The 72089-nt window shown below is 40.2% G+C and overlaps 7 protein-coding genes across 7 annotated transcripts; 6 read left to right on the top strand and 1 right to left on the bottom strand.

Annotated features, from left to right (window-relative positions):
- Positions 1-11801: 11801 nt before the first annotated feature.
- On the top strand, positions 11802-12734 carry LOC308565778 (olfactory receptor 5G3-like; the record flags this gene model as incomplete). The annotated part of the gene is made up of 1 exon (XM_081155381.1): positions 11802-12734. The coding sequence occupies one exon, from the start codon at positions 11802-11804 to the stop codon at positions 12732-12734; it is 933 nt and encodes a 310-aa protein (XP_081011507.1).
- A 5689-nt stretch (positions 12735-18423) lies between these two features.
- LOC308565582 (olfactory receptor 5G3-like) lies at positions 18424-19356 on the top strand (the record flags this gene model as incomplete). The annotated part of the gene is made up of 1 exon (XM_081154897.1): positions 18424-19356. The coding sequence occupies one exon, from the start codon at positions 18424-18426 to the stop codon at positions 19354-19356; it is 933 nt and encodes a 310-aa protein (XP_081011023.1).
- Positions 19357-27462: 8106 nt separating this feature from the next.
- LOC308565581 (uncharacterized protein) lies at positions 27463-63223 on the top strand (the record flags this gene model as incomplete). Its single annotated transcript, XM_081154896.1, has 2 exons — positions 27463-28391; positions 62275-63223. The coding sequence occupies 2 exons, from the start codon at positions 27463-27465 to the stop codon at positions 63221-63223; spliced, it is 1878 nt and encodes a 625-aa protein (XP_081011022.1).
- On the top strand, positions 31872-32816 carry LOC308565757 (olfactory receptor 5G25-like; the record flags this gene model as incomplete). Its single annotated transcript, XM_081155358.1, has 1 exon — positions 31872-32816. The coding sequence occupies one exon, from the start codon at positions 31872-31874 to the stop codon at positions 32814-32816; it is 945 nt and encodes a 314-aa protein (XP_081011484.1).
- On the top strand, positions 37766-38707 carry LOC308565764 (olfactory receptor 5G9-like; the record flags this gene model as incomplete). Its single annotated transcript, XM_081155366.1, has 1 exon — positions 37766-38707. The coding sequence occupies one exon, from the start codon at positions 37766-37768 to the stop codon at positions 38705-38707; it is 942 nt and encodes a 313-aa protein (XP_081011492.1).
- Positions 54310-55248, top strand: LOC308565769 (olfactory receptor 9G4; the record flags this gene model as incomplete). The annotated part of the gene is made up of 1 exon (XM_081155372.1): positions 54310-55248. One exon carries the CDS (start codon positions 54310-54312, stop codon positions 55246-55248), a length of 939 nt encoding a protein of 312 aa, XP_081011498.1.
- Positions 63224-68889: 5666 nt separating the features above from the next.
- Positions 68890-69825, bottom strand: LOC308565580 (olfactory receptor 5AR1; the record flags this gene model as incomplete). Its single annotated transcript, XM_081154895.1, has 1 exon — positions 68890-69825. The coding sequence occupies one exon, from the start codon at positions 69823-69825 to the stop codon at positions 68890-68892; it is 936 nt and encodes a 311-aa protein (XP_081011021.1).
- Positions 69826-72089: the final 2264 nt, after the last annotated feature.

Here is a 72089-nt window from a genome sequence, read left to right as displayed (position 1 = left end):
CTTGCTTTGGGTTAGAGCCTGGCTGCAGGCACCTCAATACCTCTGGAGAAAACCTTGAGTCCCGAGCAAACTCCTTAGAATTAGAAATTAGTGCCCCTCTCCGAGACCAGGCTCTTTGCTGTGGGTAGAAAGGCAGACGCCAGAGGTCCACCTCGGCCCCAACACTGTTGGGGTTATCCCATGCCCTCTGGGGCTCCTCACTCGGCAGAGGGTGAGAATCCGGCTCTGGCATCCTCCTTATGGCCTGTGCTGCACGGGAGGGAACCAGGGATGTGCAGACGTGAACGGGCTGTGGGGTGCGGGCGACATGACTCATCTCCACTTTCTGGGGCCCGCCTCGAGTTTTCGTCCCCAGTTCTGCAGCTTATTGTTCAGGGGACTTGCTTCCTGTGTTGCCGAGTCGCATTGAGATTCAATTAACAGTTGGCTCTTGGCGCGGAGTGAATCTCCAGCATTTTCCAACGCGTCCTAACTGTATATTGCTCAACCAAAACCCAGCTCACTTCTTCATGAGCTCCCAAGCGTTGTTCCCCTTGTGGTTGGAGTGCAGCGTGCTGGAGTGGGTTTTCAAGCTAGGACCTGAATTTCTAACTTGCCTTCTAGGTCCTAGTTCTGGTCCATCGTGGTAAACACTGTTTCTAGGACAGTGAGTCAGTGTCTCAGAGAAGCAGCAATTTTGATGGGTTCAAGTCCATCGAGAGTCCTTCAAGAAGAACCTTGCAAGTCTTAGCAGACAGAGGGGCCTTCTGGGCCTTGGCGTGTTCACACTGCCTGCTTTGTGTGCTGCCCTTGACTCAAAGTCCTTTCCTCTTCAGCCACTGGCTAGCTCACCAGGGGAGCTCCTGCAATCTGAGTGGAAAGCGATTCATATCAGAGGCTCCAAAGTTCCTACGTGGCCACGTCCATATTAGCAGCCAAGGCCCAGAGTATCCAGCCCGACCCCGATCACCTTCTACTGCAGAAAATCAAAAACTTTCCTTTTGGCAGGGACGAGGCAGTGATTCTCCCCCTTGTGCCAGAGAACAGCATGGTGACTGAGGCTGGAGAGGACTCAGCCCCTCCGGCAGCAGAGATGAGAGTGGTCAGCCATGAGTTGGATGTATTTCGTGGCAATGAAGTCTGTCCCCAGGAGCAAAAGCAGGCATGGTCTCAATTGTAGCCAGCGGCCAAGAAGACTCCAGGTATCTTCTGAGCCCTGATAAGGGCTGAAAGGTAAATATTTGAAGTGGGAGAAGGTAGAGATAAGGGGTAGGAATGGAGTCAAAGGATGATTTTCCCATCATTGTTTTAACCACTTAGTTTTTAATTGTCTTCTTCCAGTTTGAGGAAGTACAGGTTCTGTGGGTAAATGCGGGATTAATCTCAACTGACTGCTTGCAATCCGGTGGTTATTTCCAGGATGCCTGGAGCCAGGTGTTGAACTTTGGCCAAACCCAAATGCAGTCAACTAATGAGTGACAAATATTCCTGTGCTGGGGTCTGAGACCAGGTGGGTAATTTGTCCTAGTTTATTAGCTTTGTTCATACAGAAAGAAATGGATGGTTTGCTCCTGGATTCTGTTGTAGTCTCTTGGTTTCTTCTGTTTCTCTTGGTCATGCAGCCACATCTCGGGTATGTGGCAAAAGGGGTGTCAGTACCACTCCCTGGGCAGGGCCGACCCTCCGCAGCCTGTTACCTTGCATGTATCTTAGCGCTTCGCCATTCAAGCACGAAGCGCGTGCTGTGTGACCGAGGAAGTCCTCCGGGAGCTGCGCCTGAAGTCCTGGTCCGTCCGCTCTGATGCTGGCCCTTGCTTTCTGAAGTCTCACGAGTCATTTCAATCACCCAATCCTCTCTAATTGATGCTTTACACTAGTTTTGCATTTGCTCTGGAATATGACGTAATAAAAAGTCCATACAATTTTCAGCTCAGGTCTTGAGCAAATCTTAGGTCTAACTGGACAAGGTCAGACGGGCCATTGATAAAGTCAGCCTCTGAGTAACCCCAGGACTCGATTCCCTACTCTTCCCTTCACACCCCTTTCTCCCACTGGCCTTAGATACAGGAGGCCCTCCTATTTTCCTAACATTCTTCCAACAAGACTTTCTGTTTTGATGGAAACACGTGCTGTTTCCAGACCTTGGCTATTGTAAATAATGCTGCTATGAACATAAGGCTGCAGAGATGCTTTCTGATTGGCGTTTCGGGATTCGGCCCAAGTGCCATCAGCAGATGAGTGGGTAAAAAAGCCGTGGGACATTTACACAGTGGAATACTATGCAGCTGTAAAAAAGGAGCTCGTACCCTTTGCAACAGCATGGAGGGGCCTGGAGACTATTATGCTAAGTGAAATAAGACAGGCAGAGAAAGACAAATACCATATGCTCTCACTCATATCTGGAACCTAATGAACCAAATAAACTGATGAACAGAATTAAAACAGAAGCATGCATGCATGCATGGAACAGGCTGGCGGGTGCCCAAGAGGAGGGGGGCAGGGGCAGCTGGATAAAGACGGCGAAGGGATTAGGTAAAGAATATATGTGCATAGCCCATGGACATGGACAATAGTGGGGTGAGGGCCAAGGGAGGGGGAGGCAGATGTGGGTGGAGGTTTGCAAAGGAGGGGGAAGGGACATACCTGCAATAATGTCAACGTTAAAATTTTTTAATTAAAAAAATCTTTCTGTGGATGACTCCAAGAAACTTTCCTAATTCTCTAACTCATCCCCATTAAATAAAATTAGTCCCTAGTCCTAGTGGCAGCAAGAGCATGTTTTCACAAAACTGCTATGGCTCATCTTATCTCATGAAGTCCCTTTCTCCCCCGATAGACTGTAAAATCTGTGAAGACAGCACTCTTGTCTTATTCAGGTCCATGAATTCCACCTCCTGTTAGCACGGTCTCTTATAAGAGTGGGCACTCACTAAACGCAGGCTCAAAGAAATCAATGAATTAACAAATAGCTCTTCGGAGAAAAAAGGAGTTCCCCCGCTTTCAAGTGTTGGCTGACTGGCAGTGTATCTCCCAGGTGCATTCGCCTTCCAAATGTAACAGGTGGATAAATCCTTAAGCTAAAGTAATGCTATTTTAATCACGGCATGTCTGGCATGGCCAGACTGTAGGTGAGTCAGTGATCAGGTGTTTGCATATATTCTTTTTTTTAAAAAAAAAGGTTTTATTGATTTTTAGAGAGAGAGGGGAAGAGAGAGGGAGCGAGAGAAACATCCATCGGCTGCCTCCTGCACTCCCCCTACTGGGGATCGAGCCTGCAAACGGGGTATGTGCCCTGACAGAATTGAACTGATGACCTCTAGGTGCCAGGGACTATGCCCAACCAACTGAGCTATACTGGCCAGGGCTGCATATATTCCTTTTTTTTTTTTTTTTTTTTTAATTATCTTTATTGTTGAAAGTACTACAGATGTCCCTTTTATTTTCCCCATTGACCCCCTCCACTCTGCTCCCACCCCATACCCAGGCCTTCACCCCATATATTATTAAATGGGGGCACCAAGGGCTTTTGCAGAAAATTCTAGTGATGCCATGTAGCTTACTGTGACCATAAATCCACTTTGGAAACTGGGAAGGTCAGTGGACATTTACCTGGTTTAAGTCGGAGTCAGTTTCACCCTCAATAAAACCTCAACATTATCTTTGCTGAGGCCATTTCTAGCAGGGCACCAATGACTCCCATGGTCAGCCTGGACCTCTGCCACCAAGTCGTGGCATGGCCATGAGTCATGTTCCTTGTGTGAGACCTTCATTTCCTTCTCTATAAAATAAGAAGTTGGATTCTGTACTCCCTGGAGTGACTTTCAGCTAAATGTTTTATATGTGACCATGAACAAATCAATCAACTAAATGTACTTGACCAGACAAGCAAATGCTTTGTGTGAAATCGGTGAAGCCATCACTGTCCACTGTGCTGGTAAACGGATGGCAGGAGGATTACAAGTCACCTTTATTTGGACAGAAAAAAGTGTGATTATAGCAGGTTTTTAGTTGTCAATTTTTTTTTGGCCTAAAACAATATTACACCAACTTTGCTTCTCTTTGGAATGTGCTTCACCAACTGACCTTAGAATTTTTTCTGGTGTTATCCAATGGTCCAGTCGCCCATATGGCCAGGAGAGAGAGACTACACGCAAGTTAACTGCCATCAGGAAGTCTCCGAAGTAGGCAGGTGACCATGTATTTCCATCTCTAGAGGTTAAAAATAAGAGTATATATGTAAGTTAAATAGTCACCAAGGAAGATTTGTTGATGTTTGGAAGTTAAGCCCATGGACTTGAAGTGTCATGAGAGGAAACTGAGTAGTTGCCCAAAGGTCTTATAAAAATATTTACTTTGGACATTTCGGGTCCAGGATCTGGTTTGGTTTTCAAGGACAGAATCTTGGTCTCGAGGTTAATTGGATTGATGGCTTCTGATTTGAGACAAGGAGTATCGCAGGAGAATGATACCGACGAGCCCCCCCCCCCCCCCCCCCCCCGCCCAATCTCACAAAGGAATGATGCATAAAAGTAGGGGACCGGTTTATGATTTTACCATTAGGTATTTAGTTTCCTTAGTGAAGTCACATGGGCCTCAGTCATTCGGGCTCCCTGGAGAATGTCTACCTGTGTGTGTGTGAGGTGCCTTATGCTGGTTTGAAGCTTGCTTGGTGGGTATGGAAATGGGTGAGGAAGTTGTGGCTAAAATTTGAATATTTAGTGGCATCTGGCTCAGCTGCCATAAGAATGATACTCTGGAGAGTTCCTTAATACGCTCCCATGGAAACTTCCACGCTTAACCTCTGTTTTTAGAGTTTTTTGCTTGTGTGTTTTGGTGGTTCCATTACTGGCAAGCTCCTCCTCTAATGGTTATATTCTGCCTCTAGATAAGGCAATAATTTAATCATATTTCTCTTCAACCTAAGAGGACAGACCTTTCCAAAGCGATGTTGTATATTGTTAGCCTAAATTATTTTTCATGCACTTATAATTTTACTCTCAGAAAGGGTAAGCCCAATTTCCTTGTATTTTGAAAATTTAATTTTTTTGGAAGGGGGAGAATGTGGGGTGGAAGTGAGGCATCTCATGTTCGTGTTACCCCCATGAACTGCCTATAAAACATAAGGTAATATTTTCCCCTTGACAAACACAAAAATGATTTAATGGGTAAATCTGAGGTGAAATGATGCTCCTTAAGTTCTTAAAAAGTTGTTTTTGCTTCAGCAAATCAATTCACAATAAGGATTTCTGGAGCAGTGTTGGGAGGAGTTCTGTTCTGACTTGGCGGCAGAGGTCATATTTAGGGATGTTTGATGCTTCACTGGCGAAGGAGATCCTGTGGGGTGGGCAGGGTATGGACGGTGGAGTTTGGACTTTCCGTTGTGATTTGAGCGCGGAAAGGATAGCTGTGGGTGCACTGCCGCCTGCTGGCCTTGCCTTGTCATTGGCCAGGTTTTGAAGGTCGCTTCAGTGGAGTCGTAACACGGCCAGATCTAGGCTCGTTCTAGTGATCATTTCTTGTCTTGCGATCTTAGCAGTCTTTTTGATGTGGTCTGCACTGGGCCGGAAGTCAAGATACACGGATTCTAGTTCCAACAATGACACTAACCTGCTCTGTGACCTCGGACAAGTCCCAAATGCTTTGGGTAGTGGTTTTCTCATTTGCAAAAGAGCCAAAAAACGGATCGTGATGAGCAAGTATTTACTGTGCTTACTAAATGACATTTATCAACTACTGTAGATGTATTATGTCACTTAGGTGAAAACAATGATGTCCATTTACTAATGAGGAAACCGGTAAAGAGAGAGCAAGCGATCTGTTTGGAAAACGGCCGAGAGCTGGGATTAACATTTCAGGAAGTTCTGAATAAAAAACAACAACATCCCCTTAACCGTGATGCGAAATAGTTTTTATAAGATTTCTTCCAGCTCTGATTCTTTTAAAATCTTTTTTCTTAATGAACTGATTGTAATAATAGCTAATGTTTATTGACGATTTGCTACTTGACAATGTGCTAAGACTGTTACCTGGGTTTTCTCATTTAATCATTGTTATAATCCTATGAAGCAAATGCTGCGACTATTCCCATTTTATGCGCCAGGACACCAGAGCTTAGATCAGTTGATTTCTGACCTCTGACTCTTTACAGTGGCCCATTTTCTTCCTGGGACAACTGACACTAATATTCCATAAGGCCTTTAAAGGGGGGTACTTAAATATATATATAATATACACTAATTCATATATATTCAAACACCAGCCCAGTGCAAAAAAAATCAAAAGCCTGCTATATATGTGTATATATACATATTAGTGTATGTATATATTCTACAGGCCATATATATATATAATATATATATATATGAGTCCTTTTGTACATTCAGTTGTGCCAGGCAGCATAGGGAGGGGGAATACAGCGCTTACTCCAGTACAGATCAGCCTGAAGAATTCTCTGCAGTATGGAAGTGTGCCTTGCAATATGTTTTATTAAATGTGTGCTTGTGACGTCCACAGTGAGAGGCGCCGGGCTGAAGTGTGGAGTGCTGTGCCTGGGGACAGGGTAGCACTCTGGGTGCCGAGGCATCTTCGTGCCGGAGGCGACAGGAAGCGGAATCTCGAAGGACTGCTGCTCTGAGCAGCTCGAGTGGGCTTTGCTCTGCGCCTCGGGCTTCGTGGAGCCGCCCGCGAACCCCGAGGCGCCCTGCGGCCCCCAGCGCCCCTTTTCTGTTGCCAGTTGCCTGTGTAATTCCTGAGCTCTATGCACCAGGAGGCTGAGGCCGTGGGCGCGTCCTCAGGGCCACCATCTCTCCTGCCACCTTTTGCTCTTGAGCAAGAGAGGAGGGGGGGCCGGGGTGAGCGAGGGCAGCCTCCCTGCGCTGCCTCTGGCGGGACGCGGCCGGGCACCCGACCAGGACGCCTTGGCGCTGGGCGGTGCCCAACCCATTGAACCACACCGGCCAGAGCTATGCAGACTACTTCATATATTTTTTTACATTAATAAATATACAAACATCTTTTCATTTGATTAAATATTTCTTCCAATGTGGTTTTTGGTGTCTGTCCTTTTTCACTTATAAAGGATGACTGCGCACTGTACCAAATTTAAATGGCATTACAGGAAATATAAATAAATGTAAGCTTTCCGTCCACTCCAAATGGTTTCTTATGAAGAGATTTAGTCTCGAGTGAGTTTTGTGCTGATAAGAGTATACATATACATACATGCACACACACGTAACATACGTGAAAGCTCGCCTGAGCACATCTCTGTTCTTGTTTTAGGTCAAATATTTTATGGGGTATTGTGTCACATCAACACACGTTGCTCTAACTAATTTTGAAAAATGTTTATTTAACCTGTCCCTTATTGATAAATGATTATTTCCAATCTTTTGCAACAACAAATAGATTTTATCTTAGCTGTGCTATTCCATTTTTTTTTTAAAGCTTTCTGCGTTGAATGTTTGTTTTAAAAATATTTTATTTCATGGTGTGAATTTTTGATGTTTTGGGGCATATGTAAAGTATGTGAATTTCTTCTGATAATTAGAAAAAATTATAATTCATTTTATATTTTGATGTTAACCTTTAGAACTGTATGTAATAAACTTTCATTTCTTAAATTATTACCTTAAAACTATATCACTATAAAAGAGATTAATATTAGGACATTTATAGTTCTTATTTTTCTTCCACAGCCTGATCTTGATAGATTATATTTCTATTGTCCTTAATGCTCCTAATGGCAAATTTCCTAAAAACTTCCTCTTCTTTCATTCCATTTGTGTTAATCATATCTCTATGTTATTAGTAGTATTAGTATCATTACTGATTATCTATCGCTATTGTCCCATCACCGTTTCCTATAGCCCCAGTTTTGCGGTCCTGGTTCTGTCTCTCAGACGCGCACTGTGATCCGTGAAGCATGGACGGATGTGGTGAAGAACTGAGGACAATCGGAGCTTTTTTCCTCTCCAGTTAAGAAGAAGAGGTATTCGCTTCTGGGATTCCCTCCAGCAGAATAAGCTATGAGCTACTTAATTTAGATTTTCTCCTTAAGAAACATTGTGTGCTTTTATGACGTAGGTACGTCTTGTTATAATTTGAAAAAAATTATGTGTTACATCTGCCTTCTTTAGAGATGCCAGTTATTTGTATGTTAGATCTTCCTTTCTGCCTTATCTATCATTTTCTATCTGAACATTTTGAAATTGTAGTTTACTTTAAAGTTTTTCTTGATGTCTTTAATGTCCATGATTGTTTTAAGTAGTGTCTATAGTCTTTTAAAATTTTGTATTATGTGACTAACAATTCTCATTTTCTTTCCAGGGCTCAGCCAGCTTACTTCCCATTACCTGATACAATTTTGTTATTTTTCCCCCAACCTTGCTATTTCACAGAATGGTTGCTTTTATTTAAAATAATAATAATAAACAAGAAATTTTCTAGAATTTTCTGTTAATAGGATACCTTTTCCTGTTATTTTTCACATTACCTTTTCTTTTTTAGGTTTAACAAAATGCCATTTTTCTCTTTAAAAAGATTTGTTTTATTGCTTTTAAAAAGAATAACACATAAAAATAATTTCCCCTTGTATATGACATAATTCTAATTGCTAAATTATGAACCATTATCAGTTATAGATTTGGGGGGTTTATCTTCCACTAATTCAACAAATACAGAACACCAATTATTGACAACCTTCTAAGACAGATACTTAATGGAATTAAAAATGAGCTATTCTGAAATGTTATGGAGGTTAATAGATGAGATATCAGCTCTCCTTGATGGCCTAAACAATCAGGTTCTCAAGAAGGTGGTTATTGAGGTAGTTCAACCTATGTCATCAGACTCTGCGCTTTCTTTTCTCTTGTGTGACCCTTTCATCCCAAACAACTTCCTGGCTTCTCTCCCTGGTCCCCTGCTTCTGTTCACCTCATTAACATTGTCTGAAATACTTGACCTCTTACCATTCCTTATCTAAATTTTGTCTTTCCAGACCAATCCCTTCCTTGAAAATTTTCTCACCTACTCCAGCTTTGGAGTCCAGTGACTGGTTATTATTTTTGCCTAGAAATAAGCAAATACTACTTTGAACTGCTGTTTTATTTTTTATGTCTAGATATTATCTCCCCAACTATGCTATAGATCTCTAATAATAATAAATTACATGAATGAGCACTGATTCTGTGCTGGATACTCTTATAAGTACTTTAAATGTATTACTTCATCAGTCTCTCCCAACATCTCTGTGAGCTAGAAACCATTGTTTTCTTTATTTTACACATTAATAGAATGAGACACAGAGAGATCTAGAAGCTTGCTCAAAGTGGCACAGTAAGCTGTGGAATTGAGATTTTACACCCAGGCAATGTGGCTCCAGGCAGCAGATTGCTCCAGAACCCAGGCAGCGAATTATTCTATCCCAGCTGGTCCTGGCTGCTCAGTGAGTCATTCCCCACTGATACAAAAGAGGGCTCTCTTTTGGCAAAGGAAGATCCCAAAGGGGAAAGCAACCCTACCTTGTTTTCTTAAGAATCCTCTCTTTAAGAAAAGACAGAGTTTAGAAATAATACTTGGTCTAAATGCCACCAAGATCATTTTAATTTTGTCCCTTCAGGTGTAAACTCTTGAGGCTTTTGTTCTTCGGGGAACTGGCTCTAAATTATTGAAAACTCCTAAGAAAATGTCCCTTATTCTATGCAGTGTGTGAATCAATGTGCAGGCCCAGAAGTATCTCTTAATGCCCAGACTCTTCAAGATGGGACACTGGTCTCCTTCACCAAGTACCTAGGAAGTCATGGCCCTTGGAAAGGCTACCACCATGAGGGGAGTTGAATGTTCCACCCTTACTTCTAGCAAATGATCCTTTGCTTTGAAGCAGTTAATGGAGATACATAAAGGATATCCTTAAATAAGTGAGTACATATGTGGGATATAAATCTGAAACTCATAGATACAGACAACAGGTGGTTACCAGAGGGAAGGGGAGTCAGGGGGTAGTAAAGGTAAAGGGGGTCAAATATATGGTGATGGAAGATGATTTGACTTTGGGTGGTGGGCACACAATGCAACCTACAGATCATGTATCAAAGAAATGTACACTTGAAACCTATATAATCTTTTTAACCAATGTCACCCCAATAAACTTAATTAAAAAGTGAGTACACTGCTTTTGGGTAACATGATGTTTTTGAAATATGGTGGAGAAACATCAGGATGAGTTTGAATTCCAGGCATGTAACCTCCCCAGCCCGCCCCCCACCCTGGCCCAGGCCCTCTAAAGAGCAGACCTTGGCATTTTGCTCATGTCCTTGTGAGACTGAATAACTTGTTTCTGTGACTTTTTCTGAACGTAATCTTCTGTTTATTTCTTCACAGTATAAAAATTCTGTAATGTCCATGGGGTCACAGAATGTTAGCCAGGAAAGGACCATAGAGATCCTCCTCTTTGTTTTATAGAAGACTGAAAATGGCATATTCAAATAGATAAATAGATGAGAAAAGAAGGAAGGAAGGATGGAAAGACAGAAGGAGGGATGGAAGCAGGGAAAGAAGAAACCAGAGGCAGTCTGTACTAACCCTACCTTCAGATACCTATATGGACATATTTAGACGGGCATAAACAAAAACATGCATGTAATGGATGATGCCCCTGATGTAAGCCTAGACTTGCCTTTGTCACTGCTGAAAATGCACTCCACATGCACTGAGCAAATAAACATGATCATGGTAAAATAATGATAAGTTGACTAGATACCGTCACTATGTCAACTTCCACATATAATTATTTTATAATTCAAGAGTACTATAATTATTTATTTTATTGAAAAAGAACATAAATTGAAGTGATAATAAGTGTTATTAAAACCAGATTTTTTCATGCAACTTATCCTTTGTAGTGTTCTTTTCCTACACATTTTCAACAGCTTGATTTTTTTTTGCTTGACTGAGTCAGAAAATAATATTTTCTTGATAATGTTCCCTGAACAAAATAGTATGCATTTTACATACTTTATTACTATAACTGATATTGCCTGACAGATTTCAGGATAAGTGTCTTAAAAAAAGAAGTTTGCCAAAACATGAGAAACCACATAAAATAATTTTGCATCATTTTGGTGCAACAGAAACTCCATTTTCTACGCAACTTTCATGACAACTTGCTGTCCATCGTTTGCCAGGTCACTTGCTCTCAAAGGTGGGACGTCTTCATTTCTTCTGTGGCAATATATTCCTTCAGATGAGTAACTCTTCTGTGATTTCTGTGTTATCCTTTCCACATCCTTTTATAAGTAGTAGCAGAAAATAGACTGATGAACACGTCTATGAATTGTCTTAATAATGTTAGAATGGTACCGATTATTCAGTGAGAACAGGAACTTCCCTGCTTGGTCTTTCCCGATGGCTGATGTTAGGATCTGAATATCTCATGGGTGCTTAGAGTGTCCCCAGTAGGGGTATTCCTAAGTGGGTTTTATTGTTCCATCATCTAGTAAGATCAAATGTGAAGAGTATTTCTCATTTGACCAGTGTTTAACTTGAAGGAGTTTTAGATAATATAGTTGGACTCCTTTTATGGGAGAGAGTAACAAATCCAAAGAGATCAAGGGTGGATTGCCCAAGTCCATGCAAAATTTTTGCACAACTGTCCAGACCTAGTATCTAGAAATATTATCTTTCAGTTCAACAATGTTTCAATAATTATATATTATAGACCTGACTAGATAATCTGTCATTGGAGTGAAATTTTTTTTGTGACTGTTAATGATAGATTTTTTAATTATAAAAATTCCTTCCATATAACAGATTACAAATGCCCAATGGAAGACAAGAATCAGACGGCAGTGACTGAATTTCTCTTCTTGGGCCTCACGGATCATCTCCCTCAGCAGATTGCCCTCTTTGCCACGATTCTCTTCATCTATCTTGTCACACTGGGGGGAAACTTGGGGATGATCACTCTCATATGGATCGATTCCCGACTCCACACCCCCATGTACTTTTTTCTCAGTCACTTGTCCTTTGTAGATACTTGTTCTTCTTCTTCCATTGCCCCCAAGATGCTGGGTGATATCTTCGCAGAGAAGAGAGGCATCTCTTTCATGGGTTGTGCTGCTCAGATGTGGTTCTTTGGTCTTTTTGTGGCAACTGAGTGTTGTCTCCTGGCTTCCATGGCCTATGACAGGTATATGGCCATCTGTAAGCCCCTGTTCTACACGCTCATTATGTCCCAGAGAGTCTGTGTGCAGCTGGTGGCAGGGCCCTATGCCATGGCTCTTATAAGCACCATGACTCATACAGTTCTCACCTTTTGCTTACCTTTCTGTGGTCCAAATGTTATCAACCACTTCTTCTGTGACATTTCACCGCTGCTGTCCCTGGCATGTGCAGACACCTGGACCAACAAGTTAGTGCTGCTCATCTTGGCTGGAGCTATAGGGGTACTCAGTGGGCTGGTCATCACGGTGTCCTACGTGTGCATCCTGGTGGCCATCCTGAAGATCCAGACTGCTGATGGGAGGTGGAAGGCGTTCTCCACGTGTTCTTCTCACCTGGCAGCTGTCTCCATCCTCTATGGGACTCTTTTCTATATCTATGTTTTTCTTGACTCAGGTTCCTCCTTAGATATCAATAAAGTGATTTCTCTATTTTATACTGTGGTCATCCCCATGCTGAACCCTCTTATCTACAGCTTGAGAAACAAGGAGGTGAAGGATGCTTTCAGGAGGAAGTTTGAAAGAAAAAAGTTCTAATAGGTAGGTGGAATAGAATTCTACTTGTGTTGCACCATAGGTGTTGGAACAGGATGAGCAGAACGCTGGACTAGAAATCAGAAGCTGCACGTAAGTCCTGGCTCTGCCAGTTCACAGACTATTTGAAAAAGTGGAGTAGTTCTTAAATATTTTCCTGTGACATTATGTGGTGTCAAGATAATATTGAGATGAACTGAGAATATAAATGAGCAAATAAACTGGAAGAAAACTTAGGTAAATATTTGTATAATCATGGGTACGTGAATACCATTTAATCAAACCAGAAAACCAAAAGTTATTATGGAAAAATCAAAGTATCATGAAAGCATTAAAAGACAAATAATAAAATGAAAATAACATGTGCCAAACAATGTGATACTATCCCTCATTCCCTATTCAAAAAATATTCCAAAATTTACAATAAAAAAACAATAGATAAATGGACAAATGACTAGGTAATTCACAGAAATGGGAATGCAAATTGCCAAAAATGTATGGAAAACACATTCACCATGATTCCTGGTCAAGTAAATGAAATGAAAATGCAGTGCAGAGCCTCTCAAAGCAGTTGAAACGCTCATAGTTTTCAATGCTGATGAAGTTCCTGCTGGGTGATGTACTGTTATTATTTCCTGATGAATTGCTCCATTTCTACAGAGTGACTTGGCAGTTTCCATTTAACTTTTCATGTGGCATTTGACCTAGAAACCCCTCCTTTAGAAAGCTCGACTACAGAAATAGAAATGCCAGCGCATGAGATTACATGTATTTCGGCATTATATGTAGTGGCAAAGAAGAATAACAAATAACTCGAATGTCTCTCAGAAGAAAAGTACTTTCCCCCCCCTGTGAAATGTTGTGCAGCAAATAAAAAGACTGAGTTAGGTGATTGAGGACTGACCTGGGGAGATCAAGTTGAAGCTCACTGTGCAGCACTGATGATTAAGAAAAAGGGAAAACCCATGTAATGAATGAAATGTGCCTGCATGTGCGCGTGCAAATGAGCGTGGGATATGCAAGAACATCTTGACTTTGATGACTTCAGTAGGAGTGGTGGTGGAGGGGGGAAAAGTAGAGGCTTTATTCACACATATTTGAGCTGTAGCTTAATCCTGCCCTCTGGTCCATGGGGCACGGGGCTGGATTTAGATGCACCATTTTCACCTGACTTTATGAAGGGCCATCTGCAGGGACCAGCTCCTGGGGCAGCCTGGGGCATGCTCACGCTGTGCCGTTGGCGCGAGGGCCCAGAAGCAGGCCAGGGGCTCTTTCTCAGAAGCCATAACATCCTTTGCTGCAGATGGCATAGGGTTGCTCCTGAAACCCAGGACCTGCATTATTTGCGCCCCCCCCCAGGCTTGTAAGGAGCCCCACACTGCTGCTTTCCCTGCTGCTGCAGCTTGTATCGCAGAGTCTGCTGTAGGAGGTGGCCCAGCGGCAGGACTGCTCGTGCTGTGTCTGGGGCCCGCTGCAGAGCCCCCTGCTCTGCACCCCACAAACGCAGGCAGCCGTCTGTGCCACTGGGTGTGTGGGCTGCAGAAATAGTCCTAGCCGTGGAAACATTGCCTCCAAAACTCAGAGAGGCCTCTCAGGACTTTCTGATTCTTTCTTCATGAATCTCACCTTGGAGGGGTTTTCTAGGATGCCCCCAACCACGGGACCTGTAAAAGTTCCCCAAATGGGGATGTGAAGTATCCACAGGGAATATGGTCAATAACAGTGTAATGACTATGGATGGTGCCAGGCGGGTACTAGATTTATTGAGGTGATCACTTTGTAAGATACATAAATGTCTGACCACAGGGATGTACACCAGAAACTAACATAATATAATATAATATTGTGCATCAAATGTAATTTAAAAATAAAAATTTTAAAAAATGCATTGGCAAATGTTCCAGTGATTTTTATGCATTGGTTCCTACTTATGTCCCATCTTTACAATTTTTCAGGTTTACAAGTTTGGCTGGTGGAACATGTGCTAAAAAAAAAAACCCCACAAAAATAATCTCAAACCTTTTCAATGTGTTTCCAGGCTAAATTCTGCGGTAAAACTCTTCCCGGCCACTTCAGCTCATAACTATCCCTCCTTCTTCTGAAATCCTATAGTATGTTTTGTCTTGAAGCAAGCAAATGATAGTTTGAACTGTAGCTTTTCTTTTTTATTCATAGCTCCTGTCTCCACAACTAGGCTGTAGGTTCCTAAAAATGACAACTGATATGAATGAGAGCTTGTCATGTGGCATGTACTCTTGTGAGCATGTTGCATGTAATAATTCATCAGTTCTTCCAATGTCTCTGTGAGCAAAGTACTATTATTGTCCCCATTTTACAGATGACAACATGGAAGCACAGAGAGTTAAACACAAACAAAAATACCAGGCAAACAAAACAAAACAGAACCCACTTTCCTAAAGGGACAAGCTGTGGAGCTGGGATTTGATCCAGACAGCAAACGGCTTCACCCGGCTGGTGCTTGTGACTTCTCACGTCACTGCCTGTGGCTGGCAAGAGGGTCTGTTCTTGCCAGGAGAGTCTCAGTGGGGTGGGAGAAAGCATTATTTTTTCAGGAATTGTCTGTTTGAGAAAAAACGTTGTTTTGGAAATAAATCTGGCACAAATGCCAATGAGATCACCTTGATTTTGTCCCTCAGGAATAAACTCTCGGAGTTTAAATTATTCAGAGACCTGGCTGTAAAGCATTTAAACTGTCTGGAATGCGTGTCCCTTATTTTGTGCTGAGCATGTCTGTGTGCAGGGGAAGGGACATCTCTTTATTCTCAGGCTCATCAGCATGGAGATTTATCTTCTTTACCAAGTGCTTAGGACTTCATGCCTGTTGCAGAAGGTCATTACCTTCCAGGGGATTAAATCTCCTGAACTGACTTTCTGATATAAACCTGAAGACCCTGTCTTTTGCCATTCGCCGTGACGCAGTTAGTGGGAAACAAAGGATTTTCTTAAGGAGGTAAGTCTCCTGCATTTTGGATAAAAAGAAATTTTGAAACATGGTGGAAAGACTTTCGTGAACACGAACTCACCGCCCAAGTCCTCCAAACAGAGTGGTCTTTGGTGTTTGTCCAGATCTTCAGGACACTAACCAACCGATTTTTTTCTTTTACCTTTTAACCCTGAACTGTTCTTTATTTTTTAATACTATGGAGGTACTTCAATGTCCAGGAAGAATTCTAGAAATGGAAAGGGCATAGAGGTCTTACCCCTTGTTTATAAAAGAGGCAGAGTGTCTATTCATTCGTGTTCCCATGCTGGGTAGTAACAGAAACAGCACCTGCCCCATCACCATACACACTTGCCTGGTATGTCCACAAACTCAAACCCTTGCCTGCAAGTTGCAATATAACTTTAGAACCGTTTCAGACACGAACTCAGAGCAGAATTCCCCCAACCACTTCGGCTCACGTGATCCTTCCTTCTTCTGAAACTCTGTGGCATGTTTTGTCTTGAAACAAGCAAATACTGCTTTGAAACATAGGCTTTCTTTTTACTTCTAGGTCCTGTCTCCTTAAATTAGGTGTAAGTTCCTGAAAATAATAACTGACACAAGTAGCTGGCATTACTGAGCAATTGCCTATGGAAAATACATTCCAGAGACATTTTCTCAAATAATAATAACTTCAAGAGTCATGAACATTGTTTTAACTATTGTTTTGTCACTATGGCATGTCAAGTTCCACATCTTAATCATCACATCACCCAAGTGCGGTATGTGTTTTGTTTTTGTTGTTAAAGGAGATTATTTCACTTGATTTTAAAAATTATATAAAACTACAATTTTTCCTGTGGATACTGCTATACCTTGGGATCCTTACTATAACTTTAAGCAGATTGGTATCCTCCTCAATGAATGACTTCAAGAAATAATATTTCCCTGAAATTTTTGTCTAAATGAAAATGCTGAGCATTTTACATGTTATTAATAAAGCAGATATTACCTGTCAGAATATGTACCTTAGATAGAGATATGGCAAATTAGGGAAAATAATTTCATTTTTCTGATGAACCACATCTATTCATACATTCATAGGAGTCACAGGTAGAAATCATCTTCAGGTGAAGTTCAGCTGAGCTACGGTAGATACTTATTTTCCTATGATTGCCAGGGAAAGTTGCCATGCAGTATTTGATAGGTTAATTAATCTCAGAGGAAGGGCATCCTAATGCCCCTCCCAAGACATTAAAGTCCTTTATTTGAATTAATGGTTGGTGGAGTTTTCTATACCCCGCTTAACCCCAGTCTGGAATTCTCTATTCTTATTTTTTGTGCCACTTCTGTCTCCAGTAGTGGAGACAAAAAGTAAATCTATCTCATCTCGCATTTGCAGAGCAGTCCTTTGTAAACATAAATATCCTTGTCATGTGCTGCCATATAATCTTCTCCACGGGAAACAACCCCTCTGACACTTGTATACATTTCTTTCTAAAACTCTTATAAAGGGCATAGGTTAATATACACAGATATGAATATTGTCTTCATAACATCTGAATGGCGCTATCCTTTCCATCAGGACAGAAACGGAAAGGGCTTGATTTCTGTTCCATTTAGCCGATCCCAAGTGTCTATTGACAGCATCTGAATTTTTCATCATTTTTACAATATCACGGGTAACTACATACCCAGGCCAGTATTATTACACTATCGTACAGTGAAGGTGAGGATATTATGCTAAGTGAAATAAGTCAGAGAAAAAATGTCCTGTGGTTTCACTTATATGTGGAATCTAAAGAACAAAGTAAACACAAAATAGAAAGAGATGTATAGATGCAGAGAACAGACTGGTGACTGAAAGAGGGGAGGGGGGGTTGGGGACTGGGTGAAAAAGGTGAAGGGGTTAAGAAGTACAGATTGGTAGTTATAGAATAGTCATGGGGATGGTAAGTACAACTTTGGAAATGTAGTCAATAATACAGTAATAACTAGGTATGGAGCCAGGTAGGTACTTAAAATATCAGGGAGACCACCCTGAAGTACGTGATTGTCTAACCACGAGACTACACACCTGAAACTAACACAGAATAATAGTGAATGTAAACTGTGATTGAAAAATTAAAAAAATACAGAGACCAAACCTAATTTCAAATACGATTTTAGAACCCAAGGGAGTTTTTGTTACCCCAGCTCTAAGTTAACTTTTTAAAAATTGTTGCCACTGTTACAGATGTCCCCCATTTCCCCCCCTTAGCCTTGGTCTACCTGGCCTCTTCCCCCACACTGCTGTGTCCATGGGCTGTGCATATACGCATGTATGTTCTTTGGTTAATCTCTTCCAGTTCCCCCAACCCCCTCTCCTATGAGATCTGTCAGTCTGTTCCATGTACCCATGTCTCTGGCCCTATTTTGTTCACCAGTCTATTTTGTTAATTAGATTCCACATATAAGTGAGATCATATGGAGTTTTAGATTTCATAGTTGGACCCCTCTTTTGATGTTAGGGGGTAGTGAATAAAAAAAATCAAGTATGAATTGTCAACTTTATAAGGGATCTGTGCATAACCGACAGAAACTAGAACCCTGCAACACTGACAACCAGTCCAACACAGTTTTTATAACTGTCTCCTATGCATATAAAAAACACTAGTAATTCGTGTAAAAGATAATTTTGTATGTGCTGATTGATTTAAAAAAGATAAATTGTATTTTTTATTTCTTATACAGGATGTAAATGATCAAATGGAAGACAAGAATCAGACGGCAGTGACTGAATTCCTCTTCTTGGGCCTCACGGATCATCTCCATCAGCAGATTGTCCTCTTTGTCACGATTCTCTTCATCTATCTTGTCACACTGGGGGGAAACTTGGGGATGATCACTCTCATATGGATCGATTCCCGACTCCACACCCCCATGTACTTTTTTCTCAGTCACTTGTCCTTTGTAGATACTTGTTCTTCTTCTTCCATTGCCCCCAAGATGCTGGGTGATATCTTCGCAGAGAAGAGAGGCATCTCTTTCATGGGTTGTGCTGCTCAGATGTGGTGCTCTGGTCTTTTTGTGGGAACCGAATGTTTCCTCCTGGCTTCCATGGCCTATGACAGGTATATGGCCATCTGTAAGCCCTTGTTCTACACGCTCATTATGTCCCAGAGGGTCTGTGTGCAGCTGGTGGTAGGGCCCTATGCCATGGCTCTTATAAGCACCATGACTCATACAGTTCTCACCTTTTGCTTACCTTTCTGTGGTCCAAATGTTATCAACCACTTCTTCTGTGACATTTCACCGCTGCTGTCCCTGGCATGTGCAGACACCTGGACCAACAAGTTAGTGCTGCTCATCTTGGCTGGAGCTATTGTGATACTCAGTGGGTTGGTCATCACGGTGTCCTACGTGTGCATCCTGGTGGCCATCCTGAAGATCCAGACTGCTGATGGGAGGTGGAAGGCGTTCTCCACGTGTTCTTCTCACCTGGCAGCTGTCTCCATCCTCTATGGAACTCTTTTTTTTATCTATGTTCTCCCTGACTCAGGTTCCTCCTTTGATATCAATAAAGTGATTTCTCTGTTTTATACTGTGGTCATCCCCATGCTGAACCCCCTCATCTACAGTCTGAGAAACAAGGAGGTGAAAAATGCGTTCAGGAGCAAGTTTGAAAGAAAAATGCAGTAATGTGATCCAGTAATGGGTGGGAAATTAGAGTTAGAAAATTCCTGAGTCTGCCTGTTACCAGGGCACTTGTAGTCTGAAGTACTGTTTATGTTGCATTACATCAGTCTTGTCTTTTGTGAAATGATGGAGAATACAACAGAAAATGCAATTTATGCCAGAAGAAATCCAGCAGAAGTTTTATTTAGTCTGATATGTGGGAAGATATTTTATTCCAGACGAGAAAAGCAAATATTGGAAGGGAAAGATCAACACAGTTCATTAGGAAAGCTTTGGTAGACCTTGTTAAAAGTTGAACAATGGAAAGTGAGAGAATAATTACATAAGGACTCACAGTGAGTTAACCTCCCAACAGGAAAATGTTGGAATATATGTATGAAACACAGTAGAAAAATGAAACACAGCAGAGGAATAAACCAAGAAATAAGTGGCTAATTCATAAAACTAGAAATCAAATGGCCACAAATTAAATATATATAATTATATCATAGATTAAATGTGATTATATTTAGATTATATTTAGATTATATATATATATATATGTTATATATATATAATTGCTCAAGTAAATGAAAAGAAAATGACTAGGTGATGCCCCTCCCCCCCATTTATTAAAATGATTATGTGCAGGGCTAGTAAGGTTACCATTTGGATATGAACAAGAATTTTATCCATAGCTAATTTTCACAAAGGTGTGAATCCCTACATTTCCATAAAGTAATTTGTAATTTGATGATTGCTATTAAAATGCACATTATCTTTGCCCTGGCTGCCTTACATTTTGAAATCTATGCTACAGAAGTAGGAAAACCAGAGACAAATGCTGCGGCATGTTTTGTAGAGGAAATAAAATGAAACAACCTGAGTCTGCATTATTAGGAGAAACAAACATTCTTTCTTTGAGATGTTGTGTAGCTAATTAGGAAAAGTAAGTTAGATGTTCATGCTTTGTTTTGGAGGAAGCTCTCTGACATAATCACTGATGGAAAAGAATGAAGTCACAGTTTAATCTGTACAACTTTGATCATAATTTGTAAAAAAATAAAGGTGGGTGTAAAACTTACCTAATGTGTAAAATATATTGGTATGTGTGTATGTACATGATTGTAGAGACAAGTGTGGAAGACTACAGGCCAAGGTGACTTTTGTCTCTGGCTTTTTTCAAGACTTTTTCTTTATCTTCGATTTTCTATAGTTTGTCTTTTGTCTTTAACCTTTGGCATTTTACTTATGATGTGTCTTGCTGTGGGCTTCTTTGGGTTCCTCTTGTTTGGGACCCTCTGTGCTTCCTGGACTTGTAAGTCTATTTCTTTCCTCAAGTAGGGGAAGTTTTCTGTAATTATTTTTTCAAATAGGTTTTCAATTTCTTGTTCTCTTTCCTCTCCTTCTGGTACCCCAATAATACAAATGTTGGGCCTCTTGAGGTTGTCCCAGATGCTCCTTATGCTGTCTTCATATTTCTGGATTCTTTTTTCTTTTTGCTCTTCTGGTTGGGTGTTTTTTGTTTCCTCATGTTCCAAATTGCTGATTTGATTCTCAGCATCCTCTACTGTTGATTCCCTGTAAATTATTCTTCATTTCAGTTCATGTAGCCTTCATTTCAAATTGGTACTTTATTATATCATCAATTTTCTCAATTATTTTCATCATACTCTTACTAATATCCTTTAGCATCCTTATAACCATTATTCTGAACTCTGTATCTGTTAGCTTGCTTGGCTCTATTTCATTTAGTTCCTTTTCTAGAGATTTCTTCTGTTTTTTCCTTTGTGACATGTTTCTTTGCCTCCACATTTTGACTGCTTCCTGGTGTTTTTTTCTATGTATTAGGTAGAGCTGCTATGTGTCCTGGAATTTGTAGAGTGGCTTTGTGTAGTAGGTGTCCTGTAGGGCCCAGTGACTCAGCCTCCCCAGTCACCTGAGCTGGGCCTTCCAGGTGCTCCCCTGTGTGGGCTGTGTGCACTGTCCTGTTGTAGCTGAGCCTTGGTTGCTGTTGGCGTCCCTGGGAGGAATTGACCCCCAGGCCAAGTGGCTGTGAGGACCAGCTGCAGCTAGAGCCAGAGAGCTGCTGTGCTGGAGACACCCCTATGGAGCAGGATTTGCTTCAGTGGAGCTTTGGTGTTCACCGAGTCCACCCCTTGAGTGTGTCACTCGTGGATGTGGCAGGGTTGTAATCCAGCGTGGTTGAGTCTGACCACCAGGTGCACTGTCTCTGGGGCCTCCCGGGAGGTGCAAAGTCAGCCTGTGCCAGTGCCCTGCCCAGGGCCCCCCAGCATGAGCTACACAGCAAACCGTAGTTGGCTGCTCCTTGTGCTGGGCTTGGCGGTGCCCAGGAGAGGCCGAGTTATGAGCCAACGCAGCTGCCGCTAGTGCCAGGCCTGGGGCCGCTTATGAAGCCGTTTGGGGCCCGCTGCTGCTTGTTTGAGAGATTTTAGGAAAGTCCTAAGCATGAGGCTCCAGAGGCCCCTTGCACAGAAAAGCCCCTGGAAATGGCCCAGATGAGCTGCAGGTGGGGAGGGGCGGGGCCTCCGGGAATCATGGGGCGGGGCCAAAGGTGGGAGTCAGGTGCTGGCGACTCAAACATGGCGCCTGCCTGCCGGCTGTGCGGGGAGGACTCGCCACAGGAGCCATGGCCTCCGCCAGCCCTTCTGCCCGGGAGGAAGCCGCCCCCCGCCTCTCGCCCGGATCTCAGGCAGGTCAGTTCCTCCCGAGGGTCCCGGGTCCTTTCAGGCTGCTGCCCGGCGCTGGGCTCAGAGGGAGCGTCCGAGTGAGTCCGCGCGCAGCCCTTTAGAGGAGCTGCTGGGGCTCCCGCAGCCTCCGCGACCCTCAGGGACAGTCCCCGCTGGGTTCACAGCCCGGAGTTGTGGGGACGTCTCTTCCCGGCCTGGAGCCCTGGGCTGGGGGCCTGCTGTGGGGCTGGGACCCCTCTCTTCTCTGGGACACCTCTATCGCCTACGTCCTCCCCCCCGCCCCCCCCTCGTTGTTTAACCCCCGGCACCGGGTGTGGGCCCGTGGCCGGGTCTCGGAGATTCAGCCCTGATGCCCCTCGTCCCCGCCCCTCTTCCCGCTCTCGGTGCTGCTCCAGCTCCCTGGCTGTGGGGCTTCTGTGCAGCCGGATCCCAGGAGGCTCTGAGGGACGGTGGTTCTGGGTTTAGTTGTGATTTTGATGTGGCTGCGGGAGGCGGTGGGCGCAGCTGTCGCCCACGCCGCCGACTTGTCTTCCTTCCTTGGCAGTTTAAATAGGATGTGCTAAGGTGTGTTTTTATAGTGTATTTATCAGGCTCGGCTTAATTGTGCTTTTAAAGTCTGCATTGTTATGTCTTTTCATCTTTATTGTCTATAAAACTAAGACTTTCCCAGGTGTTTTGATTTCTAATTACATATAGATCAGAGGTTATACGGAATTTAGTTGGTAATACCTTGTTATTGAGCATAAATTAATATGAGTGACTTAAAAGTTAAGAATATAGTATATTTTACTCGTAACCACAAATGTCTGCATGGGATTTTGACCCCTTAGCATGATTTATTCATATAGAAGTGAACCTGCAAGTGGACTTTGGGTGTCCATAATCTAAGCAAAGACTGTCCCCCATCATTCTAAATAAACCTAAAACAGGTACCCCAGGTCTATGTGTAGTTTTTGTTTCACATTTGATTTTTTCCTGCTTATGTTCAGTCTCCCCAAACAACCTGCACCAACACTCAGATATAGTATTTGAATTGTGAATTTCTGTCTTTTTGCATCAAGTGCGTTTTGTTCAAACACTTTGCTCCATTTTTCAAGATGGCCCCAAAATGTTTTTTTTTCAAAAGCCTTCCTTTGAGAGAAAAATTCCCATTGTGAAGTAATATTGGCTCAGGCTCCATATTACCTATTTTACTTTAATTTATTCTCTATGGATGTAGACTCTGAGGTTCAGGGTTCTTCAGGGATCAGATGCCAATTGAATCAAACTTTCAATGAACATATGTACTTCATACTGTGCAATATGAGAGTCAGAAAAAGGCAAGGGATTATTTCATGTGTGTTAGCAGATTCCTGCATAATCAGGACAAAGATCATTCATCTTCATGGAACAAGGTAAGAATAAAGTAAGAATTCATGAAATTTCAAGCACACCACATTGGAGATACTTAATTCTTCTAGTCTGAGGCCAGAAGTCCACAGATTTTGAAGAATTTAAAAGAGGTAAATAAGGGATTTTAACAAAGAGGTAAGTCTGAATTTTGGGTAAGACAAATTCATAAAATTATATACTTATTGTTACATGGCCATAATTAGTTTTTTAACCTCTCCAATTAAAATACCTTGTCTCACATATTCTTGTGCATGCTATGCACTAAACAGAAAATTTACATGATTTTTAAACCTAAATTCCAAATCTTTAGGTCTTATTGAGTGAACCAAATGCTCATTCAATCTCTCCATTTTATTTAGAATCTCATGATGTAGCATGAGCAGTATTCCACTGCTGGTGGTTTTTTGACATATACATTTTCAAAACTATTTGTGAATTCTATTTTATTACTTTTCCTGTAATTATATGAGCCCATTCATAAACAAATAAAAATGTTATCTGCAGTGGATCATCCTTCTGTTGAATGCTTAGAATTGTATAAGAAATATGATTAAGTAATATTCACTTATATGACAAAAGCAAGCACAATTCACAGGGACCTTCCATAAATAATTTATTGGGGACCTAAAATATGTGACCACTTTTACCAACTACAGTTGTGCCGTAACGACAATTCAATTTTATATTTAATGTTATTAGATATCACAGGACAAATATTATCCCTGTTTACACAAGTGATTCAGTGGGAGGTTCATATGTAGAGAAATGTAAGTGACTCTGATAGTGCTTAGAACCTTTAATGTGTGTGTATCATCTGGGGGTTTTGTGAAAATGCAGTTTGGATTAAGTTGGACTTGAATGAGGCTTCAGAGTCTGCATTTCTAATAAGCTCCTGGGTGATGCTGGTGCTGTTGATTCATGGACCACACGCTGAATGCAGTGTTCAGATGGCTGTTCCACTGTGTCCTACACCTGGACTTTTTCTGAGTCAATTGAAATGGTCTGCTCCTCCTTTTCTATTCCTATTTTATGAGAAATATTAATTTTATGAGCAATGTTAATCAGAACTTATCAACATTAGGTCTATGTACTCATTATGATATCTTGAATTGTGTGCATGTGGAACATGAGAAAATAAAAAAATATTTCATTACCCTGAACTGGGGCAATGTACTTAATAAGATGACAGAACTCAGGTGTACAAATGTTTTACAGAAGAATTGCTCAGCTCCTTCACTTTGTTAGTTCTGCAATATTCTTGACAAGTTGCTGTCTGAGTGTGTCCCCTAAATTGATCTTTTTGGCTCCCAAAGCAACTATTCATTCTTGAATTTTCTAAATTTTGAAAAATTTCTTACCCATTTGAGCTTAAATTTAAGATGCTACAGTTGAAATCCCTCAGGACAGCATTTTTCTTCTGCAGCTACTCAGAAAAAAGTAAAACTGCCATTGCTCATAATAGCCCTTTGTCAGAACAGCTCTTTCAGTATATGAAGACAAGAAGGCATGTTCCCTTATTTTATTTCCAGCCTAAAACTCATGTTTCCAAATAAGAGGACAGCATCATCTGAGATTGTCACTATTTTTGTTTTTTTTATTTTTTTTATTTTTAAAAATATATCTTTATTGATTTCAGAGAGAGGAAAGGAGAGGGAGAGAGAGAGACAGAAACATTAATGATGAGAGAGTCATTGATCGGCTGCAACCCGCGACCTGGGCATGTGCCCTGACCGGTAGTTGAACCCCGATCGCCTGGATCCCAGGTTGATGCTCAACCTCTGAGCCATGCCCGGCCGGGCGTCACTATTTTTGTTTCTGTTTGTTATTACCTGGTCTCTCCATGTTTCTTTGCTGAGAATCAGACTGAGATATATGTTGTTTTCATAACTGTAATATGATACTGTCCTGTGACAATGTGCAGTTGAAGAAAAATAGGGTTGAAATTATAGTGATAATTTTCTTTCTCTGGCATTTGTTTATTAAATTATCTAGTCCCCTCCATGCAATCTGATAAGCACAGGGCATACAAATATTAATAAAGCAGAATTGCTCTACTCAGGTTGCTCTATGTTGGGAAATAATGTAATATATTTGATAAATGCTGTTTAAAGGGATTTTGTTGGGTTACGGAATCATGCTGAGGGATAAACTAATAGTGACCTGAGGTTCTAGAAAAATTTAATTAAAGAGAGAAGAAAATGAGCAGGGAGTTGATTTTTGTGAGCACCTACTATGTAATAGGTATTCGGCATGCTTTATTTAGCCCACTCTTTCAAACAGCCCTGTGAGCCGAGTATTCTTCACTTGTTCTGAACTTACGCTGAGAAGACAAAGCCGGATGTGCAGCAAGATGCGGAGCCAGCGCTTGACTCTAGGTGCAGTTGGCTCCAGCTCGTTGTGATTCTTGTCTGCTTTGCTCTCCCACACGGTGGCATATGAGCTGAGATTTCTTCTTTCTCCATAGCACTTCTTGCTCTCTGTGATATGTTTACACCTTGTAGCGGGTTGTAGAGTGTCCCCCAAATACTCATGTCCACTCAGATCTTCAGAATATGACCTTATTTGGAAATAGACTCTTTGCAGTTCTCGTTAAGTTGAATTAAGGTCATATTGAACTAGGGTGAGCCCTAAATCCAATGACCGTGACCTTACATAAGGAGCAGAGGACATAGAGACACATAGAGAGAAAGGCCATGGGAAGACCAAATCAGAAAATGGTGTTGATCTGCCATGAGCCAAAGATCATCACAAGGCACCAGAACCTGGAGGAGATGAGGAAGGGTTCTCCCCTAGAGCTTTTGTAAGGGGTGCAGCCCTGTTGACACCTGGATTCCACACTCCTGGCCTCCAGTACTGTGGGAGATACATTTCTGCTGTTTTAAGCCACCAAGTTTGTGGTTACTTGCTGCGGCAGCCTTAGAGGACCAATGGACACATATTCATTACAGTCTTATAGTCTTGTATCCGCTTTGCAAATACTATGTCTTTTTCACAAATATAGCTGCAGTGTCTAGGCCTTTGCCAGGCATCCAGTGAGTAGTCAAAAAATGTCTGTTGAATAAAGAAATAAGTGAACAAATATATGAATTCAGATTTTTTAAAAAAAATATATCTTTACTGATTTCAGAGAGACATGAAAGGAGAGGGAGAGAGAGAGATAGAAACATCAATGATGAGAGAGTCATTGATTGAGCCCACAACCCGGGCAAGTGCCCTGACCAGGAATCGAACCCAAATCGCCTGGATCCTAGGTCGATGATCAACTGCTGAGCCATGCCAGATTTTTAATACTTTATTTTCTTCTCTATTAAGGTCTGTTTCCTTCTAAGTATGTTGCATACAATGACATATAGCAGGTCAAGAGTTTTTATTAGCATGTTTTTAAGATGAAGAAGGAATCCATAATAGGTGTGAAGTAGGAGGACTTTCCCATTTCATTTATGGAGTTACCAGGCCAAGCTGAATGCAAGGAGGATTTGTGCATGTTATTTATTTTTACAGTTTTCCTGAGACGTGGATTCAGAGCTAATCATTATTCCTCCACTCTACTGAAAGGAAATGGAAACTAATGTCATTGTCTAAAGTCATGACACTGAAGAGCTGGAAGGCAACATTAGATTATCCACACAGGTAAAAAAATAAGTATAATCCATAGACATTAAGTATAAATTGCCCAGGTTACACAGGTAACTAGTAAAATAGCCATACCTAGAACCCAGGAGTTTGACTAATTCCATGAATGCTTGTTATATTTCTCATGATTTTTAAAAAAGTTATTTATAGCATGTTAGGAGTTGATAAAGGTGCATAGCAAATGCAGAGGTGTTATATGTACATCTCCAAAACTTTGTATGCATTTGAGTGGTTTAGTATAAGAAGACAATTAAAATTGGGCTATAAAACACTATCTGAAGAACATAGATGTATTAATGGCAGCTAATGGATCCAAAATCTATATGGCTTTGTTAATTGCTCATCTAACAAAAACAGGTTTTTTTTGGGTCTCATTACAGATTTCCACCCAACAATGGATGATAAGAACCAGACAGCAGTGACTGAGTTTCATTTTGTGGGCTTAACAGATCATTTTCCAGACAAGATGATTCTCTTCTTGATCTTTCTGTTTGTGTATCTTGTCACATTGGGGGTGAACTTGGGGATGGTTGCCCTGATCTGGACGGATTCCCGGCTCCACACCCCCATGTACTTTTTTCTCAGCCACTTGTCCCTTGTGGATGTTGGGTCCTCTTCTTCCATTGCTCCAAAGATGTTGTGGGACATCTTTCTGGAGAGAAAAGTCATCTCCGTCATGGGTTGTGCTGCTCAGATGTGGTTTATTGGTCAGTTTGCAGTGACTGAGTGTTTCCTCCTGGCTGCCATGGCGTACGATCGATACATAGCCATCTGCAACCCTTTGTTGTACACAGTCATCATGTCCCAGCGGGTGTGTGTGCAGCTGGTGGCAGGGCCTTATGCCATGGGCATCCTAAATGCCATTACTCAAGAGACCTTCACGTTTTGCTTACCCTTCTATGGTCCAAATGTGGTGAACCACTTTTTCTGTGACATTCTCCCTGTTCTCTCCCTGGCCTGTGCCAACACCCAGAACAATAGGTTGGTTCTTTTCATCATGGCTGGAGCCATCGTATTGTTCAGTGGGCTGATCATCATGGTGTCCTATGTGTGCATCCTGGTGGCCATCCTGAAGATCCATACTGCTGATGGGAGGAGGAAGGCTTTCTCCACGTGTTCTTCTCACCTGGCAGCTGTCTCCATCCTCTATGGAACTCTTTTCTATATCTATGTTCTGCCTGGCTCAGGTTCCTCCTTAGATATCAATAAAGTGATTTCTCTGTTTTATACTGTGGTCATCCCCATGCTGAACCCCCTCATCTACAGTCTGAGAAACAAGGAGGTGAAAAATGCGTTCAGGAGCAAGTTTGAAAGAAAAATGCAGTAATGTGATCCAGTAATGGGTGGGAAATTAGAGTTAGAAAATTCCTGAGTCTGCCTGTTACCAGGGCACTTGTAGACTGAAGTACTGTTTATGTTGCATTACATCAGTCTTGTCCTTTGTGAAATGATGGAGAATACGACAGAAAATGTAACTTATGCCAGAAGAAATCCAGAAAAAATTTTATATATACTTATACGTGGGAAGATATTTTATTCCAGACCAGAAAAGCAAATGTTGAAAGGGAAAGATCAACAGAGTTCATTAAGATAGCTTTGGTAGACCTTGTTAAAAGTTGAACAATGGAAAGTGAGAGAATAATTACAAAAGAAGGGACTCACAGTGAGTTAACCTCCCAACAGGAAAATGTTGGAATATATGTATGAAACACAGTAGGAAAATGAAGCACAGCAGAGAAATAAGCCAAGAAATGAGTGGCTAATTCATACAACTGGAAATGCAAATGGCCACAAATTAAATATATATATATATAATTATAATTAAATATATTTATATATATAATTACTCAGCTTCACAATTGCTCAAGTAAATGAAATAGAAACGACTAGATGATGTTCCCCACCCCCCATCTATTAGATTAGCAAACATTAAAATGATTATGTGCAAGGCTGGTAAGGTTACCATTTGGATATGAATAAGAATTTTATCCATAGCTAATTTTCATAAAGGTGTGAATCTCTACATTTCCGTAAGGTAATTTGTAACTTGATGATTGCTATTAAAATGCACATTATTTTTGCCCTGGCTGTCTTATATTTGGAAATCTATGCTATAGAAATAGAAAAACCAGAGACAAATGCTGCAGTGTGTTTTGTAGAGGAAATAAAAGGAAACAACCTGAGTCTGCATTATTAGGAGAAACAAACATTCTTTCTTTGAGATGTTGTGCAGCTAATTAGGAAAAGTAAGTTGGAAGCTCTCTGACATATTCAGTGATAGATGGAAAGGAATCAAGTCACGTCATAGACAGCTTTTATGGTGAGGGGGTGTTTTAGCAGAAACCTGAACGAAGTGGAGGGGAGAATCGTGCAGCTATTTGGGGATAAATACAGTATACGCAGAGGAAAGAGAAAGGAAGTTTGTGGAGGTAGAATTCTGCTTTGCTTTTTCCAAGATTAGAAAGTGGACTGTGTAAAACGTCAAGGGGTTGGAGAATCTAAGTCTTTTTTCTTAATCCACTTATTGGGTTCTTACAAGGTTTCAGATGAGTTAATGATCTCATAGCACCTTGAAAAATAAACATCTCCAATGGCAAGATTAATGTCCTGTGGCAACATTTATGTGAATAGATGTCATCTGTTTTCTGAAATACTTTCAAAGAGTCATTTTTGCCTACAGAATGAGATTCAAACTTATTTGCCTAATATTAAAATATTTATGAAATTTGAGGCCAAACTAATTTTCCCCCTTTTATATATGAAATTTTCACACAGCCAATGTGGACTCCTTTTGTCTCTCAAAGATGCCGTCCAAATTTAGAGCTCTCCATTGCTTCAGAGACATCCTGTCCACCTTATTTTTATTTACCTATATTTTAGCTCCCTTTTGCAATTCATCTTGTTCTAGTCACTATTTCCAAACCCTCTGGTTATAATGATCCCACCTTCCTAGTAACTCATGGGCCAATCAGAGGGTCTTCAGTGTTGCTGTGTACCCAGGGTCACCTAATTGTCATCTCTCAGAAGCAAGGCTCTATGTTAGATTCTCTAATCCAAACAGTGCTCACCATGCAGCAGCTGAAGGCTCAACGCTAGAATTTCAACATGTGGGGAAGAAGTGGTACCAAAGGAAGGTACAGTTTTGTTTTGTGCAATTATACTTGACTCAAAGTCCCCAAATTATTTTCTCATCAAATACTTTATTATCTCTCTCTAGGGCTGATCTCTTGAGATTATGGTTCCTCGAGGGACTTAGCTCCAATTCACATAGAGCCCTTTAGAAAAGCCCTGTTGCGTGTGGCACAGAATGGAGTCAGTGAAGCCTTTCCTAAAGTGCTGTTGGACAGTCCAGGTTTCAAGGTGGTATCATTATATTGTTTACCTTCCTAGACCCTTGAAGAAGCTGAGAAGAATGACAAGCGTACATTTGCAGTGTAATTCATTTTCATATCAGAAAGTGTTAATTTTGTCATTCACTTTGACGTAAGCAGGCAAAGTCCAGGTCATGTTTCTTCAGACAGGTGAGTTAAGTGGTTTCTTAAAGTGTCTTCAGGAAGATAGATATGAAAAATAAGTTTTAGAAGCCAAAGAAAACATCATCTGTAAGCCTACCATGAAGGAAAAGCTAGTATAAATAAAATATTGTGTCTGTGTCCTTTGGTTTAAATGACTTAACTTGAATGTACATTTTGGTTGAATTTTGCCTTTGGCATATAGATACTGAAATGTGTTGCAGGATTTAGGGGCTCATTGAATATTAGAATTAAGAGGAGTTGGATCCTCTGGGTCTTAATTTCTTCACTTAGATTGGGTGTTATACGTAGGAAACAAACCGCTCAATTAGCTGACTTGAATTCTCTGCTGCTCATGCCCCAGTCACATGCATACGTAGAATCATGATTTTTCTGTATTAGACTTTTTGGATTGGGTAAGGCTGGGAAAAATAAAGTTGTACCCATTTTGACAGTCAGAAATTATTGTTTTCGCACAATAATTTGAGTTGGTTGAGCTCATAGATGTGTATACTCTACTTTCATCTTCATAAATTTTTTTATAACGTAAATTCATTGTGACTCTCAGAATGCTTTGTTTCCATCTTTCTTGTGTCATCATGGATACAAATTTAAAGGCCTTGAAATGAGTTTCTATGTTTAGAAAATATTAAGTTATTGAAAGATTTCACTATTAAAGTATAGTTTTTCTGACTAATCTAAAGTTTTACCCCAATGAGGCTGTTTCTTTCTAAGCTCCATTGCCTCTGAGACCACAGGAGGTCAGCAAACTTTTATTTCATTCATTTTTTGTTAACCAAAATCCTTTCAAGCTTTCTTAGAAGAGAAGGTTGTTAGACTTCTGCCAGTACTTCTGCTGCTGCACACCTTTAACCTACAGTGAGAGTGTCAGCCTGAATTAATCAAATTCACATAATACCTTTTTCTACGAAATGTTTTTAAGATATCCTTGGTTCAAAAGCAGGGATTTTTAGAAATGTAACCTCATACACTTAGAGGATTTGTCTTAGATAATTTCCAAAGGTCGCTTCTAGGTCTAAAATTTTATAATTATTCTCCAAAATCCTGTTTTGATCAAGGAAGAAACTGAAGAGTCCAGTGAAATTCAGTGACTTAGCATCACACAGATAGTTAGGAGATAAGACAACAACTAGGGTGTTATCTGTCAGCCTACCCTATGAAATGTAGAAAACTAGAAGTGAAATTCAGATGTAAAACTGAGAAGCCCTCAATTACCAATTGATTGCAAAGAACAATCTTTCTTTTTCTCCTTCCAGATTAAATCATAGACATGAATGCTGAAAATCAAACTCTGGTGATCGAATTTTTTTTCATGGGCTTAACGAATCATTTCCAGCACCAGGTTGTCCTCTTTGTGATATTTCTCTTGGTTTACCTTGTCACTTTTCTGGGAAACTTGGGGATGATCACCCTCATTCGGATCGATTCCCGACTCCACACCCCCATGTACTTTTTTCTTAGCCACCTGTCCTTTGTGGATGTGTGCTCCTCTTCTGTCATTGGTCCCAAGATGTTGACTGACATCTTTGTGGAGAAAAAAGTCATCTCTTTCTTAGGTTGTGCTGCCCAGTTATGGTTTTTTGGTCAGTTTGTAGTGACCGAGTGTTTCCTCCTGGCTGCCATGGCATATGATCGATATATGGCTATTTGTAAGCCTTTGTTGTACACACTCATTATGTCCCAGCGGGTCTGTGTGCAGCTGGTGGTAGGGCCCTATACCTTGGGCCTTATAAGTGCCGTGACCCATACGACCTTCACCTTTCGCCTGCCTTATTGTGGTCCCCAAATCATCAATCACTTTTTCTGTGACCTCCTTCCAGTGCTTTCCCTGGCATGTGCAAACACCCAGGTCAACAAATTTTTGCTATTCATCTTGGCTGGAGCCCTAGGAGTCCTCAGTGGCCTGATCATCTTGGTCTCCTACATTTACATCATCGTCGCCATCCTGAAGATCCGCTCTGCCGATGGGAGACGCAAAGCCTTCTCCACCTGCTCCTCTCACCTGACAGCCGTGTCCATCCTGTACGGGACACTCTTCTTTATCTACGTACGTCCAAGTTCTGGTTTCTCCCTGGACATCAATAAAGTGGTGTCTGTGTTTTATACATCTGTAATTCCCATGTTAAACCCACTTATCTACAGCCTGAGAAACAAGGAAGTCAAGGATGCATTCAGAAGGACAGTTGAAAGGAAGAAGTTCCTGATGAGCAGGTAAATTAGAATAGCATTGCACTGCAGATCGACAGCTAATCCACACGCAAGACGCAAGAACGTGGGCTGTGTGTTGGGAAACCTACTCTGTGTTACTCTGTGTTATCAACAAGTCATGTAATGTCTTTAGGTTACAGTTTTTGTCAGTTTGATTTTCTCATTTCTCATTTAGCAGGAATGAGTTGGAGAGCTTTAAACTGAGATGGTTGGATTACTGAACTCCAAAAATTTATAAATATTCTCAAGATTTGTAATTAAGAAAGGAGTGGTTCTTTGTTAAATCTTACATGCTGTAGTCATAACCAGTGACTTAACAATGCTTCTGTTTTTCTTTACAGGGTGTTGAGATCTATCAGTTGCCTATAAACTTGACCTTGACTTTTAAATATAAACTTAAAAAGGTAAAAACTTCCAGTTATATGATAAGTAAGTTCTGGGGATGTAATGTACAGTATGGTGACTATATTTAACAATACTGTATTGCGTACTTATAAGTTGCTAAGAGATTAGGTCTCAGAAGTTCTCATCACAAGAAAAAAAATTGAGACTATGTAAGGTAACTGATGTTAACTACACTTATTTTGTAAATCATTTCACAATATATACATATATGAAATCATTACGTTGTATGCCATGGACTAATACAATGTTACATGTCAATTATATATAAATGATAATGGAAAATAGTGAACTATTCAGGAAATATGTAATGATAGTGCTCTCTAATACTACCTCTGTGTTTGGAGTAGGCATTTTACAAAGGCTTTTCTATCCCCTATGCACTCTGCTCACAATAATAACTCACTGGGATTTTGCCACTGCAATTACATGCTTTGTGCATGTAAAGTGCAGAATGCATTATAGTTCTTTAATAAAGTGCTAGTTATTACTATTGTTATTTATTAATTTTTGTGTCATAGGCAGGGCATTAATTCCTTTTTTGTAGATGATGAACCTGACAAGCATAAAGAGTCAATGGGCTGGTCATGCCCTCATAGCAACAAATCTAACAACTGGGGGAATAGGCCGTATTTTTATACAATTGTAAAACTCACTGAGATCCACACTCTATGTTATCTTTGAAGGTCTTCTTTAAGGGACATTTAGTTTTATTCCACTGACCTTGAAGAATGGAAATAGCCTCTGATGTTCTAAACGTGTTTTGGTCTGTTTTGCTTATTTCACCATGCTTTCTGCCTGTTTTGGTGTCTGTGTTGGATGATGACTTGGGTCAAGATGCTATTCATTACATTTTAAGGCTCTTTTTCTCCAACTTTGTGTTAATAAAGATTCCTTCAAAATGACCTTATATCCTGAATTCTTAAAAATTTAGTTTTGCCCTGGCCGGTGTGGCCCAGTTGGCTTGAGTGCTGTCCCATTCCCATACATTGAGAGGTTGTGAGTTCGATTCCTGGTCAGGGTACATACCCAGATTGTGGGTTCCATCCCAGGCTGGGGTGTGTATGGGAGGCAACCAATTGATGTTCCTCTCTCTTTCCCTCTCCCTTCCTCTCTCTCAAAAAAAAAAAAAAAAAAAAAATCAATAAAAACATGTCCTCAGGTGAGGATTAAAATAGTATTCCTGTTTTATATAAAAAATTAGTTTTAAATATTTAGTATTATTTTAGAACCTGAAGGCCAAAGTATGTTTTACAGCCTGTGCTTTCAGGACCTGTGACATACACACTTCCACATTCTTCACGAAACATCTTTTCCCCCCTCATTTTACTCTTTAGTCATCACCTGTTAACATGCTCTCAGCAAATATAAGATGTATTCAAATAAAGGGTAGTAGGCAGCATTCCTAAGTGAAAAAAACACTGTACTAGTTCTTTCTTAAAAATGTTTTTAAACTTTGCCACTAGATAGCAGCATCAGCTTCTCAATCACAATGAACATTTCCTTTAATAATCGAAAGCATTATTAAGATAGTAGGCTTGAAAAAATAGTTTTCAAATGTCTAATTATTAATTTTTTTAGGGTTGTGAAATCATACACAAATTTTGTGTATTGGACCACACATTTACACATATTTATTCCACAGGAAAGACTGGATCTTTTATCAGGATTTTTACAGTGCATGGCAAATACAAATTTAAAGTATCTGATATACTCTAACATTCTTATCTTTCAGGCTGTGAAACTAAAATATAAGGGGGGAGGAATGATTTTCTTATTGCATACCTGTTCCAGAAACACATAGTTCAGAGACTTTTACTCCACCCAATATTCTTATAACTCATTCCACTATCATCATGATAATAAATAAAAAGGCTTTGAACATTAGCTGCAAATATTTTTCCTAGTCTGTCCTTCACTACTTTAAAAATAAGTAAAATTATGTAATTAAAAATTATTGCTATTTCTATTTTTATATATTGAATTTAAGTTAAGCCATGCCTGACACCTCAGATGCCTGGGTTCTTCCCATGCTTTGGAGCCTGGACTTTATGTATAAAGGTGACTCATCTGCACTGCTGCAGAATCCAGGGAGAGCTGAGTGCTTAGCCCAGAACTAGAGGCAATAGAGAATCTATATCCAGTTAGAAACAAATTTGAAATGATCAGAAAACACATCTCATTGAATTTACTTAGGATATGAAGCAAAACTTTAGTTGCACTTTCCCTTAGTGGCCTCATTTCCAGGATATGGTAGGCTTTGGGGACAGCATTTTCAATAACAATCACTATGAAAGAAATGATGCAACTTTCCAGGGAATTTTGATCTAACCAATGAAGGCTGAATATATTTTATAGTGGAGTCACCCACATTTTCTTTCTGGAAGAAGACACAGAACAAAATCAAACAACTATTGAAAATTCTGCCCCATTCCCATGTTAAGGGAAGGGGTGAAACCTGAGAAACTTGGGAGGGAGCTTATTCGAATGTAAGCTGAGACCTTCTAAATCATCTTTTTTTCATTCTACTTGATTTTTAACAAGTTCAAGAGGACATACATTATTGTAAGTAAACTTAAAATAAAGTATATGTTTGGTTCACAACCAGGATCAGCATGACCCTCATCTTTGTTGAATGTTGAGCAAGACCTAAGAAGAGAGCATTTATGTAGAGATAAATTTAAGTTCCTCAGCTGGATCAAACTAAGTCTACAATTGGACATAGATATTTTTGCAACAGGGTAAGGGGAAAAGATAGTCCTGAATTTAACTCCATCCCTGTCTAAACCAACTGGGTGATTTCCTTGCTAATGAAAGGCTAACATAGATTGTGTTGGTATTATCCAAGTGCTTTGAACAGGAGAGCTGACTGTCCCCCTCTCTGTGTGGTGTGACCTGTATGGAACAGTGTATTCAATTCTAAACACCAAATAAAAAGAGAAATTGAGAAGCCAAAATGTGCATAGAGGGGCAGGCAACTTGGGAAGGTGTAGAAACTAAGATTGGTAGAAAAGAGTTGAGGAGCTTCAAGCAATTATCAAGTGGATGACTGAGATATAGCAAGTGAGTGACCCTGGGGGAGCTCTTAGACTCTTGAAGAGGGTTAAGCAAGAGGTGAATGTGATGGGTAAACAGTTTGACCTGCCATTTCATCTTTCTCTTTAATTCCCCCAAAGCCAAGGGCATAATGTAAACTTCTGAGGAGTCCTCGGTAAAGTCAAATAATAAATTTCCAATTAAAAAACCGAAGGAAGGTATATAGCATAAGTCTAATGTTGGACTCTGATATTCCTGGGCTCATGAATTTTTATAAAGCAAAATATAAGTAGCTTTCTGAGCATTCATACATTGATCTTCTTCTTTTATGTGGGTGAGAATTCTCTGAGATGGAAGACAATAATTTTAGCTACATTGAATGAATGACATATTTAAGGTTCAGAGAGATCAGCTGATTTAACTAAGATCACCCTTGTTGTAGGTGACATAAGAATCTATAGAAGATACAGAGATGGAAGAATTTAGGCTCTTTTCTGATTTTTTTTCTCTGTACTGTGTCCATAAAGGTGATACTTAAACTCAACACTTTCTATTACCTTATGAGCTAATGGCCATTGGCTATAAACACAACACCAGAAATAGGGAACCAGAAATGCATTATCTTACTGGAATGAATTTTGGATTGTTTTGAAATGAAAGGAATTGTGAAGACATAAGCACTTCACAGCACGAAAAAGGAAAGCGCACAGACCATGTTGACAGGTATTTCAAAGCCCACCTTTGCCAGTCACTAGCATTATGAATGTAGATTGAGCTTCAATTTCCCTCATATAAAATGAGATGATGCTAGTTAGCTTGCAGACTTATTAAAAATGTAAGGCAAAAACACTAACAATTACTGTCCACTTATTTAGGTGCTCAGTAAGACTCTTCTGAATGCTTTGGATGCGTTACCTCATTTACTCCTCACAACAGTTTACAAGGTTGGTATTACTATTATTATTTTTGCTTCACAAGAGAATAAAAGTAACTTTCCTGGGGTGAGAGGAGGTGGATGCCAGAGCAGCTGGATACCATGCACTTAATCTTAGGTTATAATCACAAAGTGCGAAGAAAATGGCCTGAAAATGGAGTGGCTGTTCATTTCTTCTCCAGCTTGTTTCACTTCCACTCTCCCGCATCATTTCGCCAGATGTGTGGCCACCTGGTGAACTCAGGTAAAGGTCACATAAGTGGGAGTCAGTAGGTGTCTATTCTGGAACCAACCGTGCTCAGTTAGTGAACTGAGAGGACCTTGATCCAGCTGCTCCTATCTCTAGGCTTCCATTTTTTCATCTGTGTATTGATGGATTCTAGAGCCTTAAATATTATAGCTGCAGGTCTGATGTTTTGCTCGTGTTTCATTTTGTATTCCCAGCTGCAGCGTGTAACTAAGTCATATCATTTCTAACACTCTTTCAGTTTCTAGTGTATTTTCGCTGTGTCCCAGATTTGAAGATAGGTTTACCAAGCCTGCTGTGACTCCTCTGCTCTTCTAGTGGAAACCACAACCAGTCAATGGCCAATGAAAACTACACAAGGGTCACCGAGTTCATTTTCACGGGTTTGAATTACAACCCCCAGCTGCAGGTCTTTCTCTTCTTGCTCTTTCTGAGCTTCTACATCATCAACCTAACAGGAAACTTGGGCATGATCATTCTGATACGGATCAATTCCCACCTTCACACACCTATGTACTTTTTTCTGAGCCACTTGTCCTTTGTGGACATCTGCTTCTCCTCGGTAGTGAGCCCCAAGATGCTCAATGACTTCTTTGTGAAGAGGAAAGTCATCTCTTTCTTGGGCTGTGCTCTGCAGCAGTGGTTCTTTGGGTTCTTCGTGGCAGTAGAGTGTTTCCTCTTGGCGTCCATGGCCTATGACCGCTATGTAGCCATCCGCAACCCATTATTGTACTTCATTGCCATGTCCCAGGGACTCTGTATCCAGCTGGTGGTTGGCCCCTATGTCATCGGGTTCATGAACACCATGACTCACACAACAAACACATTTCGTCTCCCTTTTTGTGGCCCCAATGTCATCAATCATTTCTTCTGTGATGTGTTCCCCCTGTTTTCACTTGTATGTGCGGACACCGAGCTCACTAAGTTGGTAGTCTTTGTTGTGGCAGGAGCTGTGGGGGTCCTCAGTGGCTTGACTATCTTGGTCTCCTACGTTTACATCATCGTCGCCATCCTGAAGATCCGCTCTGCCCATGGGAGGCGCAAAGCCTTCTCCACCTGCTCCTCTCACCTGACAGCCGTGTCCATCCTGTACGGTACTCTTTTCTCTATTTATGTACAACCTAGTGCAAGCTTCTCCCTGGATCTCAATAAAGTGGTGTCAGTGTTTTACACAGCAGTGATCCCCATGTTGAACCCGCTTATCTACAGTTTGAGGAACAAGGAGGTGAAAGACGCCATCCACAGGGCTGTTGCCAAGGGGAAGACTTGTTGGGCCTGAATTCTTATTGAGAAAGGAGATTGGGGAGGACTCTAAACGGACAGACTAACTGTGTGGATTTCTAAGATTCTAGGCCCTTGCAAGTGTTTGGGGGCTGGTTTACATTCCTTTCTTTATTCATCTACCCAATTATTCATTCGCTTAGTCAATTATTGTAGATTCATTAAGCCCTGTATGTGATCTTTTCTATGCAGCATACCAATCTTACAGTTCAAACTCACAGTCCATTTATTTTTGCTTCTCTTGGACACCTCAAAGTCCAATTATTTTACAAAAAGCTTTATTCAATTTCAGTTATTAATTTTTTTTATCATTCTGCTAATGTTTTCTCTTCCTGCTGACTTCTTGGTATTGGAATTTTAAAGTGCATTGCTTTTTACACTCACATCTAGCTCCCATCAGTAGGAATCTGTAAAAAAAATGATGTGGGATCTCATGTTTAACCTCAGCAGTGGAATGAAATTCCTGGCTGTAAACACCATTTTTGGGCTTACCTTAACACAAAGAACTACATATATCTCAGGGACTGAAGATGGATCTGTGTTCAACTCTGACAGAGGGGGTGGCCCCAGGGCCCATTTATAGTGATGAAGAGACTTGTGCTCATTCTAATGCAGTTTACACCTGAAAGAGCTTCTAATAGAAGGGGTAAAGCTTATATTTTCTTAGGGTTAAACTTTTCTGGTAGATGTTCAGAGGATTACCTAACCTTCTCTGGGTGGGGGCTTGGTTGTGCATATGGTAGTGCATTCTAAACAAAGTTCATTTTCCAGTCAGTACCGGCAGACATTGTGGTTATATTTAGGTTCTTCATCCAGATCTCCCTGTTTCTAGGAAGGTCTGTGGATTTGTAACATCACAAGGGAGCACACACACATAACCCAACTCGATGGTTATGACTCCTGGGCATGGTGAGCACTGGGCAGTCCTGGTCTGAGCTCCTCTAATGCTGCCTAATTCTATATTATGTTTCTTGATCTATTTTTATCTATTGACGTTGGAATAAAAACATAAAAACGGTAGAGTTTCACTGAGGAAATGGGTTGGCTTTCCTAGATGGCATTATAATGTCTTGGCCAAATTGTTATATAAATGTCCTCAGAATCTTAAGGAACTCTTAGGTTCACCCATTTTCCCAAAATGAATTTAGCAAACTTGATGAATAAGCCTTCTCTGAAAGTCACAGTCTGTTTACTGGTTAGACACAGAAATAAATTTTCTAAACTTTTGAGCACTTTCTACATACAAAGTGTTATGAGCTATTTTTTACTGGATTTTGTATAATGCACAATCTCTGCAAGTAAGCAATTGATCAATGAGTACTCACACAATCATAGCATGCTTTCTACTTATAGGGGCCTTAGAGATGAGCTTATCCTAACCAGATGACTGGATAGTCATTGAGGCTTGGGGGAAAAAATGTCCTTTATTATCTCTTGCATTCTAAAGCCCAAAATATGACTTGTCATCAAATGTATTTATGACAGATTCATTTAGACTTAAAACTGACTGCATGCCTTGTTAGAGTCAAGGGATACTCAGACATCTTCTCCCATCCAACATCTCCAGACTCATGAGGACAGTGTCAGAGATTTTCAGTGATCTCACTAATGCAAGTCCTTGTGCTTGATTAAAACATGTCCTTTGGGTGCTTTCAAGGGATATGTTTATAGCATTGGTTTTCAGAGTATAGTCTCGGGAACTTTGGGGGTTCTTGAGACACTTTCATGGAGTCCATAATCTCAATATTTTCATAACAGTACAAGATATTACAGATACTGGCTTTATATTTCACATTGAAATTAACTTAAAAATACTAGTGTTTTGTTATATTATCAAAAAAGAGAATCAGAATTATCTGAAGACTAAGTAGTCTTCCCTTTTCTAACTGCATATCTGTTTAAGGCTGAGTTTTCTTCATATACTTCAATCAAAACAAGATATCTCAGTGCATTGAATTTAGAAACACTTGTAAGAATTCAACAGTCTTGTATAAGCTAGATATTTTTAAAAATTGCAAAAATAGAAAACTGTCACTCCTCACTATATATTTTTTGGAATTGAAATAAACTTGTCTGTATTTATTAATCTATTATTTAGGTTAACATGTAATGGGCTTATTATTATTTTAAATGAATCAAGAAAAACATTTAAAATTTCTCAGTTTTTATTTCTGAATGGTAAATATTGATAGCTATAACCCGCATAAAAAAATCTCTTTGGGGGTCTCCAATCTTTTTAAGAGTGTAAAAGGCTGCTGAGATCAAGAGATTTGAGAACCTCACATTTAGCTGATGGCTGAGTAGGTTGTACAGTAATAATTGATCTACACCAGCATTTCTCTCTCTCGAAATTCTCTGATTTCTTCTTTTGCAGTATGTAAACTATGGTCTTATATTTCAGTTGTACTAATTATAGGCCTCAGTTGATGTTATTTCTTGGTTTATCTGCTTTATAAAACTCCCTTATGTCCTTTCTTAGCACTCTCTATAGAACCTGCCTGTGACAATTAGCACAGTCCCACCACTCCTCAGGGGTGTCCATGTGTCCTCCCAGAGCCGTCCCTACACCCCCCCCCCCATCTGGGTTATGCTTGGATGTAACTCTCTCTTGGACCTGGAAGCAAAGAGGTGTATTGAGGATAGAGACTGAAAAGATACTGACATCTCTGAACTTCCTTCGCTTCCTGGAATCCATACTGCTTTTCCTCAACTCAGACCTCTGCCCTTCCTAGAACCTGCAACGCTGTTCTTTTTACCCTCCCGGCAACCTGCCACCTCCACCTTTATCACCCACTTTGCCTAGTGAAATTTTTTTTATTATCCTTCAGGTCAAATATAACCCCCTCAGATAAATCTCCCTTAAGGTCCCACACTATGTCAGGTGTTGTATACAATCGCATAACACCTGTTATTATGACTCTATACGCTATTCATAATTTGTAAGTATAAATTTATATTATTATTTGGTGACCTTTCCTATGAGGTCATAAGTTCCACAAAGGCAGGCACTATATATTTATCAGTATTTTATTTTATTTTTGTTTGTTTTGTTTTTAAAATTTTTCACTGATATTTCTTCAATTTTATTATGTTATCTCATGTAATCTTCATAACAACTTCATGAAGAAGACAAGTTATTTCCATTTCAAAGATAGGAAAACTGGGCTTAGTGAGTTTAAGTGAACTGCTCTTGGCCACACAACTAGTGAGCTGTAGACCTGGGATTCACACACAGGCAATCTCTGCCCTAGGTTTGCCTCTTAACCATGACAGAGCTCACCTAATACCTTACCTTGCCGCACAGTTGTATCTCCCTCAACATCTAACTCAATGCTGGGTACCTAAAAGTTGCTTGATAACATGTATTTTGAATGAATAAATATAATCATGGTCTGATGTAGACATAAAAGTTTGTTCTAACCACATGACTTTGGTGCTGCTCTCAATATCAATTTCTCAAATTCTGTCTCTCAATTCCTTTGTAAATGAGTAAAATGTCTCATTTTATTAAGTGATAGTCAATATGTTTCAGAACTAAAATTCTGTGTATTATTATTATTATTATTGACTGCAAATAATTGTTGAGTGCCCACTGTATGAAGACTATTATGTTGGTTACTCCTTTCTGCTGAATTCTCTTTTACCTCTAGATATGAAACTCACAAAGCAAAGGGGGCTTCAGAGGTTAATTGGATCAATTATGTTGATGATGATTAATTTCTCCCTACTTCATCTAGAAAGATAACTGAGCTTTATAATTTGTCACTTGGCACCAGAGTAGCACACAAAGGTACACTTTGCTTTTTACAGCATATCCCAAAGGGATGCTCAGGCTTGTATGTTCTACAAGTATTGTTAGCATTTGAAAGAAGATTTTCTAGGGTGAGTAGAAGGCACTTTTTATTCTAAGGTAATGTGAGAAATTCTGGACTTGTTGAAATTCAAACGAAGTGGTAATTTATGTTCATGAAGAAAATATTATGTTTAATTAACCAGGAGAAAAGGTCAGTAAATCACAGTATGAACAAAAGACAAAGCAATTCTTAGTATAATAAAACCGTATCACAATTTAACTTTGTGAAATAGGATAAAGTTTTCTTTCCTGTAATTATGTTTCATGAAGGAAGCTAAAATATCTTTTCTTCAGGCTCTATTTTCTGTTTCAGTGAAACAATCAATTAGATGTGTACTTGATGGATGTTTTTTTTCTTGTAAACCCTCTGTAGCTGTGTGTGCCCTGCCATTGCCTCTTGAGTTATCACACAGGAAATTTACTGGCCCTTATAGTAGGCCAACATAGAGTAAATGCTAATACTTTCATGACTTAAAAGTGTTTCTCTTTCTATATTAGGCAGTGCATGGGGGAGGAGCTCCTTAAGAGGAGTGCAATTACGTATATATCATAGAGATAAAGCTATATCTTTGAGATTACATTGCACATTTATAATTAATATATAATTAAAGAAGTATCTGATTAATACAGCAAACTGAATGATAGGGATGCAGGTGCATTAAGCCTGGAGAGGACTGAGAGGTCCCTAAGGGCTGAGCACCTTTTGGGTGATCGCCCTCAGAGCTGTCTGCCTCTTAAAGAGGCCTCCTGGTGAAGGGAGGTAGAGAAGACAGGGAGGAAAGATGCTTGGCGGGGAGATGTCTGAGCACCTCTTGACTCTAACATGGCATGCAGTCCAATTTAAGTCTACAAATTAATGACAAGTAAATGTAGCTCCAAAAAAGTCTCTTTTGTGTCTACATATATAATACTACAATTCAATCTATTATGCCTTAAATTTCCCTCATTCTCTTTATAAGGAAACTTGGGAGAAATGATTTCAAAGTTAATATCAAGAATGGTAATGTGGTGCCCAATTTTTTCGGATGGTGGCTTGTCTTTTGGATGTTAGTTATTGTATAAATGGGTTGCTAGAAAGTTTTCAGTCAAATGTGTGGTCTGCACAGAGCAGTGCATAGGACTCCGTGTGCCACAGGTTTATACTCGCCTCATTTTATGTCAGGTCTTGCTTTTCCTCTTTACATTTTTTTAGTTTACGCTATTTACCTGTGTCTTATGACTCATAGTAAGCCACCTTCGACCCTTTTTTATTTGTAAAAGCATTGATATATATTCTCATGTATGTGTATTCACATGTATGTTTATTTTATATTTTAATAACCATAGAAGAAAGCAAGAGAGATTAGGGAAGAAATGTCTCTTGCAATTTCCAAATTGTAATTTTGCAAACAAGCCCTGCAATTTCCCAGCTCAAGGGAGAGCCTCATGTTAAAGAAGGGGAAGCTTCTGCACGAGGATACACCGACTCAGCTTAGGTATAACTGGAAATCCTTGCGAGGTACAGCAAATGCCGCATGCGAAGGACAGACGACAGAGATGAAGATCCATAGAGAAGCCACTACATAGTTTTCACTTTTAGTTTTTAAAGTGCTGTCGCATATCCATGAGCTTTAAAAGTCCCACTGAGCTGAGAAAGGTAGATGAGAAAATAGAATTTGAAAATTAAGGTTTATTTAAAATTGGCAGCAGCCAACCCAGACCAGAACCCAGTGCCCTTGATTCTTGCTCCTAAGCTGGTTCCAGGAATAAGCTTCATTAAAACAACCTTAGCAGCGAGCAGCGGGCAGTCAGGCAACACTAAGGGAACAGAAATGCCGCTCATGCCGGTCCTCTGCTTATGACGGAGAATCTACTTTGAGTATGACTCTAGCAGTAATATTTATGGTAAAGATGAAAATTATAGATTCTTACCATCAAACAGATACAGTTCCAAGAGATATTTTTAAAATTTTTGTAGCTCAGTTTTAAGTCCATAGCTAAGTAAATGACCAAGATTAAGTTTTTCCCCCTAGCAGAAGAGATTTTGAAAGCCTTGGATTGAATAGCAGAAATATCACATCTCCGGCCAGTTCAGAGCCCTGACCATCATAATTTAGCCACTTTTTACTGGGGTGTGTACTGGGTTGTAACACAGACCAGAAGAGATGGTGCTTCTCCCATTGCTGGCAACAGTCCCGCTGCCAGCTTCTACCTCTGAACGCAAGAAGGCTGCTAGAGGTCAAGCTCCAGAGCTTCCCGTATTAATAGATTACCACAAACTTGGTGACTAAAAACAGCAAAAATGTATTCTCTCCTAGTTGTGGAGGTCAGAAGCCCAAACTTCATATCACTGAGACAGAAGTAAGGCATTGGCAGGGCCACCCTGCCCCCGGGGCCCTGCTGGGGAACCCATGCCATGGCTCGTCTGGCTTCTGGCTGTCGGCATCCTTGTGGCGACCACTCCTCTCTGCCGCGGTCCCCTTGCCTCCTCCGCCTGCGCCTCCCGCACAGAGGGTAGTGTTTGTAACGGTACTTAGGGCGCCCCCTCATAATCGCCCACCTCAAGACTCTTCACTTTAATAACTCTTCCTCCATGTAGAGTGACATTCGCAGGCTTCAGGAATTAGAGCTTGGATGTCTTCATGGGCCGTTACTCAGCCTGCCATATGCCCCCAAATCATCCAATTTGGCCGCTTAGTTGTTTCTTTGTTCGTTTGTTTTTTGCTCTTGATTCTACAGGGCAGCAATTTTCAACCTTCTTCATCTCACGGCACATAAACTAATTACTAAAACTCTGCCGGGCTGGGCGTGGCTCAGTGGTTGAGCGTCGACCTAGGATCCAGGAGATCGCTGTTCGATTCCCGGTCAGGGCACATGCCCGGGTTGTGGGCTTGATCCCCAGTCGGGGGCGGGCAGGAGGCAGCCGATCAATGACTCTCTCATCATTGATGTTTCTCTCTCTCTCTCCCTTCCTCTCTCTGAAATCAATAAAGATATATTTAAAATGAAATAAAATAAAATTCTGCTGCACACCAAAAATAGATTTTTTGTTGATCTGACAAAAAATACATATAATTTTGATTAATTCATACCAGATGGCTATTGTTGTGTTGGCTGTTGTCATTTTTAAATTTGACAGTCTAAGGGGAAAGAGGTCAGTGCCCCTGACTAACTAGTCAGATATTGCATGTTTTAAAAATTATTGCAGCACACCAGTTGAAAATCGCTGCTATAGGAAATTCAAACACATTGTGAGCACAATTATCAATTGATGACTATTTGTAATTCCTTTCAGAATATATTTGAGAGTCAGACAGATAGCTATGGTCTCAAATTCCTATTATCTAAGGAAATCTATTCTTTTATTCAAATTACACATTTTCTATTTTTGAAAACCCGTATTCTTGGTTTTGTGAATAAAAAGTTGGATAAAATATAATCACATTCAAAGAATTCACAGTAAAACTAACTTCCAAGGACACTCCACAATAATATCATTAGAATAATAAAAATGTTCTTCATGGAATTCTCTGGAAAAAGACAAAAGGATTTAAAGACCTGAAGAGAACTCAGCACATCCTTTCTAACTCCCTTTTTAAAATTTCTTCCACATGGTCCCCAATCACCCTACATGCAAACAGAAGACAAGAACACAAACCACCCTTATTAAGAAGAAGGAACAATTAGATAAAGAAGATAAGGCGACACATCCTATGCTGTCTTCATGAGAACTGACCTCTTAAGTCAGCACAGAAGGATTTCTCAGTCTTCCAACAGGAATGATGCCCAGTCCAGCATAAGCGTCTCGCAATGGATAACACATGTGCATCAGTTGGGTTTTCCGATGCGCTGAAACGGCCGTCGATGGGGAAGTTTATACCTATCTTAATTCATGCCATGTTTATTCATCTCTTCACAGAAAGGGACCATAGAAACCCAAATCCATGGAGGAGAAAAACTCCACCGAAGTGAAAGGATTCATACTCTTAGGGTTCCCAGCTGACTTAAGGTCACAGTGCTGTTCTTCACCTTCCCCCTCATTTTTGTTGTCAGTCTCTCAGGGAGCAGCACCCTGGTCTCTCTGACCTGTGCTGATCCTCGGCTCCACACACCCAGGTATTTCTTCACTGGAAACCTTGCATTCCTGGATCTCTGGTATTCCTCTGTCTACAACCCCCAAATCCTTATGACCTGCATCTCTGAAGACAAAAGCCTCTCCTTTGCTGGCTGCCCGGCTCAGTTCTTCTGGGCCGGCCTGGCCTATAGTGAATGTTACCCGTTGGCTGCCACGCCTATGACCGCCACGTGGCCATCTCCACCCCCCCGCCTTATTCCCAGGCGATGTCCTCAAAGTCACGTACCAGTCTTGCTGCAGCTTCCTACCTTGGTGGCTTTCTGAACTCGGCCATCATTACCAGTGAGACATTTACCCTGAGCTTCTGTGGGGACAATATAATCGACGATTTCTTCTGTGATCTGCCCCCCCTTGTGAAGCTGGCCTGCGACGGAGGGAGAGCTACCAGGTTATGCTCTATTTATACTCACCTCCAACGCCCTTACTCCCGGCGTGCTTATGCTCGCTCCTCCCTCTCCAGCACCGCGCCTTCCGAGGGCCCGCTCCGCCCCAGGCCGCTCCAGGCCTTCTCCACTCGCCTCTCCTGACAGCTGTCCCCTTGTACTAGGGCTCAGTGCCTCTCGCCTGACAGCTGTCCCCTTGTACTAGGGCTCAGTGCCTCTCGCCTGACAGCTGTCCCCTTGTACTAGGGCTCAGTGCCTCTCGCCTGACAGCTGTCCCCTTGTACTAGGGCTCAGTGCCTCTCGCCTGACAGCTGTCCCCTTGTACTAGGGCTCAGTGCCTCTCGCCTGACAGCTGTCCCCTTGTACTAGGGCTCAGTGCCTCTCGCCTGACAGCTGTCACCTTGTGCTATGGTTCAGTTCTTTTCATTTACTCCCGGCCAAGGACTAGCTATGCCCTGGAAGGGAGAAAGTGGCGTCGGTTTTCTATACTGTGGTGATTCCAATGTTGAATCCTTTGATCTACAGCTTAAGAAATAAAGATGCTAAAGATGCTCTCAGGAGAAGAGTAGACAGAGCACCCTGGCTGGGTGGCTCAGTTGGTTAGAGCGTCGCCCCATATGGCAAAAGTTGCAGGTTTGATTCCTAGTCAGGGCACATACCTAGGTTTGGGGTTTGATCCCGTTTAGGGCACATACAGGAGGCAACTGATCTACATCTCTCTCTCTCTCTCTCTCTTCTCTCTCTCTCTCTCTCTCTCTCTCTCTCTCTCTCTCTCTCTCAAATCAATGATCATATCCTTGGGTGAGGAAAAAAATAATGGTGGCCAGAGCAAAGTGTTCTTAAACAAAAATACTTTATATTTTATTTTACAGGTTATCTCTTTGTCATTCTTATCAGCTATACTTTCAAAAATAAAATAAAACGAACAACAAAACCGTTGGATAATGTGGAAACACCTGTCTGCATTTTTGTCATTTGAATGTGTTTTTAAAATAAGTGAGGCTGGTGCATTTGGAAAATCTGCTATGCTTGTTGGCTTAAAAGAGGGTCCATGAAATTACTGTGATTCTGTGAAGGTTAAAAGAGGGGGAAAATTTAAATGTTCACTTCAGAGTTTATAAGCTGCCTCTATGTAAGTATTTTCATCTATATATGGGAATAATTGAATTGGTTGTGGAACCATTGCCAGGATTAGATGGGGTACATGATTTGCTTTGAATCATGTAGTTCATAGGCAATAAAAACAAAACAGGAATGCAAACCCATAGCTTCTGGCTCCAAAGGTTCTTGCCTTCTTTGTTGGAAGAGAGAGGCAGGAGTTCATAAGTTCATAAGTAAAATTTCTACTGTGAAATTCCCTTAGAAACAAGTTTATTTATTTTTTTTCTTTTCTGATTCTCATTGCTTCCCATGATACAAAATTCTCTGGTAATAGATGTACGAAAGAACAAATATCTTAGTTCACTGAGCTTCCCATAAAAGTATTTTCCCCAACAGTTAAAAAAATCAAGGGCAAAAGTATAGCAGCTGTATGAAAGAGCCAGAAATGGAAATGTACAGAGAAACAGAGAATGAGTAGAGTGATAGATACATGTCAAAAAGCTTTATATCCAAGATTGAGAGTGAAACTCTCTGCTGGGTAGGATTTCCACATCTTGGAAAAAACAACAAAATTCTCTGCTAGGTAAAGCAATGATTGATAACAACGAAGGTTCTCTGGATACTTGTATTTCTCTGCTTGTTTGGTTTTATGCATGAATTAATAAAAGTGAGAAAAGATTTCATTGTGCTGGATCACAATTTCTTATTTCAGTAGTCATTTAACGTATAGAACATGAAGTTGTACCAACATAAAAAGTCTTAGTGCTGGTAACCAAGTATATTCATTTGCTGGAGCTGTCATAACAAAATAACACAGATTGAGTGGCTGAAACAAAATTTATTTTCTCATAGTTTTGAAGGCTAAAAAGCCAAAGTCAGGGTGCCATCAGGGTTGATTGTTCTGAGGCTTCTGACCTTTGCAGCAGATGGGGACCCTTTTGCTGTCTCCTCACATGGTCTTTTCTCTGTGTACGAACATCCCTGGTATCTCTTTGTGTGTCGAAATTTTCATTTCATTTCCTTTTTTTTTTTATAAAGACACCAATCAGATTGGAGTAGGGCTTACCCTAACCAAGTCATTTTAAATTAATCATATCTGTAAAGGCCCTATCTCCAAGTACAGTCACATTCCAAGTTACTGGGGGTCAGGCGTCAACATAGGAATTGGGGGGTGGTTTAAAATTCCACCCATATCATCAGGGATTGGTAGGAGTTTCTTGATGAATGAGACAAGGAGGAGTAGCCTGGGCACATAGAAAATCATATGGTGAGGAAAAAAATTTGGAGCCATGTGATAATTTCTAGAAAAGTCTAATTAATATAATTTAGAGTTTCTATTATCACACACATTACAATTATATTGTGACTCAGAGCCATTAAGAGAGTAAACTTTTAATAAAATACTCCTCATTTCATCATGTGCAAATTAATATATCATCCTCATACTCCAAATAAACTCTAATTAAATCTTTGGAGACTGAGATAAATATTTCTGAGGTACTGGATAGAAGGAGTCCCAAAGGACTATTAAGGAAATACATAGATCAGGTCCAAAAAAAGCATGCTAGAATATCAGAGGAGAGGCAAGGGAATATCACTTCCAGGAGTGTCCTTCCTGCTCGAGGGTAAGCAACTGGGATCAGGTGCAGTCAAGTGGTTTGGACTCTCTGTGGCCTCAGCTGTCATTAGAAGAGGGGTACAGAGTCTGGCATGGCTCTCAAAAGATCATTATGCCAACCACACACAGACACAGATAGACACCCAATCTCTAAATAGGATTCCACCAATAATATATGTAGTTCTATTTGGAACTCAAAATTTAGTCTGGTAGTTATGCCGAGTTATCTTATATTCACTTACACAAAGGGGCAAATACTAGGATAGAAAACGTGGCCTGCTTTTAGACTCCAGGGACTGCGGCACTCTGAGCTGCCCAGACTACTAGAGCAGACTTTCACATCTTGGTTCTCATTTTCAGGTGCTAGAGGGACAATATCTTCCACAGAATTTTTACTGCCCCAGTGAAGGGGTCAGGGAACAGAGTTTCTATGGGGAAACACAAAATTTGAGAAGCAGTGCTGCATGGGATGCTTTGGCATGATTGGCTCTGACTTTTATTTATTTCACATTCACATTTAATTTCAAATCCAAGGTGGATTTTAGGCCAGCTTGATGGTTATGGGTTTGATGGATATGAGTCCTCGCTTTATTTACCCTTCATTCCTTTTAGTGAAATAGTTCACTGAGCCTGGGAAGACCATGTGAGAGTGAGTTTGTCCCGATTAATTTGAGCTAGGTTAGAAGTAGACAATACTTCTACTCAATACTGAAAGGAAAAACAGCTTCAAGACGTAAAGATAATTACCCACTTATTCACTCTAGGACTATTTAAGTGCTAATTAGTTTCTAGGAACTTCTATATGCTGGGATACAGCAGTAAACAAAAACGGAAAAATCTTACCCATTTTGTTTCAGTCTAGTGGGGAGAAAACAGACAATAATCTTAATAAGTCTTGGGGAAATGGAACTGAGTCTTAACAGAATGTGAAGGATGAGGTCTGTTGATGAGAAGCCGGCGTGTTATTTAAAATACAGGGAATCTTAGGGGATAAAGACCTGCAGGTAATGGAGGGTCTGTTCATGGAGGACTTTTAGGTCATTGTATGGGAATTTGGCTTTAACAGAATAAATTTGTTGTATGTTAAGGTTGTTTTAAGTACAAAAGGGTCACCAACTGCCATTTTAAAAAAGGATAGTACTAACTGATCTGTTGAAAATAGACTGTAGAGAGACCAGTGTGCAGGCATTAGAGGAATATTGAAATATTTTGGGCAAAACATGGTGGTGGTTTGGACCAGGGCGGTGGCAGAAGAGGTGATAAGAACTACTCAGATTCAGGATACGTTTTGAATGTAGGGACACAAGGATTTCTTGGAAGACTGAGAGGAGGTAAGAGAGAAAGAGTAGGCTGATTCGTCATTTGTGATTTGAGATACTGGAAGAGTAGAATTTATTAAATGATATGAAAAATGAGCAGACAGATAAATTCTTGGGAGTGAAGATTAGGAATACAGCTTTAAACATGCAGTTTGAAGCATTTATTACTCTTAAAATTATATGCTGTTAGCACTGAAGAGAAACTGAGGCATATTTTAGTGCATAATTTTTAATTAATTAATTTTTGATTGATTTCAGAGAGAGGAAGGTAGAGGGAGAGAGAGAGAGATAGAAATGTCAATGATGAGAGAGTCATTGATCGGCTGCCTCCTGCACGTCCCCCACTGGGGATCGAGCCCGAAACCGGGGCATGTGCCCTGACCGGGAATGGAACCGTGATCTCTTGGCTCCTAGGTCGATGCTCAACCACTGAGCCACACCAACTGGGCTAGTGCAGAATTTGTAATTAAGAATTATAACCCCCTAATCCATCGGTAGATTTCTGGGAATTTGTCAACCCTCTAAAATTCTGTTTGTTTATCCTTATATATAAGCAGTTTTGGATATTGGGCAGAAGCATCATTGCTTTTGTCTGGTTCTCAAAGATGTCCATGATTTGATTCCAAAAATTTAAGAGCTGTGAAATTCTTGGATAAGAAAACTAAAGAGCACAGTAGTTAGAGAATATAAACAAGCTAGCTCACAGGATTGATTTTTAGGAAAACAATAAAGAGTATGCATATCTTAGAGTAAAAAAAAGAATGCTGTTGTCTTTGGTAAATTTCATCTCTCATTTCAACAAACATGATGCTAATGCCCTGTGCATCCAAAGATAAGTGTATATATAAGGTTTGTTAAATGGTTCTACCACCTGTATTGTTGAAGAGGAAGGTCACCTGTTCTTATTTTTATGATGAATTCTAAAGAACATTAACAAATTGGAATCATAGAAAGTGGGTTCTTAAGAGAATCAACAAATTTTTCATGTGGGTGAATCTGTGTTCCAGAGATGACAGGTGACTTAAAATCACACAGGTGATAGATAGCGACAGGCTCTGTCCCCATCACTGGACCCCTTGGTCCAAGGCAATGAACTTTGCATTTCCTAGCCACCCACTCCTTTGTCGAATTGCATGAGAATAGGTGATATTTTCATTGTGTAGACAAGTGATAAGACAGCAGAGAGGGTTAATATTAACTATTGAAATGGTGGAAAACCCACCATTTTATACATTATAAATATAATACCATAAATTCCTGCCAAGATAATTCTACTCAAGCTTGAGCAGATTAAGAAAAAAATATACATAGTATACAAATGAACACCAGCATAGTAGTACAAATGTGAAACTCTCAGGATGTGTGAGATTATTTTTAGGAAATCAATCATGTGAGCAATTTAGGAGCAATTTAGTTTGGTCTAAGTCCTAAGTGGATGAAGACAAGCAGTGAGAGAGAGATTTATAAAAGTAAGTTAAAGCTGGTTTATGGGACACTGGGTGTAGGATGAAAACATCTGTCCTTTGTGTGTTAATGAGAAGAGATCCACTTATACTAATAATTAGAGAAATAAAATGATCTTCATGATTCCAAGCTGAGCCACAGTGTCAACAATCAAGTCATCTTTGAACATCATTGGCTCTACCTGAAAGATTAGGACACCTGATATTTCAAGATTAAGACACCTCACTTCCTAACAGGCAGGAACAGTAGACCTTGAGGTAGAAAACTTGCATTTGCATTCTAGTTCAAACTCATCTGGTTTAGCTCAATGGTAAATGTTTTTAGCAGCAAACTAAATCACAAGGCTCTTTTTTAAAAAAATTATCTTTATTGTTGAAAGAATTATAGATGCCCCCCTTTTTCCCCCCACTGACCCCTTCTAGCCTGCACCCAACCCTGCCACAGGCCTTCACCACACTATTTGGTTTAGCTTTCTCCCGATGCCTGCTTAGCTAGGATAAAGTCTGCCAACTACCAGAGAATCAGCCCTAATTCTGTATGTTTTAATTTGGTACTTCCTTTTAGCTGCTCTCTGAGAGCTTTGAAGCTTTCAGATATAAACATCAAAGGGTTCATGGTTTTCAAAGAATACTTGACACCAAAAATTGGCTTCTTCCTAATGATCAGTATTCACTATATCAAAAAGTACCTCAACTATGTATATAAATCTAACATCAACAAGAGAAAGTGGGGAAAATCATTCTTTAAAAAAGAAACTTTAAAGCTCTTTTCAATAAGCAAAGAAATTCAGGTTGTCAGAGAGTTATAGCATTTCCTTAACTAGGAGAGCAGGAGAGAAACAATTCACCTATAAAAGACACACCTAGCTTAACATTTGAAAGCATATATTCTTTTTTTAAAAAACTACATCTTTATTGATTTCAGAGAGAGGAAGGGAGAGGGAGAGAGAGAGAGAAACATCAACGATGAGAGAATCATTGATCGGCTGCAGCCCGCAACCCGGGCATGTGCCCTGACCTGGAATCGAGCCATGATCTCCTGGATCCTAGGTCGATGCTCAACCGCTGAGCCACACCCTGCTGGGCGAAAGCATATATTCTTGATAAAGACAATTCTGGGTTCAAATACCAGCTCTGCTGTTGACCATCTCTCTGACATTGACATTGTCTCTTAACTTCCATGAAGATCATTATAATACTTACCTTATAAACTCGTAGAAAGGCTTAAATGGGTTAAGACTGAGACTTAGAATACTACCTGGAATGTAGTGAGACATATGCTTGTATTAATTGTGGCAGAAGTAGTATGTATATTGGTATTCGTATAAGAATCAGCACAATGCATGACACTAAATTCTCAACTACATATGAAGGGTACTGAAATTTTGAGAGCTCACTATGTACCCAACATTGGGCTGGGTGTTTTCATGCATATCTTCTTTACCCAATCAGACAGCCTGTCAGGGGGCTTCATTTTTCTCACTTGTTTGGTGAGACTGAGGGACTTGCCTGGCATTGAACAATTAATAAGTGAAAGCCTTAATTTCAAAATTATATTCTCACACTAGCTCCTGTGGCCTTCTGAAGTCACAGACTGAAGTTCTATTATTATAAAGAGTCACGGATACAAGTCCATAAGCTTCCTAGTAACTGTTGACTTAATTGATATCTTTGTTTATTTTTTTTTTGATAGAAAAATCACTAAATAGTTTCCCCCTGAGTCTTCATCAGGCTTTCTTCTCTGTGGACATGAAAGTGGGGAACTTCACCATCCTGACTGAGTTCGTCTTGGTGGGCTTGTCGGCAAACCCCCAGTGGCAGCCGATTCTATTTGTACTGTTTCTGATCCTCTACTTAATAACCTTGTCAGGGAACGTGACCCTGGTTATCTTAATTCGTATTGATTCCCGCCTGCACACACCTATGTACTTTTTCATCGGCAATCTGTCTTTTTTGGATTTTTGGTACACCTCTGTGTACACTCCCCAAATCCTGGCCAGTTGTGTCTCGGAGGATAAACGCATTTCCTTGGCTGGGTGTGGAGCCCAGCTGTTCTTCTCCTGTGTTGTAGCCTACACGGAGTGCTATCTCCTGGCCGCCATGGCGTATGACCGCCACATGGCCATCTGTAACCCATTACTTTATTCCGGCGCCATGTCCAGCTCCCTGTGTGCTGGACTGGTTGCTGCCTCTTACACAGGAGGATTCTTAAACGCCATAGCCCACACGGCCAACACTTTCCGCCTGAGTTTTTGTGGTAAAAATATCATTGACCACTTCTTCTGTGATGCACCACCATTGGTAAAAATGTCTTGTACAGACACCCAAGTCTACGAAAAAGTCCTCCTGGGTGTGGTGGGCTTCACAGTCCTCTCCAGCATTCTCACCATCCTGATTTCCTATTTCAACATCCTTCTTGCTATTCTGAGGATCCGCTCGGCCTCTGGACGGCGCAAGGCCTTCTCCACCTGCGCTTCGCACCTCCTCTCGGTCATGTTCTTCTATGGATCCTTGCTCTTCATGTATTCAAGGCCAAGCTCCACCTACTCTCTGGAGAAAGACAAAGTGGCTGCCCTGTTCTACACTGTGGTAAACCCATTGCTCAACCCTATCATCTATAGCCTGAGAAACAAAGATGTCAAAGAGGCCTTCTGGAAAGCAACACGGACCATAAGGCCACAGAGATGAATGTTATCTTTTTGAAGAAAGCCCTCATTGCATGGCATGTTGGTAAACACTGTAATATTTCAAGTAAATAAAAGTTATACTCAAAACAGTGAAACAGCGATCAAGCCACTCTTTAATTGTTTATATTATTTTGTTGTTATTAAACTATTTTAGACCTATAATATTGGGTTGTTTGATGTCCCACAATATTGTATTTTGCTTCTCAGCAGTACTAGATTTTCATGAAATTTATCTTTTTGATGATCTTTGTGAGGTGTTAGAAAGAGAAGAGAGGAATTGGGTAGTTTTCAGCACACAGACTTTGAGGCTCGGCACAATTTATTGTGTGGAGAAAAGATTTGGAAAAGTTAAACTGCTGGAAATTTACTTAAGATTTTATAAATATTTATTTTTAGTAAGGCATTCCCTCCATAGTCTTTCATAAAGCTCTAATTGAGTACATAGAAAATATCTTTGTAAACTCTGTGTCTTGTACATCAAGTTAATATTAGGCAAAATGTTTAAGAATTGTTTAGATTACAAAAAAATAAAAATAAAAATACAACAACAAAATACCTTTCTAAATCCATGGAGAAATATGTCGCTAGGACAGTGCATTATCCTGAAAAAGAGAATGGGTACCCTGCCATTCTCTCCCTCATTTCATACCAACACATATTCCCCACAAACAAAATAACAATAAGGGGAGCTAAGCTGAAACAAACCAACCAACAATCAGAAGCCACACTCTATTCCAAATCAAATGTCTTTTTTAATTCACTGGGTTAAGAATAAAAAACTTACAGCTTCACATTTACTACATGGAAGATTTAGTGGATATATTTTTTCAACACTCTTTGCGACAGCACTGCAAATTAATGGTTTTTAGTTAAACATGACAGACGAGTAGGTTGAGCCTCAGGAGTTAGAACTTTGTTATTGAAAGATTAGAGCTATTGTTGTAACAAGCACATGGATAGAAGGCATTTAAATTAAAACTTTAGGACAGATAGTTGTGGCCTCTTCACCATTTGAACTGGCACTGAGGTTTCTGAGCTTTCTTTTCCTCTGCATTCATTAAATAGCACATCACTGCCCTCTATCTTTTCATCACAATATTTTTAATATTCCATATTCTTTCATTTACACAGTTCCATAACTCCTGGGCAATAAGGAGTAGGGGTGTATTCCACGAAGCTCCAAAATTGGTACAACATCTTCACATTCACGAGGGAAAAATGTGGGTCCATCTGATGGGAGATACTAAAGTCAAATTTAAGTCCTTGGGATCCCAGGTGTCATCTACACACTCCTATTTTACCCTAAACCATGCTACTTAAAAAAGCTATATTAATAGAATCTATATTTTATAGTATAGATTATAATCTGATCACTAAAGCAAAACAAACAAATATGCACAAAATCTTTTTCATTGGATTCATTTGAATATAAAAAGAATTTATTTTTTTTAATCCAGTGTTCCAACCTTCCCCAAAAGCAGTTCATTTTCTTTGAGCACTAATTTAAAAAATGTATGTCAGTTTAAACTTTGGCTGATGTGAACCTGAAGAGTTTTTCCAAAGCCTCTTTCCCGTCTTTATTCCTCAGACTGTGGGTCATGGGACGCCACCTGGGGAACAGCACAGTATAAAATGCAGATACCACCTTGGCCCTCTCAAGGGAGCAGCTGGGACTTGGGCGAGGGTAGGTGTAGAGATGGAGCCTAGTGTCAATGACAGAGCTCGGGTGGAGGGGCACGCGGAGAAGGTCCCCAGGGCAGCGATGAGGAGGGCGCCGGGCGTGGGCTCGGGCGATGCTGGAGGCCGGGAGGAAGCGCCGCGCAGCCTGGCGGCTCTCACGCCACCTCACATGCCCAGTCCCCAGGGCCTTAGGCTCATGCACGGGGGAGAGGAGAGAGGAACAGCAGCCAGGGACCCCTCAGAACAAATCATTAAAATTTAATTACTGGTCTGGGGTATTATCCCTCAAGAATCCAAAGTTCAGCCTAAGGTCCTGAAATGGGGAAACTCAGACGCTTAGAGACTTCACTGTGTATACATTCATTATCTTTATTTTTAACCTATAAAAGGGCCGAGATGGATTATAGCAGTGTTTTATTTGTGGTTATCATTACTGAAGATTTATCTTATCTCCACGGAATCGGGTTTTCCTGCACATGGATGTCGCGTCTGTTTTGGTTTTGAGTGGTAATCGTTTGCATGAGTACGTGGTGAGGGACAGGTATGAAGCAGGTGATTTCTACCCACCGCTTATGGCCTTAGGGTATGTTTTCTTCTGCTATGCTTATGTTTGCAATTGCCTATTGAGAAATAAATAATAATAATAGTAATAGTTCAATAAAATCATCACTTATTTAATTTAAGGGTGTTTTGGAATTGGGCAGACTCTAGTACAAATTATGGCTCTGCTAAATATTCCCATGTTGAGAAAGCTGTAAAGCCTGGTCATCAATTTTCTCATCTTTAAAATGAGTATATTTTGGATACAATTGTGAAGATACAATTTACTACCAGCAAAGTATCTAAAAATGCTTGTCAGACAATGGAGAAGTGGAATAGGCAGGAACTAATTGCTTTTTGGTTTTTGGTGATTTTTTGTTTTCTGTAGAGAAAGCTTTCCTCGCTGCGGGGGGGGGGGGCAGCTTGTTCACTTTTCTGTGGTGTTTCCCACCGCGGCATTCTGGCTGATGCGGGCTGGCCCTCCCTTAGCGCGAGGCCTTCCAGGGGCCCCCGCTTTCCAATTTCCCTCCTCCTCCGAGCTTTGTCAAAACCAGACCCCAATGGCCTGTTCAAGAGGATTTGTAAAACTAAGTCACACTAAATGGTAAACTATCACCTGCAGTAATTTGTAATAACTGTAAGTGGTGTTTTCATTGAAAACATGATCATTCCTTTTCTAGCATCTTTTCATAACTCAGTGACGGAGTCATTAGAAAAATATTTATGAACTTCCTGGTGGCCTTTCCTAATGTTCTTCCTTAACTAGGTGGGAAACAGAATTATGATGCCATTTTTATTTTCTTAATCCTTGAAATTCTTAGTCCTTAAATTGATTTTGTAACAATTAATTTTGTTGATCAATAAAGTGATAACCAATTAAAAATATTGCAAATTTTTCATAAATAGTAAATACACACAGAAATTGTATGAGTTTATGCAGGCTCTAAATGTCTTTGTAGTTCTACTCTTAGAACACAAGTAAACTGAGTAAATCTGGAGTTTACATAATATATATAATTTTGTTAGCTATACTATGCATCACATACTGTGCTAAAACTTCTAGTTGTACTTTCTAATGTAATCATCAAAGGTAACCCTATGAATTAAGCACTAATATAGTTGTACTTACAGAGAAATATGAAATTTAGTGAAGTTTAGAAACTTACCCAAGTGATTCAGCAGATAAGTGGTGGGATCAGAATTCATATTCAGGTTGTCCTTGACCAGAGTTCATGTTTTTACTCCTACATTATAGTGCCTTGCAAAATTATCCCTGGAAATGAGGTATTACCAAAGGCCAACAATATTATTGCTGTCTATCAAATCTACCCACCAACTTAATAAACAATCTAATTACACATTGCAAAAATTATGCATTCAGTTATGCAAGTGGTTTAAACCACAAAGATTAAAGAGTCTGCTTTTGAACATTTTGAGTTTATGAAGAACATAAGCCTTTTGTAGTTGGTGTAAAATATATTTTAGATTTCTTCCTGTGATATGTAGAACCAAAAGATGAGCTGTTAATCCACTTAAGGCATAAAATGCTTAATATGCTGTGTCTATATGATGTCAAAATAACCCGACCTCCAGCAAGGTGTAAGTTAGCACACATGGTACCTTCTTGGCATCAAGTCACATCAACTGTCTTATTCTATTTTCATTTAAAAAGAAAACTGAATTAGATGGTTCTCTTTTTGAGCATTAGACAGTGTTGTTCAGATAAAAAAAACTATTAAGGAGAAAATGAATTTCCTTGGTATATACTTTGACTAACGTCATAACTACTATTAGGATGCATTTATTTTTAATCTGAGTTCAGGACTTAAGAAAAGTAGAAAGAAGAAGAGTTTATTTGAATTTTATCAACATTGAATAGTGTTTATTATGTGCTAGGGATAGGAGAAACTTAAACAAACATGACAGGATCACTAGAAACCCCAAGTCAACTGAAGAGATAGACTAACAGATATAAAATGATAGAATATGTTCAAAGAATGGAAGTGGCTCAGCAGAGGAGACTCTAATGAACTCACTCTGTCAGGATGAATGAAATTAGGGAGAATTTCATATTTAAAAAACTGAATAGGAGCTTTCCAGGCAGATAAGCTGGAAGAAGTTAAAGACTAACCGTAGCCTTTGCCTGTGAGGTGAAGCGGAAGGTGTACTGTTGACCAGGGAATTGCTTTCTTGATTGAGGTGTCAGTATAGAATCTATAGGTGATTACAAAGCATCAAGGGCTTTTGCAACTGCATGTTTATTTGGTGAGTTTACTTCATACTATGAGTATTGTACTTATTTACAAAATTGCCTTTATTTCTCTTGACCTTATGATGGGAATGCAAATCTGTGTGTTCAGCAGGGAAAAGAATGCTTTATATCCTGAGAAACTGTCAATGAATGGGTTCTAGATGGTTTTCAGTAGTTACAGCCATTAAGGGGCTAAAAATGCTCTTCGAGCTAACTGTCCATTAAGAGGGACTAAGGGACTATCTCATTTTATTGAGTCTTCAAAATATAAACAGTGTTTAGATGCTGAACCACAATATTTGTGCCTCTTTGTGTGAACACAAGTCTACATATACATCATGTCTATGGAACCAAGGCTATTATTTTTGGTGTGGTTTTATATATATATATACACACACATACATGTGTGTTGCGGTGCTTACGTATTTATTCAGTAATTATGTGATTTTGGACAAGTTGTTTGCTATCTTAAAGACTTAGTTTCTTTGTCATCTGGGGGGTGAGGAGTGCCAGTAATTCCTGTTCTTCACTTAGCAAAGATCCTCCAATGAGGCTCACATTATGGTCGTAATGACCATAATGAAGCTATATTGAGCCTTTACTGCATTTGTCTAACTGTTTTGGGTACTTGGCATGTATTGTCTCATGTTCCTTGTCCATCATCTCTAAGAGGATGCCACTCTTGTCCCCATCCTACAGCTGAGGGGAGTTAGGCACAGGCTGGTGGTGTGAACTGTGCCAGGCCTCGGAGTGGTGGGCCAGGCATGTTACTGGAGCCCTCCAACAGTAGATCCCATGCATTGTGCCACTAGTCCTGTGATCTGATTGTGTCATCTGAGAAACTCAGTGTAGATGCCACTGGTTGTCATTATAATCACTCCTAAAAATCACCAACACATTTCTTCTTTGCCGCAGAACTTTCTATACGCTGTTTGGAGGACCGGGAAGGGAACTCTGTAACCTCTCCTGCTCACTCCTTTCTTCCTGCTTTGATGAAAGCAGGACTGTGACTGAGTCTCTCTCTTCTTTTTCCAGACCCATCCTTCTTCATCTCTGGACTTCATGCTTTACATAATTTAGTTTGCCAGTTTACTGAATTATTTGATTTGAAAAGCCATGATTTAAATAAAAATATAAGAAAGCCCTCTCACACGTATTACATAGGAATCAATATTATTTGAAAAAGAATGTTTTGCATAAAGTGATCATTTTCATGACACGCAGCTGCTTGGTTCTTAAACGTCTTCTTGGTAACTGTCCTCACTCCCTCAGGTGTCAGTTTGTTCTTCAGCGCGCCTTTCCCTGGAACGTAAGCTCCGGAGAGTACAGACAATGCCTGTTGTGTTTTCTAGGGTGTGCCAGGCACCTGGTCCATGCTGGATTATCAAAAAGATATTTCTGAGAGGAAGAAAGGAAGGAAGAAAGAAGGAAAAGAATGAACACCTGAGTGGGTGAATGGTTGGCAGCTTCTTCTTGCTATTGTATGTGCCTCCCTCCAGGACTTCTTCTCATTTCATCTCTTCCTAAATCCCTGATTTTAACCTGCTCCAGACTGGAAGCCAGTTAACCAAATGTACTAACTCGGTGTGTGAACTGAGAGTCAAAATGCACAGGGCTGGGGGAGCTCTCAGTGAATAGACCTAGTGACTTTAACTTGTCTGGATTTAACTTATTAATATATGATATGTTAATATATAATATGACTTAACATATAATATTATTATACATTCATCTCTGAAATGGTTATTATTAGTGAAGTGAATTCCAGATAGATGTGGCGCCACTGTATGTTTTTAGGGCTATTGACGATAGATGGTTTATATTTGTAGATTGATTTCTACATGTAAACATTGTCTTAGTTATGCATACACATTATTTACTATAATCCTTTAAAATCCTCACACAAAATTGGTTCTATCATTATTCTCATTTTGTGAAACTATCCGAGACCCCGAAGTACAGAAGTGGTGAGGATGGGAGACGTGGCAATGAGTGTGCCCCGTGCCCGGTTTGGTCGCTAGCGTGCACCGTCTTTGCTCTTCAGGGCATGAGGCTGCCTGATCTCTGAGCGGCTGCGCCAGGGCGATGCCGAAGCAGCACAGGCTGGGGTGCCCACCTTTGCCCAGGGGCGGGTGAGCGGGCACGAAGCAGCGCCCTGCAGGGCTTGTCACTGACAGCCGCGTCCAGCTGCCCTGTCGCCGGCGTAGGACGAAGACAGGTGTGGGTCTTCTTGAGAGGTAAGGCCTGAGTAAGGCTTTGAAGAGCAGATAGGGCTTGGAAAAGACGAAGAAGCATTCCCTTAAAGGAAAACTGAGAATATCTGCTTATCCCTAGTCGTCTGAGTTTTAAATTCTTAATCTCATCGATAGAATATTCCACCTAAAAGCAGAAGGAGAGCTTTCCATGTGTGGTATAACTCACATACTCGGGAGACAATCTCAGACCAAGCCTTCTTTGTGCTCTCACCTGCGTCTTAAATGTCCAACACGGTGACATTTAGGGCATCGGATTTTGTCTTCAGGTGAGTGGATGGCTGTGTAAGAAGCAGGTGACCTGAAAAATGGATACGATAAAAACAAACCTCACCGTGACTGAATTTGTGTTCCTGGGGCTCTCATCAGAGCCCAAGGTGCAGCTCATACTTTCTGTCATGTTCTTGTCCTTCTATTTAATAACGGTGGCTGGAAATGTCCTTCTCATCACTCTTACCCAGCTGGACCCTCATCTCCGAAGCCCCATGTACTTCTTCCTCACTAACTTGGCCTTTCTGGATGTCTGCTACACGTCCACCAATGTCCCGCAAATGCTGTCCAACATGCTGGGGAAAAAGAAGACCATCCCCTTCTCCAGCTGCGCTGCCCAGATGTACTTCTCCCTCTCCTTCGGCATGATTGAATGCGTCCTCCTGGGTGTCATGGCTTATGACAGATACGTAGCCATTTGTCAACCTCTTCATTACACTGTCATTATGGATCGAAACACCTGTGTCCAACTGGCGGCCGTTTCTTGGTCCAGTAGCTTCCTGAGCTCCATGATTATCAACGTCCTCACTTTGAGTTTGCCCTACTGTGGGCCCAATGTCTTGAATCACTTTTTCTGTGAGGTGCCCTCTGTCCTGAGGTTGGCTTGCACGGACACCTCGCTCACTGAGATGGTTGTTTTCATCTTCAGTGTCGTCATTGTCTTCACTCCTTTTCTCCTCATTGTTGTTTCCTATGCCCGGATCCTCCTGTCGGTTCTCAGGATGCGCTCGGCCTCGGGGAGGCGCAAGGCGCTGTCCACCTGTGCCGCCCACCTCACCGTGGTGGCCTTGTTCTATGGAACTGCCATCTTCATGTACATGAGGCCCCAGCCGAAGTCCTCCAGGGCCGGGGGTAAGATCATTGCGGTGTTCTACACCGTGATCACACCCATGCTCAACCCCCTGATCTATAGCCTAAGGAACCAGGATGTGAAAGGAGCTTTAAGGAGAGCTATCGTAAGACAAAAGGCAGGGGGGCTCTGAATGAGACACTAAGGTTAGCTATTCACCTAAGAAAATTGACTTCTGAGGATGAAATGACAGAGTAAAAAAATAGCTTGGACAGTCAACATCTTCCCTGCTATTCATAAAAGACACATAAATCTCGCTGCAAACGCTACAGGAATCAGGTCTTCTCCAAAGACAAGCCACAGCTTTAAACTGTCAGAGCAGCTTTCTCCATTGTGACTATTTCCTCATGACCTGAAAAATCTTGGTTCTCTAAAATCATAGACTGTCTGAAATTAAATGCTTGAAATTACACAAGTAAATGAAAGATCTTACTCCTGCCTGGAGGATTGAAAGCACTTTGATAAAGAGATGCATTCTTAATTTCTAACTCAGGTACAGAACTTCAGATAAAGAGTTTTTGGATGCAACGCTTCACATCTGTCTAATTTTATAGTTTTAAAGGAAACAGGACCCTGCATCTACTTTAGACCTTTACTAAAATATTGTTTCATTTAAATTTCAACAGAACTCTGCCCTTCCCACAAACCCTGGCTTGTGGTATTCCTTTCTGCAATGGGTAAATAAATCTGATTTTATTTGACTACAGTTTGTTCTTGGTGGTCTTTGGCTAATTGTGGATGGAGGACAATAATTATCAGACGCAGAAGACTTGATAAAATGTTAAGTGATGGGTTCATTCATTCATTCATTGCATAGCTTTGAATGACTATATAACACAATTTTAAATAAAATAAAAATACTTAATTTCTTCATATATACATAAATATTTACAATACACACAAAATATGTACACATACACTGACAAATTGTGATAAATGCAATAAAGGAAATAATCAAGGGGCAGCGACAGAGAGTAATAGGTACAGTGACCTTCAAGGAGGCTGCCTGCAAAAACCAGAAGGAGAGGTAGAAGTGAGATTGAGAAGAGCTTTCTAGCTAAAGGGTGGTTGTAAACAAAGACTGCAGATGGGAGAGAGTTTGCTCTATTTGAGGGAGTAAAGAAAACTAGTGAGAAGCAGGGCAGCAGCTGTGGCTGGGGAGGCAGGTGGCAGCCGGACCACACAGGGCTGAGTTGACTGTGGTGAGGAGCAGTGATTTGTGCTCAGTAAAATGTGAGTATTATGAAGAAGGGCGATATGACACAACTTATGTTTTTAAAAGGTTTTTCTTTATTCTGTGTGGAAGACAGACAGACAGGAAGACAGTGTTATCTTTACAAGGAATTATTCTTTGAATTAAGAAAACAGAAGAAGAGAATTTAGCATTAATGTACTCAACAAGTCTAAATATGTCCTGTGATGAACATGTTGTTAAATTAGAGATACGGTGTTTTTAAAATTGTTTCTCACTTATTTCACAGTTTACAGTACTAATAAAAAGAATGTAATTCACCTTTCAGAGATAACCAACAATAAAATGCAACCTTTTGTTTTACCTAAATATAAATTCATCTAGGTCAGTAAATGAAGCATCTGTGATGGAATAAAGTACATGTCACTCATGGAAAACTGATTAAGAAGAGAAAAGAAAAATCACCAATAAAAAATCAAATTTATTACATAGTACATTTTTAATATTTGTCTTGATACACAAATGACTTGATATACTTTTTTTCAATACATGAACAATGATTAGAAACGTATATTTCTAACTAGTGTTCTCTGAACAATTGGTTTAAAGTCAAAGGTGGCATTTAAAATTGTCCCAAACATCACCAAATAATAAATACATGCTTAGTTGGTTATTTATAAATTAGAAACAAACAAAAATTGCAAAACCTTTCTCATCTGGGTCACATATAACCAAAACATGTAAAACAAGTGAAATTGAATATTTGTTTTTCTAGCAATTCATTATTTAGACCAATTGTTTGACCTAATCAATTCATTTTTGACTAGTTGATTTTGATCAATAACTTGGAGTTGGGTGAACTAAGGAAAATAATGCCATCCAACAGCCCACTAGTTCTCATGGTCTTCAAACATGTTTTCTTTCTTTCCTATGTTTGCTTCTGTTGATATAAGATGAAAATATAACACTGAAAGACATTCAACTGATAATTCTGTACACTAGTGGTTACAATCATTGTTAGAACAACCAACAGTTAATTTTAAGACTAACACAAATAATGGTGAACTCAACAATTATTGGTCCTTCACAACATCCCAGTTGAATTATTTCCTCCCTAGGTTTGTTTGGGATTATGGCAACATGAAGACAACATAGCTAAGAAATAGACTAACTACTACTTTGACCATTTTTAAGTAAAATTAAAGCTTACAATAAACAAAATAATTAGAGGATGGATGTTATGAACTAAATTTTCTCAGTGCTTGATTGATCAGTATTATTGTGTATTATAAAAGACTCGATTTAGAATGAGGGTAATAAAATTACCAATGTTAATATGAAGAAGTCATTTCTTTTCTACAGCCTCATTTCCTTCATCAAATGTTGCCTTTCATATTACCAACTCTTCATTGGTTAGAAAAACACCAATTTACATGATTTCTGCAGTCCATAATGCACAACATGATGACACATTTATTTCAGTTATCATTTTATTACTGGACAAATATTTTAATGTAAGAAAGAGAATTCAGGCCTTTTCAAACATAAGGCATTTGTTGGTCTCTTATCTGAGTAAACTAATAGGATAGATAAGAGGTAATAATAGTCCTCATGTTATTGATAAAGAAAATGAGGTACAGAAATATTAAGGTATTTTACTGAAATAATTATTGGTGGGGCTGGGCTAAGACCAAGGTGATCAAACATCTATCCATTTTTCTCTTGCCAGTATAAGTTGATATGTATGCTTCTACAACCAACTACATGGAAAAGCTATTAATTTCCTCACTTTGTTTCATCACATTGATAGCATTGGATAATTAAAATATAAATGAAGGAAAAATAGAAGCAGCTAATGTTTATTAAGTATTTTTATATAGTATTATTTATAGAGATTACTGCATATCTTTTGAAAAATGCCAAAAAGCAAGCATTATTATTCTCATTTAGTAGGTGAAGAAATCCTATGGAGATCAGGTAAGTTGCCCAGGATCACATAGCTAGAAAATAGCACAGCCTAGGTGAGGGCTTCTTTCTAGATAGTCCAAAGCCTGAATGTTTGTCATTAGTCAAAATGGAAAGTATGGCCCTTGGATCAATTTTTGATGTTATCAACTTTGACAAGTTTGTTGATCTATCTGAGCTTTACTTTTTATTATCTTTAAAATGAGGATAAGGTCTAGCTCCAATAACTGTAAGAACTTAATGAAATTTAAAGTGCTTTATTTACTGACTAGATACAACACTCAGTTAAGAAATGAAGAAAGTCTTCAACAGGGTCACCAATTAGAAATGTCAAAGTGAAATTCAAAGATCTTCCTGATTCTAAAGCAACTCCTCTTTGAATTAGAACATGTACTTATTATACATATAGTTGGTTTACAGTTGTTAAAGAACAAAATTCAACTGAGTAAATTTGAAGATCTAATTGACTTTACTAAGTGATCCATGAATCAGGCAACATTCCATCTAGCAAGTTGTAGAGTGAACACAAGGGATGCGCAAAACAGAAGGTATTTATAGGAAGAAGGGTGGGGTGAGGGAACTATTAACAAAAGAAGAGAAGGGATTATGTTTTGACCAGGTCATCTTTCTTTGGGAGTCAAGGGAACTGCAAAGGGTTTTATTGTGCAGGTGTCTCTTCTTTCTGTGAGGGATGGTGAGGACCAAAGTGAAGTTACCTCATTGGTATTGACCAGAAAATTCCAGAGTGGTGTCTCAAGATTCTTTTTGTGGGACAGGTTAAAACAGCAACCAGGTCAGGCATTAACCTAGGTTTGGTATTATGGGCTTTACCACAAGTGATGCCATTTTGGACTTGGGGTTTTCTCTTTAACATAGTTAATGGAAAGGGAACACCCTTTTTTCTTACTTAACACACAGCACATAGATTTACACATTGGATTATAAAAAAGTATCAGAAGGCTAAATCTCTGGACTGCCAACTCTACATCTGTCTTTTAGCTACTCTATTTTCCCCTTATGGTAACACCAGGAATGTGCTTTGGAAATTCATTATATGATTGGATAATTTGAACCAGGCAGTTGCCACTCCTATATAATGACACCCAGTAAAAGCTTGATAAATACTAGGTCTTTTATCCCTGACACTCTTTGGTGTCTTGCATAATGAATGAGGCTGCTCTACACTTTAGGACAAGCTTTGTGGTTCCCTGCTTTTTGACTATATTGCACTGGAGGAGAATTGGGGTAGAAAGATTATTGATTATACATACTCAAAGCTGATGGTGTGATGGACTTTCAACATATCTGAAAAAAACTTTGATTTCCCCAGATCTCAGTATTTTGCCTTCCCCTGCTATTGATACCTGACATTCTTGTTTCTTAGTTAAAAATTTGTAGCTTTGAGAACATGCAAAATGGAGTTATATCATCTTCTATTACCAGTCATTGATACATCAGGGTTAATGAGACTATTCTCTAATAAGGGCCTGGAAAAGATGGTGGAAAGCAGGGATGCCCTTGGCACCCAAGCAAAAAGGAAGGGTTTAATTAAGATCGGAAGAGAAAGAGAAAAAGGCGTAGGGAGAATTTTAGAGGGAAGCAGGAAAACAAATCCTGTAGGCATTACCATCTTGGTAACATTAGCCTTAGTGATTGATCCAAACTGTATCTTTCACAAGGTCCTAGAGTCCTATGGTTTCCTTGAGGCCTGAAAGGATGTCAATGTGTGAAGCTGATAAAACTTACATGCTTACCCCTTTAAAATATTAGGCAGCAGAGACAAAAGGGATCCAGCGATTATTTGGTAAAACCAACCACTTGTGGAGGAAAAACCAAGGATAGAAAAGAAAAGTGTCTTGGTTATTGATGGCAGCAATTTCAGAGAGAAAATACAGTAACTGGAGGCACACTAAACTCCTTGCTGGCAAACGTGTGCCTTGTATTTGTACCCTCCAGAACCTGGCATATACCTAGCACTTCCAAGTTCTTGCTGAATATGAGTGGATGGATCCTGGGCTGAGTTAAGTCATTCCTCATACCAGCCCCATTCCCATGCATTTAACTAAATTTTCTCTGACTTCCTTTCAGAGTGGAGAAATATTCAACATTGAGGCCTGTCATACCTCATGACCCTGAAAAAAATGTGCTTAAGAGTCCTTGACTATTTATTTCCCCTATCAAATTCTGTCTCCATTTCTAATCAATACTTGAATAAATTTTAAATAAAAAAGTAATGAATCTTGTTCAGCACATCTTTCAAAAATATTAATTTATATTTCCTTCAGATAACAGAGTTAAAAGTTACATAAAACTCTTCCAAAATTAAGATTCACTCAACAAATAGGTGGTAACTTGGGTAGTGTTTATTGGGAAAGTATTTGCATTTTCTTTTTTATTGTTCAAAATATTGCAGATGTCTCTTTTTCTCCCCATTTACCCCTTCGAGCCTGCCCCCACTTCCCTCCCCAGTCCCTCACCACACTATTGTCTGTGTCCTTGGGTTATGCATATAAATTCTTTGGTTAACCTCTCTTCCCCCAACCCCCCTTCCTCCCCTCTGAGATTCTTCAGTTTTTAATTTTCTGCAACCATTCTTCTTTCACTATCATTTATCTGTGATAACAACACATGTTCATTTTTTGTTATCCTTGAGTTTTTCCCCCAATTAGTTTTTTGAAAGCAGCTTTCACATCCTTGTTTCTTAAACTGTAGATCAAGGGATTCAGCATGGGGATGATAACCGTGTAGAACACAGAGGCCCACTTGTCTTGGTCCAGGGAGTAGCTAGATGTTGGCCTCAGGTACATAAACATGACTGTGCCATAGAAAAGTGTGACACCAGTGAGGTGAGATCCGCAGGTGGAGAAAGCCTTAAGGCGGCCCTCAGCGGAGCTCATTCTGATGATGGCAGTGAGGATGGAGGCATAGGAGATGAAGATGATGAGGATGGTGCTGGCTTCAATGAAGCCACACAGACTAAAGAGCAAGATCTCACTGACGTAGGTGTCTGAGCAAGAGAGAGCCAAGAGTGGTGGGATTTCACAGAAGAAGTGGTTGATGATATTGGAACCACAATAACTCAGACTGAAGGTGAGAGAAGTGTGAGCTACTAAACTCACCAGACCAACCAGGTAAGAGCCCAGCATGAGAATCAAGCAGACTCGCCTAGACATGAGAGTGCTATAGTGGAGGGGTCGGCAGATGGCCACGAAACGGTCATAGGCCATGGCAGCCAGGATGTAGCACTCAGCGTCCACAAAACCTACAAAGAAAGCAAACTGGGTGGCACAGCTGGAGAAGGAGATAACTTTGCGCTTAGTTAGGAAGTCAGCCAGCATCCTGGGAGCAATAGCTGAGGAGTAGCCCAGGTCGACAAAGGAAAGATTGCAGAGGAAAAAGTACATGGGTGTGTGAAGCTGAGTGTCTGTTATGATCAGGATAATCATACCAACATTCCCCACTACATTGACCAGGTAGACCAAGAGGAAGACCACAAAGAAGATCATTTGCAGCTGAGGGTCCTGCGTGATGCCCATAAAGATAAACTCAGTCACCACTGAGTGGTTTGCTTTATCCATCTTTTCAATTTTATGTGTGCCTGGATTTGGTTTATTGTTTGGAGTGATCCTTAAAAATCTTCCCAGTGATTAGATTCTTTGACTCCCAGGGTGACTCAAATGACTTTGAAGAAGGTGATGGTTGTATGTTCTCTCCAGGTGCCCAGTCAAAATAGGAGAAGATGTGTTAGTACTAGTCTTGGGGATGGCAAATTCTGTTTCTCCAAAGGCCCTTGTGTTCTGAGGTCACTTGTCATATGGTACCAATACATGACCAGATCTATGCATAATACCGACCTTACTAATCAGTAAAGAAGAACAGTTTTGAGTATTCCTTCTTTCTTTCTAAAACAAAGCAGATATGAACACAGATATGAATAAATATTAACTCTCATTGCATATAGGCACAAAAATAAAAAAAATGGAAATAACCAGGGATCTCAAAGTATAACACCATCACTCACATACACACATTTACAGAAAGTGAAACACTTAGAGCCGAGGGTGAACAATATTAGAAAAGGCAGTGGATAAAAATAATTTTGAAAAAGCAGAAGTTACTGAGTATTAACTATAGGCCAGAACTTTGAGGGCTTTACACATATCACCTAATTTCATCATCACAATAACCCTGTGTAGTAGGTAGCACCATTACCTCCATCTTATATAGGAAAAGAGCAAGGCTGGATATTAAATAACTTCAACAGAGTGGACAACCAGTAAGTAGCAGAGCCGGTCCTGTCTGACTCGAGTTTCAAGTTCACTTCACTTTATTGACCTCTGTCTATATGTGATTTAATGAAGGTAAAAATCTCTTTATTTTTATGCCTGCCTTTTTCCCCATCTTGCCTATCATACATGGACATAGACTTAGTCTTTTGTTTTTTCCAATCTTTAGAAGCATCCAGGGGTTTGGCAGGGAGTACAATGAGGGTGAAGGCACAGCTGTGTCTTTGGACAATCCTATTGCCTTGCCAAAAGGTTGTTGCATAGCTCAGTTCCGAGTTATAACTCAAGGATCTCTCACTCACACTTGGAGGGAACAGAGAAAGCATTATCCAACTCTGCGGTCACACAGGAAGCATACATTTGTTAAACTATTTTCTCTTAGACGAACATCTGGTCCACTGAAAAAATTCTAAAAAGGAAGTGGGCAAAACCAAACCAAAACAAATGGAGTAACTAAGAAATAAGTAGCATCCTAGACCTAACCTGAAAGCAGAAGTCAGAGAGTATCTACTTTAATTAGTTTATTGCTTAGGAAAGACAGGGTAGCAGATAGGATATGTGTCTTTCATGGGAGTGTGGACATTCATAATATGCTATTCTAAATCCTAAGAATTCAGTTCTTTAAATGAAAGGAATCCTGAAGTAAGAGTTTGGAACCTTGATTTTAGTCTTGTTTTTCCCGCTATTTTTTTGGACTTCATGAATTCCTGTAGTAGATGCAGTTCCCTTAACTGTGGAATGAATGGGGTGGAGAATGCAAACTCTATGGAACTTTCTAAATCTAGAACTTTTAAAATTCATATTTATTATGAGATACCTAAAAGCCAAACCCAAAGCCTGTGTCTCCTTTGGAAATTTTAAACTGGCATGGGCCTGGTGCCAAGCAAACCCATGCTTGAAGGAGCCCCAGACAGCGTAAAGCTCCATTCCCAATAGGTCATATCACTTTCTCTTTCTGTCCCAAATACTGACCTGGGACCTGGCCTGTTTTCTCTGTGTTGGTGAGAGGTTGAATGTCTTCTCTTCTCTTGGTGGATTATACTGAACAAATATTCTGACAAGTTTCTGAAGACAGTGAGTCACTCTGGTAGTTGCCTCTGAGCTTCTTGCTCATCCCACCTTTGCTCCTGTGTGCAGGAGGTATTTAAGTCTCAATTACATATAATCCCCAGAAGAAATATGATGAAATGCTTTCTGCATTCACAGGAGACCCAACGATTTAATGAACTGTCATTGCTTAAGGGTTTCACTGTCTCTTCCTTAAGCCCTAATAATAAAAGAAGGAAACAGAGAATTCTTCTCAGCCGCTCTAGTGATTATTGAATCCACGATAAGGGCTGCATGGACTCCTTCACCAGCCTTAAGCTGCCTCTATGGTGTGATTTTGATGGTCATTTAGAAAGGTCTGTTTGCTGATGACTGAAAATCCTTTAAAGGAGGATGATGCTTTCCATGCTGCATGGAGTGGTTCATATTTAAATGTACATGTGGTAGCCAGAAGCATGTGAAATATCCAGTAGTTCTTACCCTTTGTGAAGGTTGACCAGCACTCCCAC

This window comes from Miniopterus schreibersii, assembly GCF_964146895.1.
Source record: "Miniopterus schreibersii genome assembly, chromosome: 12".
In the NCBI taxonomy this organism is placed as follows: Eukaryota; Metazoa; Chordata; class Mammalia; order Chiroptera; family Miniopteridae; genus Miniopterus; species Miniopterus schreibersii.
Note: the sequence above shows the minus strand (reverse complement) of the source record. Positions and strands in the feature narration are given on the sequence as shown.